This window comes from Thamnophis elegans, chromosome 4 (assembly GCF_009769535.1).
Source record: "Thamnophis elegans isolate rThaEle1 chromosome 4, rThaEle1.pri, whole genome shotgun sequence".
Classification (NCBI taxonomy): Eukaryota; Metazoa; Chordata; class Lepidosauria; order Squamata; family Colubridae; genus Thamnophis; species Thamnophis elegans.
The window spans coordinates 26297686-26358633 of record NC_045544.1 but is presented as its reverse complement, the minus strand read 5'-3'; the positions used below and the strand labels follow the sequence as shown (position 1 = coordinate 26358633).

At 40.6% G+C, this 60948-nt stretch overlaps 1 protein-coding gene across 1 annotated transcript; it reads left to right on the top strand.

Annotated features, from left to right (window-relative positions):
* The first annotated feature begins 1850 nt into the window (after positions 1-1850).
* Positions 1851-29736, top strand: FAXC (failed axon connections homolog, metaxin like GST domain containing). The gene is made up of 6 exons (XM_032214904.1): positions 1851-2113; positions 13042-13177; positions 16323-16519; positions 20864-21081; positions 23784-23900; positions 29099-29736. Exons 1-6 carry the CDS (start codon positions 1860-1862, stop codon positions 29383-29385), a joined length of 1209 nt encoding a protein of 402 aa, XP_032070795.1. The 5' UTR covers positions 1851-1859; the 3' UTR covers positions 29386-29736.
* Positions 29737-60948: the final 31212 nt, after the last annotated feature.

The window sequence follows — 60948 nt, the reverse complement described above, 5'->3', positions numbered from 1 at the left end:
CCTGCTATAAACTCAAGAGAGGCAAGAAAAGTACAGCAAGTGTTCTTGGGTTTGTCTTTGGCAATCTTACATACTCCATTATTTCACCCCAAATTTGGCTAATTTTTGCAAAAAAAAACCAATATGTACATTCAGTTGTAAGTAATAATGGTTTTTCCGTGTGCAAAGAATTACAGATGTGAACTTTCTTAAACTGATTATTTTATGTACAAGCATATTTCTTATGCAAAAATAGGGAAATGTGGGAATTTGATTATAGAAAAGGCCAATTGCCTTGATAAGAGAGAAATGGCTGCAACCAGTCCTGATATTGGAACTGGAGAACGGCTTACAATATTTCCTTGCTGCTGTTGAAAGAAATGTCCTTCTGGGTTCGGCTCCAAGTGGGGAAAAAGACACTGGAGACATGGAGGCTACTTGGAAAGATGGTTTCCAAGGGCTACATGGCTTGAGCCTTGAACAGAAAAGGTGATCACATGCTTCAATGTTGGTGGAGAAGAAGAGAAGGGCTGAAGGAGGCGCTTGCTAGGCTTTTTATAACCTGTTTATCCCACCTCTCTGTTTCCTGTTCCTGTGTAAGAAATGTATTCTGATTGGTTGTCAGACTCCCATGGGGCCATGCAGTGGCTACTCTCTAGGCTGTGTTTTGAATCCAGGGATGGATGAGTTCTCAGATGCCATGTGGAGAGTTGAGTAAAGTTCCAACATTATAATGCCTTTACTCCCATCCTCCCTGGGGGCTGCAGTGGAGAAGTCTTTATTATGTAAAGTGGACTAGCCTGGCCCATTCAATGGTCCATTGAGAAAGTGGGGATGGGCAGGAAGCTACAGGCAACTGTTCTGTCCTTTAAAACATGTTTCTTTTCATATCCAGAGAAATATTCTGCCTTTTCAATATTTCCTAGGATATTTCATTTTTCTGGGAGAGGGCTGGGTGATAACTTCCCACACTGTAAAGAGATTTGTTTTCAAAATTACCCCTTGTAACTTTACAGGCACAATGACCTTGGATCCCCCAATTCCCCGATGACATTGTTTTCAGCCAAACAAAGCCTGCAGAATGGAAACGCCAATCTCTAAAAAGATGAAAGCAGCGATTAAAACTTGAAGGGGAGAGAAACAGAGGGAGACGGAGTGATATAAAACACGGAAACACGTAGATGCTAAAACACAAAGGTCGGTGTGTACCAAACGGAAGCGATTATATTTTTGCAGCTCACCGCTTGGAGGGGGAGACCACGTGACACAACCCTGGGCTGATGCCACCAAAGATGCAGGACACAACAACAACAACAACAAAATGAACCAATAGAACAGAACTCCGCTTCCACCCGGAACGGTATATATATATATATGCTAATCTTCCAGCCATCCTTCGGTCTGCCTCCCTTCCCGGTGCCGGGAGCCGCGCAGCTCCCCCTTAAATCGTGTCCTCCGTTTAACGAGTGACCTCCGCCTTCCTCTCTCCGCTAATCTCGTTGCTTTCGTGTTTCATTTTCCACGGACTGGACTCTCCCGCGGGTTTTTAAGGCAGATTGAAAGCCATGACATCACCTCCCTCCCTCCCTCCTCCGGGCGAAGACATAAAGACCGAGAGGTAGCGGCAAGGAAAAAGTACCGCTGCCGGTGATGTTGGTGCTGATGTTGCAGAGCTCGCCAAGGACACTCGGCAGAGCCTTCACTGCCGCCGCGATCTCCCTTTTCTCTTCTTCTTCCTCCTCCTCCTCTTCCTCTATTGTCGAACTCCCGGCTTGCCCCTGCCGCCAGCACCTTGACGCCGCCCGGTTTCTCCCCCATGCAGACGGCCCTGGCGTCGATCCGTGGGCAAACGGGAGCTAGCAACGCCCGCGTCGCGCAGCATGCCCTGGGGGGTTGGCTTCGCCTCATCCAGGTCGTGCGTGGTGGATCTAAGCAGGAATCAAAGCCTTTGGTGCGAGGGGTCCGACGGTCACTTTTCCTTTTATGGGGAAATCCTTGCTTTCCCACTGCAGGATTACGGCGGGATCATGACAGGGCTGGGATCTGATTCGTGGTGGAAGAAAACCCTTTATTTGACTGGGGGGGCCCTGCTCGCCGCTGCCGCCTATCTGTTCCACGAACTCCTGGCTATTAGGTGAGCGAGAGACCCGGGTTATTTTTGGAAGGAAGTCATAGATGCTGATGACACAAGCAGGGGCCCGATCGCGAGGATTATGTTTTCATTAGAGCAAGGTTTCTTTGATGTGGGCCGGGAGGGGAGGGCAGGGTTATTGGCCGACCCGGATAGGATACAGATAATTGGATTTTAAGAATGCAGGCCTTAATTTAAGGCCTGTTCTGTTCTGCAAAATCTACTTTGGATGCCAGCATTTAAGCCCCTGGGCAAGGCCTCTGAACATAGGCAGAGTGTTTTTCTAGTGGTGGGCCAATGCATTCTGGGATTAAATGGTAAACTGATTTGCAGACTGCCATGATCTCTTTTGAGCGATTACCCTCATAAAACTGGGATTACACATTTACTTCGATTAGAAGGGAGATTTCTTATATAGCCTGCATATTTTAAAATGGAAGATCAATTATAAAAGAAATAACATTGCCACAAAACATTAGGAGTTGACATTCAATTATGATCTAGTTTAGAGCACCAGTTTTGGTGATGGAGTTATGAGTACATTGTTACACAAAATGAAGTCTTCTGGACAACCTGCACTTCTGTGACAATAATGAACATGTTTTTAATCTCTCAGTCTAGGAAACACCTATTGTATTCCTCAATGTCTCCCATGCAACATACAAATTAGGCCTAGGCCTGTTTATCTGCCATATTGGATAGATGTAGAAACGGGCCCACTACAAGGTTTCCCACGATCTTCACTGAGTTAATGGAAACACCACAAGAACAGTTGTACAGAACTGTGGCAATGTGATTTGTACAGACTTTGCATACTAAGCAAGTAACATTTATGCTGAAATATATTCAGTAAATTGAGATAGGTGGTGATATTTAGCAATAGCTAAATATCTGTTTCCTTTAAAATAGAGTGAGCTGAATTTGATAAACGAATAAATAGTACGGGGAGAAAAAGTGGGATGGTGGTGGGAATAGAAGATGGTAGACTTTTCAGCTGTTGTACATGGCTTTGCAGATTTGGGAATGATCAGTCTTCCCTCATTTTAAAGACCACCAAATATGTTGGCCTACACACCCAGTCACCAAAAGTTAGTACTGTACTGGGGAAGCCTGTTTTCTCTTTGTATGAGAATTGCTAATCTTAATAGGAAACTGTTAAAATGCTATTTCCAACCTCCATTATGACCTGCCTCTTTCTCCAAGGGTTTAACATCCCTCTTGAAAAATATCTGGGCAACATTGAAACCTAGTTTTATTGTTGCTGATAAAGGTTTGTTGTGGTTTTCGCCACTCTCAACTCTGGATCAACCAGCATGAGTAATTAACTTTTAAAATACATTGCAAATGCTAAGACAAGGAGCTCAGCCACACAATTACTTTATATCGAGTATCAGTTCAGTTACTGCTCACAAATCACAATGCTTTAAAGTTCAGATTTCTCTTTATAAACAATTTTCTCTTCATTAACCTTAACTTCATTAAGGTAGTTTTCCCTGCAAATATTGGAGACAATATCTCATAAGAAAAAAAAATCAATCTTTTTTTCATACCAAGAGTCATTTTTTTGGGTTTGGAGTGACCTGCCAAGAACCAAATTCCAAAAATAGGCAGGACCATGGCAAATAGATACAGCTAGACAAAAAATAAATTTTGTTTCATTAAACTTGCAATTTGTTTGAGTGGAATTGATAATGACTTCCTATGTATGTAAATAAATTTGTCTTTCAATCGCATTAAAATTGACAGTATTATGGAAATTTTGGAGAGGCACTGAAAAACTATCCATCAAAGTCTGCCAGGAGGCTGAAGCTAACAAAAGAAAACTCTGCCTGTTTTCTGTCACAATTCAGACTTTATTGTGGTCAATGTTTTGTTAAAAGCAATATAAAAATTTAAAGCATACAATATAAAATGAAGAAAAAAAAATAGAAATAGTGGTATGATCAATATGATGAGGTCATGGCAACTTTTACAAACAGTAAAATAGAATTTGACTATATGCAGTGAAATTGAGTTATATACATTGGAGAACAGCAACATATATCCAAATGATGTGAAAATGTAAAAAAGAGAGTTCTAAAATATAGCTATGCAACAAAATGTTTTCAGTATTTTGAAATTCTCTACCAGTGCAGTCTTAATATAAATGATTTCCCCCTTAAATTTCCCTTCAAGAACACATTTCCATCGATGCTAGCGTTAATATCCTTCTGAATTTGGAGATAGTTATTTAAACATTTTGCAGGAACAACTATTGTACTCAAAAACACATCTCTAGAAAAGGCTGAGAGATTTACCAGTAAGTGCCCTTCTGTGCCCATAACATGTAAAAAAGTTTAACACTGCTTACTTGTAGCCCAAATGGCACAGCTTTCCTTTGGGCACCACAACACCTCATACATGCACAAAAGGGTTAGAGTTGTGGCACAATGCCACAAGGCTTTTGTCATTTGAATGGAAGCAGCACTAATTCATATCTCTTCAGAAGAAAACACCTCTAAACTCAAGAATTACCAAAATCAAGCTCTTCCATCTTTTGATCTTCCAATGTTTGATAGTTTTAAAAATCATGGTAAATCTGAGGATCAGTTTATTTGGAGCTGATTAGATATATTTGTTTTGTTTCATTTATATTATACTTGTCCTGCATTTTCCCCCTCTTGGATTTTATTTACACAATTATTCTGCGCAGTAGGGTAGACTGATAAATAATGATTGCCCTAAAAGCAATTAAAGAGGATTATATAGCTGGGCAGAGAATCAAAACTGAGTCTATCCAGATCCAGTCTATATTAGTATTGTTTCATATAGTACATTCTGAATAATATATTTGTGGTGGTTTTGATGTTAAAAGTTGGCTAATCAGGTCTTGAACTCTCAACAATGATACTTTGCAAAGTAAGATTAGTGACTATCATAACTGCATAACTACTAAATTATCTCCCTAGTATAATAAAGTATAAAAAAGGAAGTTGATATTAATTTAATCAGTTAATGCCTAAATGTGAATTGCTTTATATTCTCTTGACCTGGTTATAAAATTATCTTAATACGGTGTCAAAACTTTCACAAATTGCTAGTGGAGACATCAAAGCATATTTTGTTACGTATTTGATTAATTAATTGTTTTACAATGACTAAACTTCAAACCTAAAAGATTATATATAATTGTTTTAAAGGAGATCATCGTATTTCTTTCTTACTTGGGTAGTATATATCTTCCATAATGGCTCATGGAATTTAAATTTTGTTATAGAAATCTCTTAAATGTGTTTTTTAAGGCAATAATCTGAGGCTTGTTAGATGTGTTTCATCATAAATCAATATTTTTTAAATATCTGAACAAAATATGGGGGGAATTAGTACAAGTGGTTATCCTACGTATAATTGATCTGATTTATGTACTGGTTGATTTTTAAATCCTAAGCAAATGCATAGTTGATAATATATTTGAGAGTAAGTCCCAATAAATTTAGGGCTTCAGCAATTATGTTCTATATTTAGGCAAGAAAAACAAAATGCACAGGTACAGTATAGGTTGGACCTTGCTCAATAGTAGTAACTGTGAGAGGGATTTTGGAAGCCTAGTGGACAATGATTTAAATATGAGCCAGCCGTGTGCAGCAACTGCCAAAAAAGCCAACACAGTTCTAGGCTACATAAACAGAGGGATAGAATCAAGATCACGTGAAGTGTTAATACCACTTTATAATGCCTTGGTAAGGCCACACTTGGAATATTGCATTCAGTTTTGGTCGCCATGATGTAGAAAAGATGTGGAAACTCTAGAAAGAATGCAGGGAAGAGCAACAAAGATGATTAGGGGACTGGAGGTTAAAGATATGAGGAACGATTGCAGGAATTGGGTATGTCTAATTTAATGAAAAGAAGGGCTAGGGGAGACATGATAGCAGTGTTCCAATATCTCAGAGATTGCCACAAAGAAGAGGGAGTCAAACTATTCTCCAAAGCACCTGAGGGCAGAACAAGAAGCAATGGGTGGAAACTAATCAAGGAGAGAAGCAACTTAGAACTGAGGAGAAATTTCCTGACAGTTAGAACAATTAATCAGTGGAACAGCTTGCTTCCAGAAGTTGTGACTGTACCAACATTGGAAGTCTTTAACAAGATGTTGGATAGCCATTTGTCTGAAATGGTATAGGGCTTCCTGCCTAGGCAGGGGGTTGGACTAGAAGACCTCCAAGGTCCCTTCCAACTCTGCTATTGCATTGTATTGTATGTCTAGCATTCATTACCTTGTAATAGCATAATCCTAATCATGAGTAAATCCTATTTAATAGGCTCTTTTCTAAGGAGGTATACATGTACTGCTACTTTGAATTTAATTACTTCTGGTGAATATGTTTACTGTATTGAACTCAGACTAATCACTTGTTGTGGTTGTTGTAAAGCTGGAAAGAACTTAAAACGAACATAAGAGAATAAGGAATGTTTTGGTTAGGTAAGCCCTTGGAGGTAGATCAGACTTTAGAGGAATGTCTGGAGGTAGGCTATCATAGCAGAATCTTAAAAGCTTGACTGTGTTTTCCCTTCTTTCCTTTTTATACCTCAGGGAGTTTGGTGTTTTGAAGCTTGAAAGTTGGATTTTGAAGCTTGCATTAAAGCAAACCCCCCTCCTTTTTCCCTCCCTCCAGATTTTAGGGTATTTCTGTAAAGGATGTGTTGATTGAGCAGAATGTTGGACTAGATGACCTCCAAGGTCCCTTCCGATTCTGTGATTCTGTAACGTTCTCCTCCTGGAGCAGAAGGTTGGACTACATGACCTCTAAGGTTCCATCCCACTCCGTTATTCCGTCATTCCATAATGATCTCCTGCTTAATCAGGAAGTTGGACTACAAGACCTCCCAGGTCCCTTCCAACCTTGTTACTCTATGATTGTATGAGTTAAAAAAGAATCACTTTGAATTTCTTTCTGATGTTTTCTTTGCTTTTCAGGCTTAAAACCAGAGGTGGTATTCAGCAGGTTCTGACCAGTTCTGGGGAACCGGTAGTGGAAATTTTGAGTAGTTCAGAGAACCGGTAAATACCACCTCTGACTGGCCCCGACCCCATCTATTCTCTGCCTCCCGAGTCCCAGCTGATCGGGAGGGAATGGGAATTTGCAGTAACCTTCCCCTGGAGTGGGGGGAATGGAGATTTTATAGTATTCGTCCCCTGCCACGCCCACCAAACCACGCCCACAGAACCGGTAGTAAAAAAAAATTGAATCCCACCACTGCTCAAAACATGTTTTTGTAATCAACTAAAAGTCATCTCTGAGACTCTCCATAGATTAGTTATGTGACTCTGGCTGCTGTACCCCCGGGTATTGTTTGGTCTATTTAAGGTGTTAGACTAGCAGGAGAGAGATTTACACTTAAATCCAACTTCAGTCCACTGGATGATTAGGTGCTGATGGTTCTTTTTCAACCCAACCTGTGTATCTCATGGTGTTACTGTGGGAAGAAAGGGAAGAGGGAAGATTATGTATAACAATTTGAATTTCGGAAGCAAACTCAAGTTTATGAATACAATTAAAATATCTCCATAAGGGATAGTAGTTTTATTATTGCTATTAACTAGCATTCACCAATTCCGAGTTCTTTAGATGAGTATGGACAGTTATAAAAAGAATTCCCAAATGTGTGACAATTAATTATGTTGGGTGGGAATTTTGGGAATCCCATTATTTCAGGACAGCTCTATATCAGAGAAATTTGCTCTTTGAGAACCATAGCTTCAAATTTTAATTGTTATGGGGTGGTACCTGATGCAGCAATCTACAGGTAAATGTATTGATTAATGGGAGCGAATGGTCCTGGAGATTGTTCTGACAGATTAATTCTGCTAGGAAAAATGGCCCTTATTTAAATAAGTCAGATAAAACAGATACCTGTTATATCTCAAAGCGTTATTCATCTATGCAAAATAAAGGCAAATTTAGTACAGATAATATTACTTGAGTTATCAGCTATTGATGGAAATCCCATACTCTGGCTTGTGCTTGGATGTTATTTATTTTTATAGGCTTAGTCTTAGTCTAGAACTTAATCTAGTTCTGTTATTTTTTTATACTGTTCTAACTGAAGAATCTTTCAGAGTCTTGTTGAATTGGAGTGGCCTTTAAGCACCAGTAAATAAAAAAATAAATATAAATAAAAAAAGGGATGTGGTGGCTCAGGGGCTAAGATGCTGAGGTTGTCGATCAGAAAGGTCAGCAGTTTGGCAGTTCGAATCCCTATTGCTGCGTAATGGAATGAGCTCCCGTTACTTGTCCCAGCTTCTGCCAACCTAGCAATTTAAAAGCATGTAAAAAATGCAAGTAGAAAAATACTTGCAGAAAAATACCTTTGGTGGGAAGGTAACAGCATTCTGTGCACCTTCGGCATTTAGTAATGCCGGCCGCATGACCATGGAGTCGTCTTTGGACAACGCTGGCTCTTCAACTTTGAAACAGAGATGAGCACCGCACCCTAGAGTCGGGAACGACCAGCACAATTATGCGAAGGGAACCTTTGCCTTTACTCACTGAAGAAGGGAATGTGAACCTTTCAGAGTCTTGTTGGATTAGAGTGGTCTTTAAGTTCCAGTAAATAAATAAAAATAGATAAATAATCGGAATCAGTTAACTCAAAGTAGGGAAAACATGTCTTTATGCTATATTTTCCATAAGCTTGTAGAATTAATAAGATGGATTGATCCTGAAATATGATTTGTGTTGGCCTGAGTCATCATAAAAGCATATTCTTGTAACAACAACAATCAGTCAGTGTTTCAAACTATCATTAGCTACAGAGTGTGTTTGAGAGCAGGAAATATAGCCATAAAGCCACAGACGTATTCCCTTACAGTGTAGATACCAATACTGCAAGATCCCTCGTGAATCACCTATCCATCGTGAGCAGCACAGATAAGAACACAAAAGCCTTCTTTGCTTCTTGTTGGCATCTGCCAACCAGAAGGAGAACCTGATGGAGAGTTGTGTTCTCTAGATCCCAGTTCCTAAACACAGAGAGATTGTGTCCTTAGCCTCAATTAATATTCTGTTGCAAAGCAGAGCTCAGAAGCCTGCGGATCACAAGTTGTCCTAAGATATCTCAAGGTTCCACTGCCGACATTTGATGCTGTATTTTCGCCTCTTTTTCTTATTATTAACAAATTAAGCCATAAGATGGATTTATTAAACCTCTATAGCCGTGATGGCACGCAGAGCCCTCTCTATGGGCACATGCGCCATTGCCAGCTGCTCTTTTGGTTTCCAATGTGCCGGCCAGCTGGTCTTCGTGGGCCCCAGAGCTCCAGAAAATGGTTCAAAACCTGGCCAAAAATGGCCTTAAAATGGCCCAGAAAACAGCCAGAAAAACAGCCTGAAAATGGCCCCAAAATGCAGGCCATTTTCAGGCCATTTTTCAAGCCAAAAACGCCCCTCCCCCCCAAACAGGCAAAAAACAGGAATGTGCATGTCGGCCAGCTCATCTTCGGGTTTCTGGCACTTCGGCACACACACATGCACGCACATTCTGGTTTGGCCATTCGGTGCCAAAAAGGTTTGCCATCACTGCTCTATAGGGTTGTCAGGCATGTTTACTGAGCAAGCTACTACTCATCCCTCCCCAAAATATAAAAATAAAAATAGTAAAAAAATAGCTCTTTGAGCCAGTAAATAAAAGGGCTTGACCAGCTGAAAGAAAGTTGGCCCTGTTATAGGAGATGGAATCTCTAAAGCACCAAGTTTGCCCCACAGAATCATGGTTATTATGAGAGTTTCTCTTAATGGCCTGCAAAAAGGAAATAGTTCCACAGGAGAAACTAGAACAGGTGTGTCAAACTTGATTTCATTGAGGGCCACATCAGGGTGGTGGCGCAGTGGTTAAATGCAGCACTGCAGGCTACTGCTAGATCAGCAGGTCAGCGGTTCAAATCTCACCGGCTCAGGGTTGACTCAGCCTTCCATCCTTCCGAGGTGGGTAAAATGAGGACCCAGATTGTTGGGGGCAATATGCTGACTCTCTGTAAACCGCTTAGAGAGGCCTGAAAGGCCTATGAAGCGGTATATAAGTCTACTGCTATTGCTATTACTGCTATTATGTTTGACCTTGGAGCGGGTTTGTGTGTGTGTGCATGGCCAGCTCAACATCACTTGTGTCGGGGCTACCTGTGGTAGCCAAGTGATAAGGCAGGACTTCCCTCAGACCCTCCCTCCCTCTCATTATAATTATTGTGGCCCACCAGCGGCCAGTGGAGCTGGCAGCAGATTCGGACAGTGAAGAGGTTGGGGAGGAACATGGGCCAGTCTTTGAGTCTGGGGAAGGCTCTGATGAGGGCTGTGTGTCGGAGGCAGAGAGGAGGCCAGAGCCGTATGCCAGTTGTCAGCTGTCTTTAGAGTCAGACATCAGTGAGGCAGACGAACAGTTGGAGCCTGTTCCCAATGTGCACATTCGGAGGGAACAGCTAAAGAACAGACTTGGAAGTAGACTTGGGAATAAGGCCACAGGTGGACGATGAATGGCCCCTCCCAGACAAAATAAAAGAGGAGCGAAAGCGGAGTGGAGTTTGCAGGAGACAATTAGTTCATTTAATTGGCTTGTGATTTTCCGAGACTCCTCGGCCTATCAGCTCTCCAAGCCAGATAAGGTCTATGACTGTAAATCCTCCCTTGAAAGACTTTGCTAGAGGTGAATGAGCAGAATTTACAGTACATTAATAAAAGGGTATTTTGTCGGGACAAGGAGCCTGCTTCATGCTCTTGGGAAGCCTAAGTCAGAACAATAATCTCCTTCCTTCCTTCCTTCCTTCCTTCCTTCCTTCCTTCCTTCCTTCCTTCCTTCCTTCCTTCCTTCCCTCCCTCCCCTCTTTCCTTATTTTTCCTTCTTCGCGCTCTTCCCATCTTTCCTTCTTTGTGTTTCCTGTTTCTCTTTCTCCTTTCCTATCCTTTCATGGATGCTCAAATGCAAAAGGGGAAACTTTTTTCCTTTTGTTTTTAGTTTGTTTTGCTAGCCCTCTGCCAGTGAAAATGGAGGTCGGGGACGTGGGGGGCACATTTTCTCTGGCAGAGGGCTGCAGGACGCTCTTGCAGTTGAAAACGGAGCCCGCGTATGGCCCTCCCAAGCTCCGTTTTTGCTGGAAGAGGCACAGCAGGCTGGTCCTTTGCTGTTTCCAGGGTGGCCCAACGGGTCATTTCCAAGCACCCCACAGATCAAATTCAACCTGCAGGCCTTGAGTTTGACACCCCTGATCTAGAACAAATTATTTTTGTTTTTGCAGCCTCAGATAAAGTTGAAGAATCCATAGGTTGGTGTGACAGAACTCCCTAAAAAGGATGAGAGAAGGGAGAATAGGAAAGGAGATTGTTTTTGCTTTCCCTTTCACTAGTCTTGTTCTCTTTGTGGCTTTATTTTTTAGAATTTATATTTTAGCCTAAAAGCCAATGTCTGCTCATAGTCTCTTGGTGTTGATGTAATGTTTATTTTCTGGAATTGAAGCTAAATTTTGGTCCGGTCTCCTGGAAGTTGGCTGGAACATATCCATGTCAAATTTGAAACTGGGATAATGCATTATTAGCCTATTCTGCGGGAAGAAGATTTTTCACTAAGTGCTGAGTGGAGGGAGGGAAAGGGACTCAAGAATTAAGGCACATGATGACAAGGGTGTTGTGGCTGAAATGCAGAATCATGCATATGATGTTTGTAAATAATGGAACTGATTGTAATGACAAAGTGTTTATATACAATGTCAAATCATGATAAATTTTGCCTTTTTTCTAGTTGGGCACTGATTCAAAATGAAGGCTAGGATTATTAAGTAATCTGAATAAATTACGGTTATTTTGCATTATTTGAGCACAAATAGAAAGGACCCTCAAAAGTTGGTACTTGGCTATTGAATTTCAGTATGAAGGCTTGGAAGACTTACATAGCCCTTAGGCCATGGATACTTCATCCTTGTACTAAGTCAAAATAAAAGGAAATCACATTACAGGTAGTCCCTTGACTTACAACCACTTGTTTAGTAACCATTCAAAGTTACAGTGGTACTGAAAAAACTGACTTACAACCAATCCTCGCACTTATAACCATCACAGCACTCCCATGGTCGTGTGTTCAAAATGCAGACACTTAGCAACTGGTAATTTTACAACAGTTGCAGTGTCCCAGGATCATGTGATCACCATTTGCCACCTGCCCAGCTGGCTTCCAATAAGCAAAATCAATGAGAGAATCCAGATTTTCTTAAACAACTGCATGATTTGCTTAACGATTGTGGCACAAAGGTCATAAAATGGGGTTGACTCAATAGTCTTGGTTAGCAATGCAAATTCTGGTCCCAACTGCTGTCATAAGTTAAAGGCTTTTTGTATGTCATAGCATAGTGTGTGAATCCAACAAGAGACTCAAAGACCGTACTGGCAGTATGGAAACAAAGGTCTATAATTCTCCTTGAAATGATCTTCTAGTTTATGAAGACATCTGTCTTGGTATCAGACCAAGTGAAACAATTGGATGAACAATGCATAGTATTCTAATGACTTTGTCAGGGTGATGTCTCTATTTATCAATAGTTCAAGTAAATTCTGCATGTTTTATCTGGAATTTGAGAGTTATGCAACATAATAATTACACTGTGCTTTTGGTGTTTGCTTTCATTTTTAAAATTAGGATTACTTCTTTTAGTTTTTCTTTATTATGTAAACTTGGAAAGGCTTGTAATTTTCCATACAAATTTAGTTTGGCTTATTGGCTTACTTTGCTATTGCTAAGTGCCTTTTAGAAACTTCAGAAATGATGAATAACAAGGGCAGTAATCTCTGACAAGACAAATAGAGTTCCTGTCTGAGCAACTGCATTGTAATTTGTGTGTGTTATGTACTTCAATGCTCTCCAAGATGTAATGTTTTCTGCTTTTTAAACCTCCTTGCTTATTTTTCTTCTAGGAAAGAACAAGAAGTCGATTCAAAAGATGCCATCATCCTACATCAATTCTCAAGGCCAAATAATGGCATTCCCAGTTTATCTCCTTTCTGCTTGAAAATGGAGACTTACTTGAGGATGGCTGATTTGCCTTACCAGGTAATCTGGTGCATCAGGAAATTTACACCAAAATTATTTAGCTTCCCTAAATAGATGTAATTTAATGTTCTTTTTGGTTCTAAAGATATAATCAGAAGCAGCAGCATCTGCAGTGTGGTAGTGTCAAAACTAGCAAAGATGGAAAACAAAGGAATATGATGGAAGTTCCACCCCTTTTTTTTGAGTGTGTAAATATGTTTTATTTTCATTTTCATTTCATACAGTCACATATATACTGTGCATAACCAGGGCCATATAACATTGAACAATAAACACAGCCATTCTTGTCAACAATATCCCCCAAAATACAAACCCAATATACCACTTCAACCCTCTATACACCCTTTCTTTCACCCCCCTCCAACTTTCCTTTCTTCCCTCCAACCTTCCCCTCTACCCTACTTCCCCTCCCCCTCTATCACTCCTCTCTCCCAAAACACTCCCTCCCTTCCATCTCACCCTCCCTCCAATCCTCTCTCCCACCCTCTCTACCCCTCTTTCTTCTTTCCCTCTGCTCCTCCCTTCGGTGTATTTCTGCTATCTATCAATATATTCAGCTTCCTATTTTTACACTAGAATTAAAAAAGCAACAGTATACAAGTGCAATCATGTTACTTTAAAATCTAGCACATACTATATTTCCCCCCTCCCCCCTAGGATCCCACCTACCTTCCCCCCCCCCCGACTTCCCAGAGCCCGTACACGGTATAGCTTTTTATCAAACACAGTCTAAAATATATTAAAACCAAGGAAATTAAAAAAAAAGAAAAAAAAAGTCAGTAAGATCTCTGCGTTGAACTCAGCTTCTTGCCGTTACACAAACTTTAAGCAGTTTACATTATTCCTAATCTTAGTTGTTTGATTACCTGCAGGATTTCCCCAGAGGTTATTGGTTGGTTCAACTTTTGCCTGTACTCTTCTCTAACTAGGGGTATTATCTCTTTATCTAAGTATCTGTCTATATCTAAACCCTTAATTTTGTCCCCTTTGTACAATTCTGTAAAAAAAAAATTCCCGGAATGCCTTTTAAATCTCCTCCTGTTGAAACACCTCCTTCCCTTTATAACACAATTTGGATACATTTCAAATTTTTCTTTTAATTTCCTCTTCCAATTCTTTTCGTTTTTGCCCTTGTTTATGTCTATGTATTTTGTTTATATTCATCAGTACTCCTCTCATATACGCTTTGCTTGCATCCCCTACAAATTCCATGAATTATTCGTATTCAGAACAAAGTATTCAGATAGCAATTTTTTACAATCATTAATATACTTTTCATATCTAAATAAGCTCTCATTCAACCTCCAAGACCTTCTTGCACCCCTTTTTTTGAATGTCCATGTGAAAGTTACAGATGGACAAAAATAAAAATTCCATCACAAACTTTGTTTGCTATCTTCCTCATCCAAAAGGTGCTGTATAGAAAATTACATTATTTGTATCTTTAAATTATATGAATGAAATAAAATTAAGCATAAAATATCATATGGAAATATCTATGTGTTATGTACACTTTTCCTGTATTATTATTGCAGGATCCAATTTGGGTCACTGGGACCAGAGGTTTTGTCATCTGAGCTTTTGGACTTGTGCTGGAGGCCATCTTTAGGAAACTTCTTTCTAGCCCACGTACCATATTTTTCAGAGTATAAGACGCACTGGAGTATAAGATGTATCAAAATTTTGAAGAGGCAAATTTAAAAAGAAGTTTTTGCAATCTGCAGACCTCCCAAAAATGGCCCGCTTTTTGTGAAAACATGGCATGCATAGCCTTTAGGAGGCTTATAGAGTGCTCCTGGAGGGTGGGGTAGGGGGCAAAAATGAGCAAAAAACAGCTCATTTTGCGCTCATTTTTGCCCTCCCCAGTCCCAAGAGCACTCTGCAAGGTTCCTAAAGGCTATGAATGGCCATATGGTACATAGCCTAACTTTAGAGAGAAGTTCCCTGAGGATGGGCTCCAGGATGCATCTGAAAGTTTGAAAACATAACCTCTGGTCCCAGTTACCAACACAGATTGTATCCTGCAACATTATTCTGGGACACGTATATTTGTCTTCATTCATGTATTGTTATTATTACTACCGGTAATAGTAGTAGTAGTAGTAATAATAGTGGCAGTGATACTATTACCAATACTCTCGTAAGATATTATTTCTTAAAACATTATTGATGGTGCATTCTTTCTGTCATCCTAGCAACCACATGAGAAGCATATTTTAATTTTTTTTTAATAGAAATGTTTTCATAATACAAAAACCCAAATAAGAACACCTGTCAGAACTCTGAAGCAGCTTCTTTGATGAAAAGTGAAATGTCTTCAAGAAAAAACAAAGGAAGTCCCTTTGCCTCTTGACAAGAACACATGGGTTGCCATCTTACGAGTGGTTCTGTGAGGGAAACGGCTCCTAAATATGATTGGTAGATAAAGTAATGAATAGATAGATATTTAAATAAATAAAAAAGAAGTGTTGTTAATTCACTGATACCTAGCAGAGTTTTTAAAAGCCTAGGGAATGAAAAGGTTTTGTTACTTGCATTATAACATTTGAAAAAGATATTTTTCCTGCTGTTTTTTCATGTACAACTCAAGGTGATGAACATACCAACACTCCTTCCTTCTCCTATTTTCCCCAGAACAACACTTTTTGTTAAGTATTGTCATCCCAAGATATTAAAGAGACTGTAGCAGAGCCCAAATACTGTATCTTTCCTTTGTCTTAAGACTTATTGAACTAGTCAGAGAGACGTTTTGCCTTTCCATCCTGTCCTACCTCCCAGATGTGATTTGAAATAGGTTGCTATAGATGGCTTCCCTATGCTTCATGTTAGAACCTACCTCAATCTTTAGGGCAATTTGGTTCTTATATCTGGGCTATGAAAATCCAGATGACCACTAGATGACACCAGAAAATCAGTGTTTTCTGTAATATTTTTTTGATCTTGCAACCCCAATATCAAAACTTTAAGAGAGGGAGAGAGAAAAAGAGAGATTTTGACATTTGTGCCAGAGAAAACCTGATTTGAGATGCCATTAGGTGATCATGCCAACTTTATGGAGGAGTAAAATTGAATTCATTGCAAGAGCAGAACCTGTCTTAGCTTCCGTGTGATTGCTTTATTTTTGTTTTGTTGTTTTCCTTCACAGAACTACTTTGATGGAAAGCTTTCTCCCCAAGGGAAAATGCCGTGGATCGAATACAATCGCAAAAAGGTATCCGGCACAGAGTTCATTATTGATTTTTTGGAAGAGAAGCTTGGAGTGAATTTAAACAAACACCTTGGCCAACATGAGAGAGCTGTTTCTAGAGCAGTAACAAAAATGGTGGAGGAGCACTTCTACTGGTAAGTTGACATAGGAATAGGAGTGCTCTTGAAAGAATTAAAGGATGTAGCTGCATTTAATGGCCCTGTGAGACATTTACAGTTTTTGTGAGGAGCACAGGACTGCATGCAGTGTGTGCAGTGGGCCAGCTGCCAATGTGTTTGTCCCTTTAGCTACCTGTATGGCAAGACCTTAAGGGAAATTTTGCTCAAAGTACTTGAATACACTTAGACTTAATGCACATTTGGGAGATTTCTCTTGTAAGAGTCACTAACCCCATGGAAAGTTTTACCCACTTTCAGAAGAAGACATTCATCTCTCCAGTTTAACCCTTGTTAACTCAGCATGGTGGTGTCTGGGCCTGTTAGTACACATTAGCAAACGCTTTGTAGCCACAGTGGGCAGGGACATAATAAAAAGTGAGATAAATGAGGAATAAAACCAAAATGGAGAAATTAAAATAATGGCTCACCCCTATTTTAAAGGAGAAATGAGTGCAAATGTGCACACACACACACACACACATCTACCACTTTTTAGATTTTTGCATTGATTCTGTAAACATTGTGCCATTTTCTAAGTTTATATCCATTTAGTTTATTTAATGGGCTACAAAGTGATGCAATAGTTGTAAAACAGGGGTGTCAAACTCAAGGCCCGTCGTCTGGATCTGGCCTATGGGGTGCTTAGATCTAGCCTGTGGGGCCACCCTGGAAACAGCAAAGGACTGACTTCCGGTGCCTCTGCTAGTAAAAACGGAGCTCGGGAGGGCCATGGACAGCCCTCCCAAGCTGTTTTCACTGGCAGAGGGTTGCAGGAGGCCATCGCAACCTAAAACGGAACTCAGGAGCCTGTTTTCATTGGCAGAGCGCTTGGGCCGCCAGAGGTGCCTCCAACACAAGTGATGTCGAGCTGGCCATGCCCATCCTGACCATGCCCAGCCCAACTCCTTGAGGTCAAACACAACTCTCATGCGGTCTTCAATGAAATTGAGTTTGACACCCCGTTATAAAATGATTAGGTGAAAGCATAATAAAAGTGACTGAAAATATATAACTTAGTTTCCCCTCATTAATTTGCACCCAGATTATTCTTTTTTTAAAAAATAATTCTCATTGAGCCAACATAATGTTTTCTTCTTCCTGATGTGGAGGATTGATGATAATGAAATAAGTAAAGCACCATCGAGGGGTTTCGTGTTCCTAAAAATACCTTGTCTTATGTAGAGTTAATTTTCCTTCCCACCAAAGTGTTTCCCAAAATAGGCTAATGCATCAATTAGTTGATGGGGTAGAAGGAAGAGATAAAAACACAAAACACTCAGCTGAAGGGAGGTTGGCTTTCAGAATATATAGTCCAGGGTTTGAGACAGTAGGTGCACATTTGTCTTTAACAAAACTAGCAGATGGAAGTTAAAGAACAGAATTCAACTTGTACCTTTTGAAATACGCTTGCAGGCAAACACAGAGACTTTCTCTTGGTTTGTTTGAAAGGATGGCTTTTTGGCAAAAGCATTTGGAACAGTTTTAGAATCATTTTCTAGGATCCTGAGGGCTCTCATGCCGCATGTATATAAAGTGAATAAGGGGCGGGGAGAGATAAACGAGGCAAATACTGTATAGGGAAGAAAACGAGAAGGGACAAAAATATGTGCTTACAAATGCAATTGGTAGGTTACTGGTAACTTTAAGGAAAACACATCAGCACAGGTCAAATGTAAAATACTTTTACATCTTCGGTACCTTTCTTAAGCCTTCCTGCTCAGCAGCAGAGGCTCAGGCCACAGGAGCAAAAGACAAACTACTCCCTTGTTATCTGCTTTGTACATGCCTCTATTGATGTGTTTTTCCCCCCTTCTATTTGAATGAGATGCTTCTCTTCGTAAATAATTAAGACACAGATCCACAAAATCTGCAGCAAAGCATCTGCTCTTTCTCCTGGTGTTTTTCTCTCTTCTCTCCAAGCTCTCAGCAGCTCTAATTTGTATGGGTCATTGTGCTCTGTCCTGGATGAATCCCCTCCCACCCCTAAATATTTGCTCATCTTTTATTAGAAAAACAACAACAAGGAAATAACTTGGCTCATTTTGTAGCTGTTCCTGAATGATTTCTGCCAGCACTAACCAAACTACTGAGCTCTCAATATCAATATTTTCAAGCGTTCTCAAAATCACCTGGCGGGAGTGCCTGATAGGTGTATTTGGTGTTACAGGTAGTCCTTGGCTTACAGCAATTTGTTTAGTGACCATTTAAAATTACAATGGGACTGAAAAAGGTAACTTGTGATTGTTTTTCACACCACCGCTGAGTATCCCCATGGTCATATGATCAAAATTTGGATGCTTGGTAACTGGCTCATATTAATGATGGTTGTAGTGCCCTAGGGACACGGTGGCTCAGTGACTAAGATGCTGAGCTTGTCGATCAGAAAGGTTGGTAATTTGGTGGTTCGAATCCCTAGCACTGTGTAACGGAGTAAGCTCCCGTTACTTGTCCCAGCTTCTGCCAACCCAGCAGTTCGAAAGCATGCAAAAATGCAAGTAGAAAAATAGGAACCACCTTTGGTGGGAAGATAACAGTGTTCCGTGCACCTTCGGTGTTTAGTCATGCTGGCCACATGACTACGGAGGCGTCTTCGGACAACACTGGCTTTTTGGCTTTGAAACAGAGATGAGCACCGCCCCCTAGATTTGGGAACGACTAGCACATATGTGCGAGGGGAACCTTTACCTTTATCTTTAGTTCCCTGGGGGCCATGTGACCTTCTCACCGGGAAAGTCAGTGGGGAAGTCATATTGATTTAACATCCATGTGACTAACTTAACACCTGCAGTGGGTCACTTAACAACTGTGGCAAGAAATGTCGCAAAATGGAGCAAAACTCGCTTAACAAATGTCTCATTTAGCATTTAGAAATGTTGGGCTCAATGGTTGTCATAAGTCGAGGACTACCAGTATTTAGGTTACACAAAGTACATCATGTGAGAAAGACCTATCATCAACCATTATGGTCACCTGATAGCCTGCATTCTGTTTTCCTCATTCCAGGCCAAGTTCCCTAATATCAGCTGAGGTGATTTAACTTGATTCAGAAGTTGTGAGCAATGGGAAAGGTAGTAGATAAGCTCTGTCAGGATGTGACCTGAACTGATCCCACTTAGAAAATACTCTGGGCTTTATAAATATTTCATCCCGCATATTGCTGGGAAACTACTGAGCCTGTTTTCATGGCAGTCTCTCCCTCTCCTTTTGAAGCTAAGGTTTGTTCTGCTTTCCAAATAGTTATGTACATATTCAGGAGAGGGCTGTGCGAGGTTACTGTTGTGAAGGAGAATTAACAATCCCATGCAACATAATTTTCACCCTCAAATATTTGTCCCATCATGTTATTATCAATCTGCATGACAATTCCTTTGCTTCACAACTTTTTCTTCATCATTCATTTGCAGTTGCTGATATTGGAAGAGCAAAAAGGGACCAACTCACTTTTACAATAGAGGTTGTACTTTCATCAGTTTTCCATAGCTAGAGTATTTATTTTACATCAAGCAGCTTCACCCTGCTCTTCCACCAAAAATCACCTAGAATGGCTCACAAACTGTAATAAACACGAGATACTTAATGTTGACAAGCCAGAAATCTAAACAATATGATTTTTGAAAATGAAAAAAAGGGATTGGGAAGAAAGGGAAAAGGAATATATGAAATAGGAGCATCAATCCTTAAAGTTGAAAGAGAACATGAGGTGGCAAGTAGCACTAGATGGCTCCAAAAAGTGACCAAGGGCAAACATTGTAAAGTGGGCATAAAAAGTCCTTTCACGAGAATTACAACCATGACTTCTCCAACTTGCACTCTTCCAGTTGTTTTGGACTGCGCCTCTGCAAATGTTCACCTTTTTAGCTGTGGTTTATAGAGAAGTCCAAGGTATCAATAGGACATTAGTTTGGAGGAAGCTGCAGTAGGCAGTTGAACCATTTCTACTTCTGCATAAAAATCCTTTAGACAAGCCTCAGTCTTTTAAAAAAATGTTGCACATTTTATTAAAGCAAATGATTTCATAAATCATTTAACCACCTAGTTTTTCCCCTCCCTTTTTGAAAGTGCAATCAACAGTAAGATGTTGTAGTCCATTCTTCCCTCAACTGGTATTTGCCATGAGAGCTTGATTGCTAAAGTTTGTTTCTGGATGCAAAGATAGGTTGATGTTGCCCGATATCCAGTTGGTGCTTCTTTGAAGTACCTTTCCTATCTAGTACAATAAGGTCAACGATGGGGAAGCTGCCGTCTTCTCATATTCTGTGTTTCTTTACTGCAGTTATAGCACTGCTGGAAATCAATGTTGTGGTTGTCTTCAATGTTTAGGACCTTAGCCTATTGCCAATGGGTGGACAATCTCCATGAGACCCAGAAGATGCTTTCTCTTGGTGGGCCCTTTAGTGACCTACTGAAGTGGATTCTCTGCCACATAACCAAAGGAATTGTGAAGCGGGAAATGTACGGACATGGCATTGGCCGCTTCTCTGAGGAAGAAATATACAAGCTGATGGAGAAAGATATGCGCTCGTTGGCCAATCTTCTGGGTAATGAATAGTACATTTCATTAAGTTCTCTAGGCACAATCTTTCTTCCTTTGCAATTTCTGGTGTTTGGTTAAACTTCAGATTATTACTTTTAGCTAGTCATGTGACTGTCGTGAACTTACTGAATTTACATGGGCCTGCATGACTAATAACCCATTCAGTTAAACTGGTATGAAGTACAGAGAATCCTTGACTTATTGTTTCCACAAAAAAGGTTGTAGAATCCAATAGGCCACATGACTGACCCATTTTACAACTCTTAAGACATAAGACCATAATGGGCAGGCTCCATTAAAGTTCTTTGTTGAGGACTATGTATATTATAGTACAACTTTTCCTGTTCCACTGTGAACAGTTCTAACTAAAGCTTCTATTAAGTCAGTATTTCTCTCTTATACTGGTTTGGTTAAACCAGGCCAGTTAATGGAGTTAATAAGCCATGAGCTGAGCAGGCTGTATTTTAACATGGAATTGATAAGTGACTTCAAGAATAATAATTTCTTTAATAATGAATTATCTGCAAGGATCAGTTTGACTTAGTACCTACCCAAATTGTTTGGCAGTATTAGTATTCTTTGTGCAGTTCCTTGTGTAGCTTACAGTACTGCAATTCATTGGAATGGAATGAGTTGAAATGTACAAATTCATTGAAACTTGAAACTTCTAATTTAGAATGAAGAGTTGGCCCAAGTCAGAAACTGTCAAATTCCTTTCCAGAAACCTCTTCATTTCTTGAAAGGATGTGAAGGCTCCTGGCTTATCATTATGGCCTATGTTCACCAATACTCTAATGCACAGTTTCAGTATTAGGGTTTCATATGAGACATTATTAGAAGCATTCATTCTATTTCATAGTACAATGTTTGGAAAGATTTGCATCTGTCCGTTGTATTTCTATAACTGTCTGGATTGGTACAGCAACCAGCAGATAATTAAGACTGCAGAAAAAAAACATTGCAACCAGCCTGCCTTCCATAGAAGACCTGAATATTGCACAGGTCAGAAGGAGGGCTAAAAAAATATTTGCAGACTCCTTATATACTGGACATAAACTATTTCAATTCTTCCCCTTGAGACAGCGCTACAGAGCATTGCATAGCCAAAACAAAACAAAACAAAACAAAACACAGGAGCAGTTTTTTCCTCTTGTGCCATCACTCTGCTGAGCACTTAATTCATACAGTGCTATCTAATGTCTGTGTATATTTACCCATGTAGTATGGCAATAGTATTACTATTTATCCTTCTTCTTGTCTTCTTTACTATCCCCTCATATTGGTATTATTATTATTATTATGATTATCATTATTCTGTTGCTTTGCATGTACAGTGAGAGCTTCTGCACCAGTGATAAATTTATTATGTGTCTAATCATACCTGGCCAAATAACGTATTCAATCCAATCCAATCCAATCCAATCCAATCCAATCCAATATAGTGTTGCCTATTAAATCTGAATCACATCTGTGCAAAGTAACTTTCTGATGAAAGAGACAGCAAATTAGAGGTTACTGGAGGCCTGAATCAGAATTCTAAGATTCAGATTGTCTTCCGGAAAGTATATTAAGTTATTATAAAACTCCCCTCATTAAAACTCATTAAAAATAAAAGCCTCTTTTGAGTCACCTAAATGTTCCGTCCCTATTGAAGCCCTACTGGAGAAGCTCCATGGCTGAGTTGAGTCACAAGAGTTGTTCATTGAAGATACATTTCTATCAGCAAGGTTGCTGAATTCCGTTCCATTCCAACAATGGGCGAGGGATTGCTATTCCCATTTATAGAGCGAGTTTGCTTGGCGTGATATCATCTCCACTGCAAAAACTGAACAAGGAATTTCTTTGGGCAGGAAATACATAGCGAGATATTGAATTGCCATATAATCTCATACTGCATAAGCTCTTACCTTTGTTGGGACATTGGAGAAATGGTACGTTCCTGGGATTGGGCATCATCATCTGCATTTTGCCTAGCCACCTGGAAAAATGGCTGCTTACTGGCTAAAAAAATTGTTTGAAATTTATGATTTTTGCCATAACTAAGAGTCAACTGCATTGGGGAAACAAATTGTCAAGCAGAGGAAAACCAGGAAGTCCAGACAGTTTAAAATGAACATAAAAGTTTATCGCAAGCCCATGCTTTGTACAAGAATATGAACTACTAACTGTCAAAGGAAATTGGCGGTAGATAAGTCAAAGGAATTCAAGAGGGGCTCGGCTTAGATCTCTTATGGGCGTGAAGGGACTTGAGGCTGATGACGCGTTTGACCCCTCCCTCGGGTTCAGCCTGGTCATCTCCTACACAAATCTTATCAAATGCCACAATGCATATGGAACAAAGTGTGTGTATATGTGTGTTTTTATTTGGCTGTGAAAAAAACTGTGTCAACACAAATCTGTAAAAATTTTAAGAGCAACAGACTTCAGATATAACCAAACATATACTGAAAGTTCCATTAAAAAAAAGGTCAATTAGTGAAACATCCATGAAGGACTAGAGATCACAACAACTAGTTCCATTTTACAGAGTAAGTGTATGTATCAGTGCAAGCTGTCATGTGGTGACTGCTACGTTTACTTTTTTGAAGGCATTAGCAAGCATGAAGCAATATGAGACCGAAACATAGGGCATGCATTAAGAAAGACAAGCAAAATAAAATATCACAACCCGCTTAAATGTTTTCTGACATCTGTTTATTTTTCTAGGCGATAAAAAGTACATCATGGGACCTAGGCTTTCTACTTTAGATGCTACTGTGTTTGGTCATCTGGCTCAAGCAATGTGGACGTTGCCTGGAACTAGACCGGAGCGACTCATTAAAGGTATGAATGCTTTAAATCCAGCAAGAACATAGGATGGTGATAAGGAAAAACAACAACACCAGCTCCTGTTATGGGTCACCTTCAAGCCTTAGTCATGCACTAACCAAAAATGTGTGAATAAGGAGGAAGGACATTTCTGCCATAACTTTAACTAGATTATTTTAGAGTATATTCTGATTGCTTTAGCTAGCACATTGCTTTGATGGCTAAGAAAATATGAATCCAGAACTCCTCATGTGAGAGTAACATCTACTAATACAGTAAAAGGATGCATAGGTTGTGAGCTGTGGAATGGATGATATAGAATAGATCAGAATTCTTTATTGGCCAAGTGTGATTGGACACACAAGGAATGTGTCTTTGGTGCATATGCTCTCAGTGTACATAAAAAAACATTCAGGAAGAATCATAAGATACAACCCTTAGTGATAGTCATAGGATGCTAAATAAGCAATCAAATAGTGTTAGTTGCAAATAAATCCCATTGGAATTTCCTGCTATCTCCAAGCTTTTGCTTTAACAGCCTTCCAGAGGGCCGTAGATAATTTAGACCACTTTGTTCAGATTGATATTGGAATCCACGCTCCACAAGTCCCAGTTTATCTGATCAATGCTAATCGAGTTTCCTGGGACTTATAACTCAACAAATCTAAAGGCAACAGTGTTGCATAAAGTGAATTTATTTAAAAAATGTTAGGGTGATCCTCACAAATAATGCACGGGAGGCAATATGGCAAGGCTTCTCATTAACCTGTCCCAAGGGCCATGAATTTACTGGTTAATGGGATTGAGTGTTGCACAAGGACAAGTATGTGTTCAAGGAAGTGTGACATAATATAAAGAACCAGCACCATCACTGCTTTTGATATAGTTCCAATGTTGTATTTCATTCATTTATTCTGAAAGCATATACCTCATTTTTTTCTATTAAAACTTGACAGCTGCCTTTGATAATCCTAGCAACAACTGTTTGCAATAGATGGTGCATAGGCTGCACATTAAATGTATGCTACTATTTCTCTAAAGTGAAACTGAGTCTTACAGTATTATGGGCAAATGTAACAACTCTTTAAGACTCTACATCACAGGCATACACCCTTACCCTATTCCCCCAAAAGTTGAATAAGTTTGTGACTTATATGTTAATTTTCTTTTTATATGTGTGCTGTTTATTTTTAGCAACAAGACTTCAGCATCACCTTTGTTTATAAATATTACAATTCTATTTGAATTGAATTGAATTAAATTGAATAATTTGTCATTAAAAGTCCTATGTTCTAGAATAAGAACATGCAAGTCATAAATAACACGCCCCATTGTGTGGAAACCAACTGGCCTGGTGTCAGACTTCCATGAAGTTTTTGGATAAGATCCAGAACCTTTATGTAAGATATCTGCAACTGAGTATAGTTGTTTATCTTCGAAAGGGCCTTTTATAAAGAATGGAAAAAGAAACCTGATATGATTAAAGAACTGCAATTATTTATAGTGGTTCCTGTGACCTAAGAGGCTCAGTAATAAGTCTACTAAGATAAATAAGTCTGATCTTGGGACATTGGTATATTAGGTCCTCTCTTCTTTTTCACTGGAAAATCTGGCATCTAAACATTTTGCAGCTAAAAACTTCAATGAGAAAGCTATCCAAGTTCAAACACAACATAATACCAGTCTTGGTCTGGATAAAGGAAAACAATTATAATACCTAATACAGGTGAGGCAAATGGTTACTTTATGCCATTGTGAAGAGAAAGAGAACTATAACATGAATACATAAATAAAAGCCTTTTTTCCAGTTTCTTTCACCTAATAGCACTTGATATGGCTTGCTGCCTATCATTAAGTTCTGTTCTCTTGTAAAGATTAGATGTTTCCTCAGAAAGTTGTGTCCTACCTAGAAAAAAGTTCCTCAGGCTGAGCTCTAATTGTGGTGACCCCAAAACAACAACATGGAAGAGCGATCCTTTGGCTTTCTCTTGGGATTTTGTCACCACTTCCCAGTGTAGGCCTGACTCTGGAATTTTCCAATGGTCTCCCATCCAAACACTTAGCAAAACTTCAAATCATCTAAGGACAGCTAGTTGTAGGAAAAGAAATTAATTTATGAGCTAAATTCACCTTAGCACCAAAGAGGTGGAAAATCCTCACTCAGGAGGTGAGAGAAAAGAAAATTTAATGCCTTGTTAATTCTGCTCATAACAATACCCCCACCCCCCATTACTGTTCTAGTCAACTTCATTGTATAAATGACTCCCATATTTCTAAACAAAAATGTAAGACTTTGTATGGGCACGTATAATGAAATATGGAAGTCATTTATACAAAATATAGTATTAGAGAAAAAATAAATGTATTAGAAAGATACATATCCTTGAACAATATTTGCATTAGACAAGTGTACTGTATTTTTCAGAATATAAGACGCACATTTCCCCCCCAAAAAAGAGGGTGAAAATATGGATGCATCCTATACCCTGAATACAGCATTTTTGGCCTACCGAGAACCCACACCCTTTGCAAAAATGGACATGCAGAGCAGTGGTGGGTTCCGGATCCCATTGCAACCGGTATGCACCACATGAACACGCACAGGGTGAACACACACATGTGCAGCACACACATGCATGCTTACCCCTTGCGGTGCCTCCGCAACACTCTAGCTGCTTGGTGGAGCGTCGTGCAGGCACCATGCGCTCTGTGTGCATGCGCGGAAGCGCCAAAGAGCTGAAATACTGTAAGGAGCTCAGGTGGGCGGATAGGCTCTCCGGAGCACCATACCGGAATGGTACCCAGTGCTCCGGGCAGGCACTGGTATGCCCGTACCTGGGCATACTGCCTGCAACCCACCACCGGTGCAGATGCTTTGGGAAGCTTGCAAAGTGCTCCTGGGTGCTGGGAAGGGCAAAAATGAGCCCAAAATGGGCCATTTTAGCTTGTTTTTGCCCCCTCCACCAGGAGCACACTACAAGCCTCCGAAAGCTCCGCATGCCCTTTTTTTGTTTGCAGAGGGTTTGGGAGGCCTGCAGAGTGCAAAAACTTTTTTAAAAAATTTACCTCTTCAAAATCATGATGCATCTTATACTCTGGTGTGTCTTATAGTCCGAAAAATACATTATATAGAATTGCAATTGTTTATATACCAGGGGTTGGCAACCGTAAACACTCAAAGACCCACAAAGGTCCTAAATGGAAGCCCCCCATTCAATTCTGGAGCCAACCGGAAGTCCAGTTCCCTCACCATAGGGGTCTCCTCCTAGCACGGCATCCTTTTTCCTCTACCTGTCCTAACTGAAAGCTCTATCAATTGTGGAGGCGACCGGTGACAGGGAGATGCAGCAGAGGGATGAAAGAGCCACATGCGGCTCCAGAGCCACGGGTTGCTGACCCCTGACATATATTATGGGGATTTTTGTTGTATATTTTTCACTTTTTGCTAGAACACATTTTGTGTTGTTCTCTTCTCTCCCCTTCTTTTTAATAATGCATGTATCACTATCATTTTTATGTTTTGTTCTTTTGCTTCTTCTTGTTACTAATTAGAAAACAAATGCATAAATAAATAAGTAAACCTCATAGTATTCCCCCACCCCCAAAGCCCCAGGATATCAGGAGGCTAAATTACAAGCACTAGAGGGTTATACAGAGTCTTCATACTCCATTCCCCACCCTCCACTTGAAGATGATCTTTACCTAATTGGATTAGCTTGCAGGACTATCATAATCTTTCACTCACCATCCTGCTTTTTGCAACAAGAATATTACACTGATAGATTTTTCTCCACAGGTATTGGAATAGAACCCTATGCATGTTTAAAAATTCAGAAAAAAACCATTGGCCTTTTAAAAAAAAAGTTCAAGCTAAAAAGATGAACTCTTCTTTCTTTGACTTGGCTAAACACACTACTGAGTTATCACAGCAACACCACGCTGTGGATCTCTGAATTGTTTTGCAGGAAAAAGCAATTTCTTCCCAGCAGGAAGATTAAAACCCTTCTTTAGACTGGTTCTGTGTGAATCATTGCTAGGACTCTTCACTCAGGAGCTAAAGACATTGAAAAGCTTCCCAAACCATCAGAAGATTGATTATATGTTTTCTTTTATATTTCTACAGGCTAGCTCTTTTTAAAAATGAAAAGAGGGACATTTGGGATTTATGGCTTAGTAGGAGTGGGAGGGAAGTACTCGTTCCCCATGGCCCTCCACCATAGATGCTCATGCTACATTTTCCCCTCTGAGCAAACCAAATCATTATGCATAAAACTAAAGCTGTAATTTTGGGCTCATAACAGTAAGACAGTTCATACTGTGAAGACATTGCATAAAACAATGTTCATATGCAATGCATCCTGCTGTTTTGAGAGAAATTTTTGTAGCTATTCTTTTCTTTTCCTGTTTTCTTTCCATGCCCTTCTCTCATGTTCTTAGACATTCTGTAGAAGAATGGACAATGGAGGATCTCTCTCTCTCTGTCTCTGTCTGTCTGTGTGTGTGTGTGTGTGTGTGTTTGTGTGATGGAATTTTTAAACAATGCTGCCATCTGGCGGTTCAAATATATTACTAACGTATTCTCTTACTGTTTTTTGAGAATGTAAATACAGGTAGTCCTGAACATACAATCACAATTGAGCCCAAAACTTACGTTGCTAAGTGAGAAATCCGTTAAGGGAGTTTTGCCCCATTTTACGACTTCTCTTACCACATTTTGTTAAGTGAATCACTGCAGTTGTAACACAGTTGTTCAGTTAATCTGCCTTCCCCATTGGACTTTGCAGAAGGTTGCCAAAGGGGATCACCTGATCCCACCTGGCACTGTAATTGTCATAAATATGAACCAGTTGTCAAGCATCCAAATCGGTGGTGGGTTTCAAAAATTTTTGGAAACTCTTCTGTAGGTGTGGTCTGCTTTACGGGTCCACTGGTGGAACCTCTTGTAACCGGTTCGGTAGATTTGATGAACCGGTTCTACCGAATAGGTGCGAACTGGTAGGAACCCACCTCTGATCCAAATGTAAATCACACGGCTGTGGGGATGCTGCCACAGTCAAAAGTGTAAAAAATGGTCATAAGTCACTTTTTCAGTGCCATTGTAACGCCAAATGGCCACTAAGCGAACCCTTGTAGGTTGAGTACTACCTGTATTCTAGTTTGAAGATTCACAGTGTGGTAACTATATTCTCTGTCCCCTCTTGGTGTTTTTCCAGGAGAATTGATTAACCTAGCTATGTACTGTGAGCGGATAAGAAGGAAATTCTGGCCAGAGTGGCATCACGATGAAGACAACACGCTGTACGAATCAGAAGAGAGCAGTGAAGCAAGCAAAAGCCACCCACTGCTGGACTTCAGCTTTTATTCAAGGACAGAAACATTTGATGACGAAGGACCTGAAAACAGTTTTTCCCGAACGCCTGATACTGATTACACAGGGCACTCCCTCTTTGATTCTGACGTGGATATGGATGACTGCACAGATCATGAACCGTGCAAATGACGTATCTAAAATACCCTGCGCCATTTTGTGTCAGAAGCATCAGTACTTCTTGGGACTCAGGCAAACTGACTCAGGTTTCAAAGAGCCCCTTGTTGGTTGGGAAGAGACTGTTACGCGCAACGCTATCTTCATCTGTTCCTTGGACCATTTCATCTTTTTTCCATCGTAGGAGAGAGTCCCCGTGGATCCTAGGCAAACCGGTTTTAATAACGGTCACTGTGGAATTGAAAAGATGACAAGGAAGGTAATGCGGGTGGGAACAAGGATTCAGGTTAAAAAAATAAATACGCAGAACTTCCCAGAATGACGTAGGGAAGCTAAGGGTCAAGAAAATCTCATTTGGATGTTCTAACCTCCTCCTCAGTGGACTTCCTGTCCCCCCCCAGGGTACATTGCGATGAAATCAGCGCAGTGAGCAACAGTAACGTCTTTCCACTGTGGGTGTGCCAGTTGACTCCTTGCACAGATGGTAAAACAGGTTCTTCGGAGACGTGGTCTCGAGGAAATGTTTCGCAAAAGAAAAAAGTAACGTTTGTTTTTGCATTGAAATCAATCATTTATCAGTCCTCTCTGATCAAATGTATTTTTTTAATTTTTAAATGTATTTTGATAGCCTTGCATTTTTGAAGGAGAAAATGCACCCTCCTTGGTTTGTTTCTTTGTATCGATTCTGCTGCTGTAATTATTCAGACTAGAATATAATAATTATACCAAAAATATTGCAAGATCAAGTTATATGAGGGTGAAGAATTGGTTGGGCATATTGAAGCAGACTTGATTCTCGTTGGCCACCAGAACGCAGAAGCAGACAGTCTTTACCCAAGAGTAGTTGCCAACTTTTACTTTCTTTCATTGAGATGTATGATTGCAGTCATTTATTTCTGCCTTGGATTTATGCCCTGCCTTTCCACTTAAACAAGGAGCCTCTTAGTTAGATCTTGCAATAGACTGCATCTTCCCACTGATAGCACTCCAGTCCACGAATGTCTTTCCATGCAACACCTATTGATTATAATCATAGCAAGTTTTTTGTTCGGGGCCAATCACCTGGACAATCAGGTTTGGCTAGATGCATATTGCAAACATCTACTATATAGCGGGGTGTAGAATAAGAGTTTATATGTAAAATACAGGTAGTTCTCGACTTGCTACACTTTGTTTAGTGACCCTTCAAAGTTACACAATGACATTGAAAAAAGTGGCTTATGACCCTTTTTTGCACTTATGATTGTTGCAGCATCCCCATGGTCTTGTGACCAAAATTCAGATGCTTGGCAACTGACTCAAGTTTATGACGGTTGCAGTGTCCTGCAGTCATGCGATCAGCTTTTGTGACCTTCTGAGGAGCAAATTCAACGGGGAAGCCAGATTCAACTAATAGCCGTGTTATTAACTTAATGGCTGCAACTGAGTCCATTAAGACACGTGGCAAGAAAGGTCGTAAAATGGGCAAAATCCACTTAATAAATGTCTCACTTAGTAACAGACGTTTTGGGCTCAATTGTGGTTGTAAGTCGGAGACTACCTGTATTTTGTTTTTAGTTCTTTTGTCTAAAACATTTTCAAAAACTATCAATGTTACTATATAACTATGCAGGGTTTCATTTGGGGGAGAGAAAATGCTGCTAGGAGCTATAATGTTTGCTCTTTGGGTCGATATCTGGTAGGTGTTTACAGTTATTTAACTGTATTTAACACCAGTTATCTGGTGTTTACAGTTATTTAAGGGAAATGAAATTTGTTTAACTGTAGGATCCTATTTATTATGCCTTTCATTGCAAAGCACATCCCTTTGTTTTGTGGAGATTGATTCTGGAGTTTATTTGATTATATTGAACCCAAAACAGTTTTCAAGAAGCTTTAGTATCTGTTAAGCTTTACTGTAGGATTCCCTCCCCCCTCATTGTCCTAAAATGAGCTACTGCCTTTCATCAGACGTAGATGCTGTCGCTTTTTCCCCTTCCACTTTTAGTGGGTTTCGTTTGTTATGTCATCTGTGTACTTGTTGCGTGCAGTTCTGAGATCAGTGCTTATTTATTGTTTTATCAATATGTATAATCCATCCTAATCCTAATAGAGTCTGGATGGGGTGCAACAAAATCAAGAGCAAAAGAAAAACGCAAAAATGAAAGCTCTGTTAAAAAAAATAAAAGCTGTTAAAATAATATCATTCAAAATCAATAATAACCATCATAGTTGCCCTTAGACTAATCTAATCAACTGGCTCAGTGCATGCTGCAATTAAAGTATTTTAGCCTGTTTACTAAATGCCAGCAGGTTTGGGGGCCATCCATTCTTTGGGTGGAAGGCGGTTCCTGGTGTGTGCCCACGTACCTCTGGAGATTCACTCTAGGCAGGTTCAATTCTAATTAAGCATTTTGAAGTGAGCTTGAAACCCTGATGGCAACCTGTGTAGTGACTTCCCATCAGGAGTTCAGCTGCTGTATTTGTACTAGCTGTAACCAGCTATAACTAATGTAGAAAATGTAGAGCATGTCTCTATTGTATGGACTGTTATAATTATCCTACCATCATGTGGCGAACAAGGCATGGATTACCATTACCAGGCACCTTGGCTCAAGTAGAGTCACAATAGGCTTGTCCAGATGGAGCTGAGCAAAGATTACTCTGACCCACAGTTATTCACTATGTAAACAGAAGTGAAGAGTCTAGGTCAGTGGTGGTTAACCTTTTCAGCACTGAGTGCCGAAATTGGAGCGTGCCAGAGCACCAGAGCCCAGAAGAGCAGCTGGCCAGTGCGCTTGTGCACGGTGGCCAGCTGCATTTCCCGGTTCCACCATGCGCAGCCAGCTGCTCTCTTCCAGGTTCCATTGAGCACATACGCAAAGACCAGCTGGCTGGCATGGATGCATATGACGGAACCTGGAAGAGAGCAGCTGGCTATGCACACATGCACACCAGACCAATTGGTCTTTGCGCACATATGCGATAGAACACGGAAGAACAGCTGGTGATGGCGTTTGCCCACAGAGAAGGCTCTGTGTGCCACCTCTGGCAAATGTGCCATAGGTTCGCCATCTTGGGGCTAGGTGAAACCCCCATCCAGATCCTCCTCACAGTCTCCAGGATCTGGTTCAAGACCTTTAGGGCTTGGGCTAGGGTGAGAATGTATACTGATGACACCTCAACCCCCCAAATGCTGATTCACCTCCTCTTTCATTTACACCCCACCAGGAGATGTTAAAGAAAATTGAGTCCTGAAGAACCTTTATTGGAGTTCCTGGAGCTTGAGTGCAGGCCCTGACTTCTGAAAATGCCCAATGAAGTGGGAGCAGAACCACCATAAGATAATGTCCCCAGTTCCTGCAAGTAGTATAGAAGAATAGTATGGTCCATGGTACTGAATAACACTGAAGAGTCTAATAGGCACAAGAAGGACACACTTCTCCCATTTAGTTGCAAACAAAAGTAATTGACAAAGCATGCAATGTCATTAAACCATCGGTTGAATCACTGAATAATCCATATCTTTTTCATAGTATAGAATATGAATAATATCTGATCTTAGAAATCTACAGAAATTGGGTTTCTTCTGTTAGATTTCAAAATTTGGAATAATAATAATAACATGTGCCTATCTCAGGTCCTTGAGAACGACTCGATGGGTGGATAAAAATGCCAAATCCAGTCTAAACTTCTGGCTCACTCTGTGACCAACTTTAATAAGAGTGCAGCATTCTGGAATTTTCAGTGAAGTTAACAAGACTTCTTTCTTTCTCACCTTCCTTCCCTCTTGTGTTCTGTTTTTGCTGGTTTCACATAAACCCAAGAGAACTGAAAGGTTGACAATTGTATTAAATCCCTTGTGCCTTGTCGATGGTCTTATTATTTGGAGATGGCTCCACGGAAGCCTTAAATTTTGTGAAGGAAGGAATCTTCTTTCCTTCCTCTGAAATACTGTTGCATTGCAAGGGCCAGGTAGCCTTTGACATGCAGATTAATATCTTTATTTTACAAATATCCTTCTCTTTAATAAAATGACATGGCCACTTGGATGCCACTTGTGTTGGGGTTGCCTGTGCAGGCCTGAGCATTCTGCCAGTAAAAAACGGTACAGCCTCCTGCAACCCTCTGCCAATGAAAATGGAACTTGTGAGCTCCGTTTTCACTGGCAGAGGCACTGCAGGCTGGTCCTTTGCTGTTTCCAGGGCAGTCCCGCAGGCCAGATCTAAACACCCAATGGGCTGGATCCGGCCCCTGGGCTTTGAGTTTGACACCCCGGCTTAGAAGATCCAAATCTGTCAGCACTCCTGGTCTGTCTTTAGGGAAAAAGATCTAGAAAAATTTGAATACCGTATCTCAGAACAGGACAATTAAAAATCTGGTGAAAGAGATGCCCTTTTCACATTTTCTCAGCGATGAGAGACAAATATCATAGCAAATCAGAAGTAAGCTTTCTTGCACATGCCAGAAACAGGCTTCTGACAATTGGGGGCATCTTTAAAATATGGGTGATTATTGGATGGGGTAATTTGAAATGTGATGTGGCAACAGTTGTTTCCTTTTCTTTTGCATTGTGACAAGTAGGTGTGAAGAAGAGGTTTTGCTGTTTTGATTGAACTTCATTTACTAGAGCTTTTTTGTATTCTGCAAGGGCCTCTGCTCCTGATCTTAACAATTGGAAGATTTATAAGGAGACATGGGGTCGCTTATAGTCAGGCCCTAAGCTACTTAGGACTTTAAAGGTTATTTCCAATGTTCAGGGTTGTGCCTTGTAAGCAGTTGGCAACTACTTCAATTGTTTCAGTAGAGGACCATTCATTCATTTCATATTTCATTTTTGTAGATGCCAGCCCACCCTTTCACCCCTAGATATTGGGCAGCAATCTGTCAGTATGGTCCCTGTCCCCTATATCAATCAGCTGCATATTTCAGAAGTGGACATTGCGGTAGTCAAGCGGGATCTATCATAAGACATGATGGAGAACCATTCTTGAATCTCATCAGCTTAGGAAAGGAAATAGCTGCTATGCTAGACAACATTTTGCCAATGTGTTCCTTGTCAAAGCAGTCCTACTAGCAATAGCAATAGCAGTTTGACTTATATACTGCTTCATAGGGCTTTCAGCCCTCTCTAAGCGGTTTACAGAGTCAGCATATTGCCCCCACAGTCTGGGTTCTCATTTCACCCACCTCGGAAGGATGGAAAGCTGAGTCAACCTTGAGCCGGTGAGATTTGAACCGCTGAACTGCAGATAACAGTCAGCTGAATTGGCCTGCAGTACTGCACCCTAACCACTGCGCCACCTCGGCTCCTTACTAGCAAATCTTGCCACAGCCGAGGATCAAGGAGCACTCCCTTGCAGCAAACATCTTTCAAGAAAGCTTCAATTGCACTCCAAACAGACAGAAATGCTGAGAATCTCAGAATTTCTGAGATAATTTCCTGACTGATCCCCATTTGCATAATTGCTATAGACAAATAGTTGGGCTAATGGCTCTTTAGATTTTATGTGGGCTCAGTGAGCATCATTTGCTTTATTGGGTTCTTTTCTATCCCGAAGGAAAAGAAAATCTAGGATAGCTGTATCAAAATGTGTTTTAAAATATATAGTTGCAAGAGAAGTTACATTTGGGGAGGGGAATTAATGCAGAAACATACACGGATATACTGTATATACTCGAGTATAAGCCTAGTTTTTCAGCCCACTTTTTGGGCTGAAAAAAGCCGCCTCGGCTTATACTCGAGTCAGTGAAAAATTTGCCCGAAATGGAGGAGAAAAAGGGGCGGGGCCATGCCGCTGGGTGACACTCGTGAATGGCCCAGTGCCCCTGTGAGTTTCCCCTCCCTCTGTGTCAGTTTGCCGCGCAGCGCGCACCGCACCATCCCCCCTCCTCACGTTCTAATGTAATGCAGGGCTGTCTTACGATTCCCCTTCCTCCCCCTCCTGCCGCTCTGCAACGATGTCCCACCTCCTCCTTGTTATGGCAAGCAGCCACATAGCGATGTCCCACCTCCTCTGGTACAGTGATCCAATGATAGGAATCACTGTGCCGTGTGTCATAGGAGGCGGGACATCGCTCCCGCGGCTGCACGGGACATCATCATCACAGCGGGACATCAGCATCATGAGGTGAGTGAAGTATTTCATTGAATACACCGCTAGTTTACTGTTTTTCTTTGAAATAAATATTCAAAAACATTATTGGTATCTATTTTTATTTTTGAAATTTACCGGTAGCTGCTGCATTTCCCACCCTAGGCTTATACTCGAGTCAATAACTTTTCCAGTTTTTTGTGGTAAAATTAGGTGCCTCGGCTTATATTCGGGTCGGCCTATACTCGAGTATATACGGTACACATATTTATATATGTATAAATATATATATGTTTTTATACAGAAACTGCAGAAAGTCTGTGTAGCACCCCCACACTCACTGCAGATTACTCAATTTCAATACATTGCCTTCTTTGCATATTTTTTAATTAATAAACAAATAGCATCATTTTTCTTCAAATATCTTCACATCTCTCTGTATAAATAATGCCCCATTGTGCTGCTAGTTTAAATCAGAACACTATCAGTGCATATATTTTACTGAGTTCTATGTCACCTGCTATAGAACTATGCCTATGTATTTAGTGTTATCTAGTCTAGAGCAGGTGGTCCTAAGCCCTTTAGTGTTTGGCCCATCCTAACTTCCACAGTTATTTTTCCTAGACCCAGAGTCTGAAAAACTGGGCATTTAATTTGGATCTTGGTGCCTTTAAATCTCTTTATGGAGGGATCTTCTTACTTTTCCTCCTCTTCTTTCTTCTCTGAAAAAATAGAAATAAAAATAAAAATTGCCACAGATTTTTCAAGTCTTTAATATTTTTAGCTGCCAGCTTTTTAAAAAAAAATTGGGGAGAAACTTTGGAAAGTTCAAGTTATAATGAAAGTTTTTTTTAAAAAAAAGTTATTTTCCTCTATTATTTAAATTGATAATTAAAATTTAAATATAATTACAACATGGAACCTGAAGGTACAATGTCAATATATCACTCAAATACCTATATTTATTCTTAAATATCATTGGAGAACTATTTAAGAAATGTAGTTTTTAAAGAATGCTTCACATTTGATTATAAAGTCTTTAATAATCAGATTCAGAACTTCCTATAAGTTTTGCCAGGCATAAATTGATCTGGTTAATAATTGTCATTTAGATAAATTGGATTAGTTCAGCCAGACCTTCAAAAAATCTGTACTCTGTCCCCACTAAATAATAAAGCAAAATAATTTAGTTTTTTTAAATTCTGAAAATATTTGAAATATATCCTAAGGAAAAAAATGTTCCAAATTAACCCATTGAGGAACTGGAAACAGCCCCTCTGGTTTGCGAATCCATTACTTGTTTATGAATTTATACTCTGCCTTTCTGTCAAAAGTGGTTCTCAAGGATGGAAGTCAAATATGAGAGAAAAAATTCAATATAACACCTGTCCAAGTAAATAATATTTTTTTTCAAAGAAAATCAAGGGAACAAGGAAGTTTGATTAAGATAGTAATCCTATTATAACTATTCTTTTTTCTTTTTCAATTTTCTTCTTGTCATCCATAATCAATGATGGGGAAGTTGACTTGTCTTGCTCACTACAAACTCAACATAATAATTTAATTTTTCACTGTAAATCAAAGGTTTCAGGCAAATTATGACCAATTCAGTAGTACGTTTCCTTCACCAAAATAATACTAAAGAAGCAATTTTGGGTTTGCAAACCTAAAAGAGGGCAGGTTGTATCTTTACTAATGCATGTTAACTTAAAGTTAGCAGTAGCTTGGCAGATTTTTTAAAATGTTTCCAGGGTTTCTATTTGTTCTTGTTCTTGTTGCTGTCCAAGATTAAACCTCTTTGAATTTTCCATATTGACATCTAGAATATAATGGAATTTTGTATGGAGCTGTGATATACAGTAGGTTGATAACATACGGTAACTGCTCAATATACATCACATTAGCTAGAAGAATTGTGTATTTTGCTTTTATGCCATTAACAACTACAGATATCCCATCACCCAGCAAGAATGAATGAATGAAATTTCCTGTTGGAATGAATTTTAAGAGAAAAGCATCACCTTAAATTGGAATTTTCTTAACTGTGTGAGTTAATGGAAGCCTCCTTAAAAATCTTTCCTATTTGCTCTATCTTTATTCTCATTATGTTCCTAATGCCCTCCGATATACAGTTATATATAAATTTAGCAAATGGAGATATATACGGATAAAAGTTTAGTTATACATATTTGATTGAGGTATGTTAACATGAAATACCTTTCCTTGGTATAAATGAACACATCAACTGCCTGAAAAGCTGATGTCACCATTTGTGCTGCACAATATATATATATAGTTAAAACAAAGTTTGCTGCAAGTTATGTAAGGGATCATTTCAAGGTCAAAAAATTAATTTAGTAATGTATGTGTAAATTCAGTTAAATGTATCCTGTCCAAATACCATACTTGCTGTTGTTTGTTTGCTAAATTTATATCTTGCCTTTCCTCCAAGACGTTAAGGCAGTGTAAATGCAACTCTCTCTTCCCCTTTTCCCTGTAATGTAGTGATTGTTGGGTTAAAAAAAGACAAGATAAAGTGTCTGGTGAGCTTCTATGCCAGAAGATAGGCTAGAAGTTGTTCTCACTCTTAGTCAAACAATTAACCGCTATATTACATTGGCTCCCATATAAAATGGATCTTACATCCATTTCAAAATGTTTTGATGAATTAATGATAGAACATCCTTCATGTTCATTGGTCAAACCATTGAATGTGATGCCTGTATTACAAAATAACCAGGATTTTGACTGCTATTATTTTGGTGCTATTGCTTAAACCTCACTAAAGAATGCAGGAATTTATGCTGTTGCACTGTTCTTTTTTTTTCCCTGAGTGTTTTCTCTCACAACTCGTCTGAATTTATTGTCCTAATAACTTGTTCATGATTTCAATTTTAGGAACATTGAAAAATGACAGGGTCATTGTGATGGTGGAAAGAATGCGATGCACATAGCTGGTATGAAAATAGAAGCCAATATTGTTTTACTGAAACTATCAGCATTGTGTGTAAAACTACCAATCACACATTGGTAGTTGGTATGCGACAAACCAGTGCTGTTGATTGTTAACATGAGGCATTCATTATTCTAGCACTGTTATGACTACTAGTTTTTAAAGCCATGTTTAAACTTGTGCACTTGAGTGTAACATACTTTTAAATTGTTCACTCTGTTGATTAATGTGTGTGTGTACATACATATACATATATGTGGAATTCTGTATATTTGGCTTCAATGCATATGTAGTTGAAGTGTAAATTATAATGAATAGCTATCTGAAATGTTGCTTGTCATGTTTTTCTTCTTGTCTCAAGTATTGAGAAATAGAAAGTTGCACAACCTACAAGTCTTAGAGCTCTCATCTCCTCTCTCTCTCTCTCTCTCTCCCTCCCTCCCTCTTTCCCTCCCCCCTTTCTCTCTTCTATCCAGAGATGGGTTTCAATTTTTTTTACTACCAGTTTGGTGAGCGTGGCTAGATGAGGGAGTGTGACTGAGTGGGCGTGGCCAACTTGACATCACTCACGCACACTCAGTCTCATGAGCCCTTCATCAAGCCATGCCCACCAAAATGGTGGTGAAAAGTTTTGAAGGGGAGTGGGCCCTCCAGCCTCACCGGAGCTAAGGGAGCGCCTGCAAACGACCCAGTAAGAAAAAAAAAGTGTTCACCCCCAGAAGCATTCTGCAGGCTTCAGCAGGGCTTGGGGAAGGGAAAAATGCCCCCGTTTATGTGGAAATTGGGTAGAAAATGGGCCATTGTTTACCAAAATGGGGGTATTTTTCCCTTCCCCCAGCTCTGCTGAAGCCTGCAAAATGATTTTGGAGACTGGGGGAAGACACAAACACCTCTGTTTTTGCGAAAAACAGCCCATCTCTGGGACCTCTCTGGAACTGGCATGCGCGCACCCTTAAAATAAAAGGGGGGAGGAGAATTACATTTTTTTCAGTGAAGATTGTTATGCGCATGTGCAGAACAGAAAATAAAGATGGCGGCACCCAGGATAGAACCGGTATGGTCACGTGTCCGGCCAAGTTAATATCTATTCAGCCGAAACTGTCCGAACCAGTAGGAACCCATCTCTTCATCACATCACATCATGTGTCATATGTCAATTTATCTCTCTTCTCCATCAGACATGTTCAAAAGATGCTAGCTAGCCACCTGCCAGAATGCTTTAATCTGGATAGAGGACCTGCACTGACAGATTTATATCTGATGGTGTAAAATGACCTTTTCAAATTCTGTGATGTTACGCAGTGAAAATAGTAACTAACAAAATAGAAAATCAAAGGCTCAGGGTACAGTATTTTCAGTTTCAAGGTTTTAATGTAATTTACATGAGTGAAATCTGAAGAACTTCTGTTAGAGCTCATTATGTTTTATTGAACGAAAAAGCCAAAGTGATTGGTTTATTGGTCTTAACATTAACACATCCCTCCTCTGAGGCAGTGATGTCTGTCTCTTTGATAGCTCTGAAATATCCATGTCTCCTTTTCCTTGTTTAAGGCAAGTTTACTCTTCTGATTAACTTAGATGTATGAGAGCCTCAGGCAGAACAATAGACTTACTGCTCCATCCATCCATCTATGCATCCATCCCTTACCCAGTACACTAATGTTTTCAAAGGAAAAAGTCAAAGAGCAGGTTGTGGATGTTTGCACAAAATGGCAGGGATGCTGAATATGGCTAGTCACAATACAGAGATTCATTAGAAGACGAAGTGGTGAAGAAATTTGGCAGCTTCCTCAGGACTCTTTGATGACGATCATGCCTTCAAGGAAGCATTGGTATTACTGTATACACTTATTAACAAAAATAATTCTGGGATCTGGTGCTTGTCTTTGCAGCATCCCAGCGTCTAATTATAAACTCATCTTAATTTTTTTTAATCAGTTGAGGCAGAGTTTGGCAGGGGCTAACTGAGGTGCCTATAGGATGTAAATGCCTGTAGGTGCCATACTGAGGATCGCAGAAATTTTGGAAGGGTCTGATCCTCTTGCTAGAGATCTGTCTTGTTTTCATACAGATAATATTTGAATGTGGTGCCAAATTTGGACTAGTTGACCTACAAGGCAACTATCTTAAACTGTTTAATTTGGATACAAGGACAGACTGCTCCTCAGAGCATTCACACACACACACACACACACGGATTTCATGGCTGCCTCCTTCAGTTGCTGTAAGTTCTTAGGAAAATGTGTTTGATTTAAGGAACATATTCTCCTTCCTACTCCATGGACTTCAAATTACTTTTTGCTTTCAGGTACAAGGACTGCTGAGCCCTACTGTTAAGCCCTACTGAGCCCTCATAATACTTGGTGCTTTTATTTTAGCCAATGATAATTTAATATCATTTCCCAGCAGTGCCAGGTCCTTGTCAATAAACCGGAAGTGTCAGGGTTTTTTTGTTGCCATAAAACATTTTTAAGAATTAAAAGAAAAAATGAGTATATTTTCAAGATATATTTAATGCACAGGAAATCTAAAATATTTCTAGTAAAAAAAAAAAAGGAAATTGGTATAAAATAGTATGACTTGTCTGTGGTGGCACTGTCACTTGTTATCAATGCGTGTCCCCTCTTCTACCCAGACCAGAAAGGATTAATATAAATCAGGATTGGATAAAGGTAAAGGTTCCCCTCGCACATATGTGCTAGTCATTCCTGATTCTAGGGGACGGTGCTCATCTCCGTTTCAAAGCCGAAGAGCCAGTGCTGTTCAAAGACGTTTCTGTAGTCATGTAGCCAGCATGACTAAACATTGAAGGCGCACAGAATGCTGTTACCTTCCCACCAAAGGTGGTTCCTATTTTTCTACTTGCATTTTTACATGCTTTCAAACAGCTAGGTTGGCAGAAACTGGGACAAGTAAAAAGAGTTCACTCTGTTACGCGTTGCTAGGGATTCAAGCCGCCGAACTGCTGACCTTTCTGATTGACAAGCTCAGCGTCTTAGCCACTGAGCCACCACGTCCCTGGATTGTGAATACTGGATGCATATTATTTTAACCACAACATCCAAATATTTCTCTCTGGGTAAATTTATGTATCTCTTTGTCTGTCTGTCTGTCTGTCTGTCTGCCTGCCCATCTTCCTTCCTCCCTCCCTTCCTCCCTCCCTCCCTTCTGTATACATTATTCACTGACCTTCCAATTGACAGAATTTCGGAGTACACCATTCGCTTTTAGAAAAATGTGTAAAAACAACAACATGGTTACTATTGCAATCACCTCAAACTTGGATAATTGTAAATAGGCTGCCCAAGTATGTAATTTAAAGAATTATAAATTCCTCTCCATTATAAATTTGATCCAAATACACAGATAAAAACGGTAAACTGGATCTTTTTAATTCTTTCCAACTCAGTCAAATATTGGAAAGAAATTGTATGAAGTGACTTTGGATTCCATCTATTTGTCTGCCTGTCTGTCACTCACTAGGATAATTGCAAAAAGTGAACTGAATAGACACCAACTTTGATAAAGGGAGGAGAAGCTAGTAAAAGAGAGATTAAAAAATTAATCCAAAAGTGATCTAGATCTAATCTAGAGCTTCTGCAGAAAAATATCTGGGGTGGGGGGACCAATATACTCTATGGAAGAAGCAGTTGGCTAGAAATTCTATTTGTTTGTGAAATTTATTGGCCACCCATCTTATCACAGGATAACTCTGGACAGCTTGTTAACTTCTCTATTCAATGTTCTCTTTTCCTTCTTCATTCTGGTCATGTGATTCAGAGCAGAGGGTAGGTACCCCATGTTTTCCAATGTGTACATGACACAAGCATTCAGGGACACAATACAAGGTCATAGCAGAAACACAGGCATAACAAGTCACTCTGTTACACAGAAGAAAATGTTATAATTGCTTATGGACACTGTTGCTCATGGTGTTGGAAGGAATTCCAGAAGCCATACTCTGCATCAGTGGTGGGTTCCTACCAGTTTAGACCAGTTTGGCCGAACCGGTAGTAATTTGGGAGCCTGGGTCGCTGGAATCAGCAGTGACCCAGGCCTGCCACACCCCCGAACCGGTTCTCCGGGTGGCGCCATAGGCGCCGCCATCTTGTTTTTTGCTTCTGCGCATGCACAGAACAATTTTTATTGTGTTGTGCATGTGCGTGCAGCGCGCCCACAAGTGAACTGGAAACAGTGCCTCCCGAAACCATCCCTGCTCTGCAATCCAATAGAATTTGGAAGGAATTGTCTTATTCTGTGCCTCCCATTTGCTAGCAGGATAATTGTCCTAAACCAGAGCAGAATGATACCAAATTTGTTATAGCAGAAGAGGCTGGAAAAAGAAAGTTCAGGTTAGACAAATAAGCCAGATCTGGTCAAGGCCTAAAGAGCAAACATTTCACCAATGCTTCCCCATGGAGGAGACATAAATGGAGAGAAGCTTGGAATGCTGCCAGATCTTCCATTCTAAGTCACCCCTATTCCTTTTTGGTCATATAACCCAGAATAGAGCAGATGCTGTCTGCCCAATGCTTCCCAGTGCACACCCACAAACCCACAAATAGACACAACACATGCATCCAAACTCTCTCAGGAACACAGAGGCAACACATGCATGCATCCTGAGGAGCAAGTATCCATGTGCTTATACATGCATAACTACTTGATTGCATAGAACATGTTAGGAATATAATCTAACGGTTGGGTTGGCAATATATAAATCATATAGCAATGCTGTACCTGTTTCTTTCAATCATACTGTAAAATGTGATTGGTTGCTATTTTCCTCCATCGGCCATAAGGGAGTAGAACGACTGTTAGTTCTCTGTTTCATTAGATGCTGATCTGATCTGATCTGAGTGTTTTGGAAGCTGGCTGTTAGAAAGTGCTGTGAGCTATTGTAAGTTTTGCAACTGCTAGCAAACTTTGAGTACTGAACTGAATATATGATACTGGACTATGTTATTTGGATTACCCCTTAACTGAAAGACATTGATAATTGACTGTCTTAACCGTGTATGACTTGGACTGTTTGATGGACTCTTATACCTCTATTTCCACGAAAGTAAAAGCCTACTTAAACTGAAGTGTCTCTGTATGCTGGTTTGTGTGTTCTCCAACAACGCTATCACAAAGCTTCGCTGAACGTACTCGCTCTCCCAACAGGGAGCTTACCTAACAGAACACAATTTCTATCTAACGGCCTCTGCCAAGAAGTAGTTGGAAAGAATTCTGGAAGATGTGCTTCACCTGCCTTCCCAAACTTGCCTTTTAATTTAATGAAATTAGTAAACAATTAAAAAGATTAGCTCCCTTATTTTTGCTCCTTCTTTCTTCTTTTCCTGACTATGGTTCATAACTGTCTCAACTAAAAAGGACAAAGGAAGAAGGCATAAATGGAAGAGAACATACCAGGGTGTTGGGCAGGTTCAAATTGGCATCAGTATGGATTTTTTTTGTGTGGGTGAAGGCGCCGGGCAGATATGCCCTTCCCTTCAGAGAAGCATTGTTAACTGAAGGCCTTCTTCTATCATGGATTTTCCATTTCTAGCTTAGGATGAAAGATAAAACAGAGGAATAGGACTTACAAAGCATTTGAGCCTGTCTTTTACAAAGCATGTTGATTCAAGTGAAAATCCTTCTCGTGATCTGTTCAGCAGTCACATCTTCTGCAAGGCTTGGCATGGTTGCTTTCAAGACATTCTGGTTGTCTGTGCACTTGACTGTGTACACAACTACTTCACTTTGCCAGCATCCCAGTATTGAGATGTTTCTTTCAAACCTTAGGAAACATTTCTATTCCTGGTATGTAACTTTGCATCCCTTAAAGAAGGGCAGGTGACTTGTTCTAAAAATTGCTGGACGGGGAAATTTTTGGCCAATCTGCAATGCAGAGGTCTCATGGGGAAAGGAGAGGACCAGTTTTTTTTGAGTGAGTGCATTTTTAAATGCTATGTTTAAAGCTACAGGTAGCCCTTGCCTACTGACCACTCATTCAGCAATCATTTGAAGTTGGACACTGCTGCATGAATGGTAGTCCCAAAGGTGCTTTTTCAAGAGGCAACTGGACTTTCTGGTTTTTTTTTCTTTAAAGACGTTTTGCTTTTCATCCAAGAAGCTTCAATGCTGACTGGATGGTGGGAAATGGAAGGATTTATAGGCCTGAGTGGTACTTGTGACCAGTCCTCAAAGTTCTGGCCCTTGGGGCCCTTGCTGTCATGTGATCACAATTCAAGTGTTTGTCAACCAGTTTGCATGTATGAAGGTTGAGGAGACCCACACTCACTTGACCAACATTCGCAATCTTCACTGTTGGCTTCCCACAAAGAAACTCAATGAGGACGTTGGCAATGAAAGTCACTAGGTAATTTTCCCATACCTTCTGTACATGCACTCACCATCCATGCCCCAGTCTTCCTGCATTAATACCATGTCATTCTATTCACCACTCCAGCCTTCCTATGCTTGTACCACACAACACCTATTACCTGGTGCTAAAGAAATTCAATGACGTTGACTATCCAATCCTCTTCCCCACCTGGTCTTTCTGTGCTCACATTCCTGTTCTTCAAAGTCCTGCAGACAGAACAGAACAGAACAGAATAAGAGAGTTGGAAGGGATCTTGTAGGTCATCTAGCTCAACCCCTGCCCAAGCAGGAGGCCCTACATCATTTCTGATACATTGCAGTCCAGGGTCTTCTTGAAAGCTTCCAGACTGAGCACTTCTGAAAGCAAGCTGTTCCACTGGTCAGAACATTTCTAGGTTGAATGTCTCCTTGATCAGTTTCCATTAATTATTCCTTGTCTGGCCTTCAGGTGCTGTGAAAAATAGGTTGACCCCCCCCCTCCCCTCTGTCATAGACCCTCAAATATTGGAACACTGCTATCATATCTCCCCATGTCTTCTTTTCACTAGACTAGCCATGCCCAGTTCCTGAAACCGTTCTTCATATGTTTTAGACTCCAGTCCCCTAATCATCTTTGTTCCTCTTCTGTGCAGTCTTTCTAGAGTCTCAACATCTTTTTGTAGTGTGGTGACCAAAACTGGATGCAGTATTCTAAGTGTGGTCTTATAGAGGCTTTATAGGCTTTATAGAGTGGTATTAGTACCTCATGTGATCTTGACTGAATCCCTTTGTTAATGCAACTTTGGATTGCATTGGCTTTTTTGACTGCCGCTGTAACCTGTTGGCTCATATTTAATTGGTTATCCACTTGGACTCCAAGATCCATCTCACAGTTACTGTTACCGTATTATGCCTGGTTCCTGCTATAAAGCCTGAAAGCTCTTGAAGGCCAGCTGCTACCTGAGAAGAGAGCCTGCTACCTATGAAGCCTTTTTTAATGCCTCTATTGACCTTCTTTTACTTTCATTCTCATTCATACCTTTTGCCATGCTTTCCAAAAGTTATAATCAACAATTTGCAGCTAAATACTAAACCGTACCAACCATTATTTTGCTGCTGCTGCTAAGGTGACATAGACTATTAACCTGAAAACATCCTTTGTATTTTGGTTATTAATTCAGACCAATGCTTGAATACCATGCATTATTATATAAATTGCTTTTTAGGTTTTTTTTTTTTAATACCTTCTTTTTAATTTTGCTTTTCTTACAAGTAAACTGTCCTATGCTATTCTGATAGGGACCACTGGAGGGTAGTCAAACACTTGAATTAAGTGAACAGACTCCAGTATATTTATTTCTATATTGTAATCAGTTGGCCTCTTTCCCTCCTTGAACTTTTAATGTTAGAAGGACTGATGCAGAAAGGGGATGTGATTTTTCAGTTCTGTACCATGCTTTACACTTTCTCTGTGTACTTCAATTGGTTTCACTTCTCACATGACAAATGAAGGCTAGCAGCACCATCTCTGGTCCTGTTCACTGTGAAAATTTGCACAGAGTAATCAGGGCTACAGATTGTTCAAGGTCAGGATTTGCTCCTCAAAAAGAAAGTAAACAGCTAGGGGAAAAAAATCTAAGCTATACCCTTGCAGTATTTTCTTTGTTGTCTTTTCCTTGCAGACCCCTTAGGCTCTATGGCTTTATTTCTTTAACATCACAAACCAGGTGATAGGTCACTGAATAATATCAAAAAAGAGCCAAGAAGGATCTTCAGTTATGAAACATATATCAACACACAATGTTCACACTGACACCTTTCAAAATCTTGCTGTTTATCTGCCCAACTTAAAGTATATCATTTATATTCTTCATGTCAAATCTAGTCCTCAGTAGAAAAAAATACAAAGAAGATGGAAACATAATCCTTCACTTTGGTGTACAAGGCTTTAACTTGACCTTTTTCAGTCCTGATGATTCCGCCCTCTCCCCTTACTGGTTATATTTCCACCTCTAAATTTACATTTATTAAGAAGTCATTAAGCATCACCTCCTGAGTTTATTCTGCCTTTGTCTAATGACACAGAATTTCTATTACAGAAATTTTATTTTACTTTTCAATTCATATCAAATAGTACTAATAAAACAATTTGAGTCTTCTTAATACTGAGGTTACAGCCTTGTACAAAGTGGGAAACTCTTTAAGCCTCAAGGTCAATTAAGCAATTTCGGGTTTCTGTTTCCTTTTCCCCCTTTTTCTACCAGGAAGGTAATTCAATATACCTAATTTTTTCCCCTACCCAATGCCACTGTTGTCCTCTGTCAACAAAGTTTTGTGAAAGTCTTCCTCAACTATCCCCCCCCCCGAATTCTTTCTTCCTTGTTCTGTCTTCCTGTATCTTTCTTTTTTTGTCTCTTCTGAGCAAAATCAATTTTCATGAAATCTACTAGTACCAACTACTGTATATACTCGAGTATAAGCCTAGTTTTTCAGCCCACTTTTTGGGCTAAAAAAAGCCGCCTCGGCTTATACTCGAGTCAGTGAAAAATTTGCCCGAAATGGAGGAGAAAAAGGGGCGGGGCCATGCCGCTGGGTGACACTCGTGAATGGCCCGGCGCCCCTGTGAGTTTCCCCTCCCTCTGTGTCAGTTTGCCGCGCAGCGCGCACCGCACCATCCCCCCTCCTCACGTTCTAATGTAATGCAGGGCTGTCTTACGATTCCCCTTCCTCCCCCTCCTGCCGCTCTGCAACGATGTCCCACCTCCTCCTTGTTATGGCAAGCAGCCACATAGCGATGTCCCACCTCCTCTGGTACAGTGATCCAATGATAGGAATCACTGTGCCGTGTGTCATAGGAGGCGGGACATCGCTCCCGCAGCTGCACGGGACATCATCATCACAGCGGGACATCAGCATCATGAGGTGAGTGAAGTATTTCATTGAATACACCGCTAGTTTACTGTTTTTCTTTGAAATAAATATTCAAAAACATTATTGGTATCTATTTTTATTTTTGAAATTTACTGGTAGCTGCTGCATTTCCCACCCTAGGCTTATACTCGAGTCAATAACTTTTCCAGTTTTTTGTGGTAAAATTAGGTGCCTCGGCTTATATTCGGGTCGGCCTATACTCGAGTATATACGGTAGATTTTTTCCTTCATTTAGTTTTGTGTTGTGTGTCAGACAATAATAATAATAAAAGGATTAAATGACATTATTGGAACAGCCTGAGTCCTCAAGAAGGTCAGGAAGTAGAGTTATGGCACCCAAACCATAAACATTATCCATGCTTTAATTTAATTCATCCCATCTTTTACTCGATTTCTTTGGGGAATCTCATTCTCAAGTGCTGGTCATCACATCAGAAATGGTATTTAGTAGGTTCTGACCAATTCTGGAGAACCGGTAGCGGAAATTTTGAGTAGTTCGGGGAACCAGTAAATACTACCTCTGACTGGCCCTGCCCCCATCTGTTCTCTGCCTCCCGAGTCCCAGCTGATCAGGATGGAATAGGGATTTCGCAGTAACCTTCCCCTGGAATGGGGAGGGAATAGAGATTTTACAGTATCCTTCCCCTGCCACTCTCACAAAGCCACGCTCACAAAACCATGCCACGCCCACAAATCCACGCCCACATAACCAGCAGTAAAGATTTTTGTATCCCACCACTGCATCACATACAGATTTGTGGTGCTACTGTGCAGGGGTATCGACACACAGTCTAAAGCAGTGGCTCTTAAAACTGGGATAATTTCCCCCAAGAGGATAATTTGGCCATATTCTGGGGGTAAAAAAGCAATTTGTAATTGCTTATTTGTGAGTTGACAATTTCGGCCTGCTGTTACCAAGAGGCTTGTGCAAAACAACAGTCTGAATTTTCTATATGTAACGACATTAGTGAAGATTGAGAAAAAGGATGACAGGGTCAAACAGTTTAAGAACCACTGGCTTCGTGAAATTTAAAAACATGCCTTCTATATTAAATTGGTCCAGGCTAATATGCTGTCCATAATTATTGCCACTCGACAGGCTGTTTTCAGAAGCTTCCAAGCTGTTTATGAAGAAAGAGTATTGTTTCTATACTGCTCAAGGTATATTGCCTTCAAGTACAATGGCTTTATTTCAAGTAAGCTTCAAGTAATTGTTAGACCTATTTTCCTCCTACTGTACCACCACTGTTTTGTAGAAAGAAAAGATAAGCCAGTGCAAATTCTCTCCGACCATGATTGTGATGCATTGATTCTGGGCACATGGAGCTTGAATCTTTCAGTTTATGACCTCACAGGCGAAATTCATGTGAGTCACAGAGGTGAAATGTGTGAGTGTAATGCCAATGGTATAAAAGTCAGGTAACCCTGTAGTATATGTGCAACTGTTATGCTACAGGCAGAGAAAACTGAACATAATGGATTCAGCTGGAAAAAGCTGCTCCGGGCTACTTTCTTAGATTAACAATGCACTGCGCATGTTAGCTATAACGTAGAGAACAGAGCTCATGAAGGAATATTCATTATTTTTCATAAATTCATTTGCTTTGAAATGCCTTGAAGAGATGTGTTTTATGTGATGTTCTCGAAGTTGTTTCTTGAGCAATCCTGATCCACTGTGTCATTTCATTTCTCCTGTTCTATGTTATGGCCTGCTGAAAATGGCACAATGTCCCGTAAATGCTAGGATGTGGCTGACATTTTTGGATATGACCTCCTTATTACATATTGTATATTCTGCCCTAGTTCTGGATTGCACTAAAATGAGAACTACCAATCCTAGGCTGGTCCTTCTATGAGGTTGACCTAGACTGAGGTAGGAGATACTGAATGGCAATAAGGGGCTTGCACTTATTTTGTTTTCACTGCATTTTTCATTGCCATTAATGGGAAGATATCACAGGCCAAAAATAATTTGACAACCTTTTGGTACTTTGCACCCTGACTTGAGTGGACAAAATCCCAGCAACACCTTAAGAGGGACAGATACAATGGTCTACAACATGGATCTAGCTGCTTCCCTGAAAGTAAGACTTCCCCAGATAATAAGCCCAATTAGGCTTTTGAGCGCATGCGCTAAAATAAGACCTCCCCTGAAAAAAGCCCTCCCCCAAAATATTGCAACACAGCAGCAGCCCGAGGTGACCACGCTTGCCGCCTCCTGCACCTAAAAAATAATAAGATTGCCCTGAAAATAAAGCGACGTGCTTATTTCGGGGGTCAAAAGAAAATAAGACCCTATCTTATTTTTGGAGAAACACAGTATCTATTTCTGTAGCTTTCAAGAGGAAATATCAGAGCTTAGTAGGAAAACTCATGCTTCATGCCAGCTTTTCATGTTTAATTTCCAAAATCTCAAGTAAGAAGGATCAGGGATGCAGGCATCTGCTCCTAACAACAGGGGTGCCAAAATGATGAAAGCAGTGACATGACACTATATCAAAAACTCTAACACTGCTTTGCACTATGGCATGTAGGAACTTATATTGTGATGTTGCTATGTGTGTTTGACACTTTCCCTGCCTGGCCCCCTTCCTGGAATGCTATGCCAGAAAGGGGAGGGTCAACATGAGCACTGCATTGTTGCTCCTCAGGTGTCAAAACACAAAACACACAAGGCTTGCATCACATCATTGTGCTGATCATGTCTTCATCTGATAAAATTGTTAAATTCTTTGGGTGTATCACTTGCTCACGTGTCAACATCCAAAATATTGCTTTCAATGAGCTAGGTGCATCAATATTTAGTGTGAATTTAACTAGTGGTTGATTTTGTAAGCTCCGACCTGAAATAAAACTTCAGCTTTGCAACAAGCTCTACAACTCAACTAGGAGACAGGAAATACTTTGAATCTTTATCAGAAATGCCATAGATGTCCCAGAACAAACCACATTCTCTCTGGGTGCCGTTATTACCAGCAATACAGTGTTGGAAGAAATATCCATCTGGTTCAGTTCCAAGACAGGAGAAAGGCACTGGAAACCAAATGGAGGCTGCAGGCTGATTGGAAAGATGATTAAAAGGTGAAGAAGAACCACATGGATTCTGATACAGCTGATCACACGGAGTTGAGAGTGAGGAATTTTTATACCTTCTCTTGGGCTTTGTACTTCAGCTTCCTGTTCCTGTGCAAGGACATGTATTCTATTGGCTATTGTCCAGTGGTAGGTTCCAGATCTGGTATGGTTGGAACGGGCGCGACATCATCCACTTGGATGTGTGAAGTGCGCGCATGCATCTTACTGTCCAGCGACGCTCCGCAAGCCTCTGCGATGCTCCAGCTGCTCAGTGGAGTGTCGCACAGGTGCTGTATGCACCATGCACGTAAGTGCCAAAGACTTTAAAGACAGGCAAGGAGCAAGGGCAGGCGGGTGGGCCCTCTGGAGCACCGTACTGGAATGGTACCTGGTGCTCCGGGCAGGCTCCGGTATTTCAATACCAGGGCGTACTGCCTGCAACCCACCACTGCTAGTGTCAGACTCCAATGGTGCCTTATAGGGGTTATGTAGGGGTCATAGCTGGCTCTATAGGCAAAATACAACTCCTAGGTGTTTATCTGAGCTAAGTTTGATTGACATTTGGAGGGTGATGCAATGAAGGGGTATTGGGCAATTCCTATTGTGTCTGAAGGCTAATCCTACCTTGGGTGGATCTTGTGTGAGGGGATTTGCCTATGAATAGAGCTATCTATCTCTTTATTTCTTAAGTGCTGACATCAGCTGTGGGCTATTAAGGAAGGTGGGGGCTGCTTTCCAAGAGCACGTTTCTCAATTTCTAATCCTAGGAAATATAATATTCTGCCTTTTTAATATTTCTCAAAATATTTCATTCTTCTAGGAGAGGGGTGAGTGCTAACTTTCTACAACAGCTATTATGACATATTTCTTAATCAGCAAAAAGCCTTGCCAAGAAAAATGGTATCGTATTTATTGTTAGATTCACAGGGCACCTTTTTCTCCAAGAACTCAAGGCAAGTTACACGAGGATCTTCTTTCAGTTTATTCTCCACTAGAGAAAGCTTGTGAAGCAGGCTGGCTGAAAGAGAACAACTGAACAAATGAAAGAAAACAAGGTCAACGTGAACTTTTGAGGTTTAGGAATGGATCTGAAAAGGTGACTTGATCAACAACTTAGCCAATACATCGTGTTGGCTTTCACATTTATTTTCACATGTTAAGAAGGCTACACCTTATTTAAAGTGAAATGCTTAACCTTTCTACTAAATGTGTTCCTTTCTCACTTTCACTAGGAACAAACAAAAATTCTCTCTATAGGACCAAACTGATTCAATATCCTTTGTTTTTTCACATGGATCCCCCAGAGTTGCAAAACCAACAATGATTCAGGGGTGAAATCAACTTACCTTCACTACCGGTTCGCAAATGTGAGTACGCACACGTTCACCTCTATGCATGCGCGGGACCTTCCATGCATGTGCAGAACGTCAAAAATGGGACGTGATGATGTTCGGGTGAGTGGGTGGAGCCTCCTCCGCCATTGCTACCGGTTTGTCTGAAATGATAGAACCGGCTGAATTGCACCACTGCAGTGATTCTATTAAATGTAGATGAAGGCAATGTTTGGTCGGGCTTTTAGGAGGTGCTTGGCAGGTTTGCTTCTGATGTCAAAGACCTTAAACTGCTTATTAATCCACTTCTGGACCAGGAAGTGTGAGGGTTTCTCTGACAGATAATAGAAAATTTATTTTGAAGCATCACTTATACAGGGCAGGGCTTTTCTGATTTAGATGGAAATTTTATTTTCAACTACTGCCTATTATTCCAGAGAAAGGATTGTTTTATTTAGAAGAGAGATTTTATTGTATAAGTACTGCTCATTAGGGCTTTGCAATGGTTTGGATTGATCTCCAAATGGTGCCTCAGAATGTGAATGTAGCACTCACAGGCAATAAAGCATCTTTCCCCAGCTTTCCATATCAATTTTCAGGGAAAAGGCGCAGCTTTTGGGGGGAGTGTTATAGTCAGGTGTTTTGTTCAGGCTCCTGCACCCTCCACTTTTTGAAGATCAGCTCCAAAGGAGCACAGCTCCAACACATTGTGCTCCTCCTGATATAGGAGGCAAAGATTATTCTGTAACCTGCCTTCTTCCCACCCCCCCAACCTCTTTTTGGGGCTTCATATTTATAAATATTGTAAACAATAGGAAGAATACAATGTTTATGTTGCTCATGTTATATCCTTCCTGTTACTTATTCCTCATGCTTAGACTTCATTATTATGTCAGAAATATTATATAACAAACAGATAACAATAGCAGTTAGATTTATATACCGTTTCACAGTACTTTTACAGCCCCCTCTAAGCGGTTTACAGAATCAGCATATTGCCCCCAACAATCTGGGTCCTCATTTTACTGACCTTGGAAGGATGGAAGGCTGAGTTAACCCTGAGCCATTTAGAAATGAACTCCTGGCAGTGTGAGCAGTGTTAGCCTGCAATACTGTGTTCTAACCACTGCACCATCATGGCTCTTAATATATAACAAGCAGATGTATGAGATAGGCTATTATTTCTCAAGCATGGTCTAAAAAGATTCCCGAAAGTCTCCCAAGAATGTCTCAGTGGTCAGAGAAATGGTATGTATAACTTGAACCTTTAGTCTAATAAAAAAGTGCTACATCATGCCACTTACTTACTATCTGACCTCCCCTCCCTTTTGTTTCTTTCAAAATTGTTGGAATTCTGGAACAAAAATGTATAAACAGACCTATGATTCTAAAACTGGCCATCTGTTCATCGGTAGGATGACTCTCTAAATAGATGGACCCAGATTTGGTACAGTAGAAGCTGGCAAAAGAAATATCAAGGGCATCAACAGCTTAGATTTGATTGGAGAAGCAATGAGAAACCACCAAGCAAAATAATTAAAATCCTTCCATTGATCCCTATGAGATAGGCAACTGGGCAACAGCTTAGAATGCTGTCAACTGCTCCATTCCAAGTCTCCCTCCCTTCTCCCTTCTAGTCATGTAACTTGGAAGAGAGCATGTGCTCCCCTGTCCCAGTCGTCCCAGAGAACACATACCATACACAGATGCTGCACAACACACATACCTGAACACACATTTTCTTTTATTATCTGGAGAAAAGAGAGACACCTTACAACTAGTGCTGGTCAAAAAAATTGGAAAGAATTCTAAAGGCCATATTTTGCCTGCTTTCCTTGATTGATTTTATTTTTTCAAAGTGTAATTGGCAGAACAGGACAGGACAAACACCATGTTGAGAACTGAGGCTGTCTTGAAGCTGAATTGAATTGAATTTTGAATTGAATTGAATTTCCTTTATTTGTATGCCGCCCTTTTCCCTGGGGGGACTCAGGGCGGCTCACAATTCAAAAAGGGAGGGGGGGAAAGACAAACAGTATTCCAATATGGAAACAATACAACATATTAAAAGAGAGCACAACAGTCACACAATTCGGGTGGGGTTGGAATCTTAACCCCAGGCCAGCCGGGACAGCCAGATCTTCAAAGCGGCGCGGAAGGATTGGAGGGTGGTGAGGGTCCGAATCTCCACGGGGAGTTCGTTCCAGAGGGTCGGAGCAGCCACCGAGAAGGCTCTCCTCCGGGTAGTTGCCAGTTTGCACTGGCTAGTAGATGGAATTCGGAGGAGGCCTAATCGATGCGATCGTATCGGTCTAGTGGAGGTAATTGGCAGTAGGCGGTCTCTCAAATACCCAGGCCCACTACCATGAAGGGCTTTATAGGTGATAAGTAGCACCTTGAAGTGCACCCGGAGATCGACAGGCAGCCAGTGCAGCTCGCGGAGGATAGGTGTAACGTGGGTGAAGCGAGGTGCACCCACAATCGCTCGCGCGGCTGCATTCTGGACTAGCTGAAGTCGCCGAATGCTCTTCAAGGGCAGCCCCATGTAGAGCACATTGCAGTATTCCAGCCTAGAGGTCACAATGGCACGAGTGACTGTTGTGAGGGCCTCCCGGTTCAGGTAGGGCCGCAACTGGTGTACCAGGCGAACCTGGGCAAATGCCCCCCTGGTCACAGCTGACAAATGATGTTCGAGGGTCAGCTGTGGGTCCAGGAGGACTCCCAAGTTGCGAACCCTGTCTGAGGGGCATATAATTTGACCCCCCAGCCTGAGAGATGGAACACTTGGCCAATTCGCGGGAGGGAAACACAGCAGCCACTCGGTCTTTTCTGGATTGAGCACAAGCTTGTTGACCCCCATCCAGTCTTTAACAGCCTCCAGACCCTGGCTCATCACATCCATTGCTTCGTTGAGTTGGCACGGGGCGGACAGATACAACTGGGTATCGTCCGCATATTGGTGGTATTTTATCCCGTGCCGTTGAATGATCTCACCCAGCGGTTTCATGTAGATGTTGAAAAGTAGGGGGGACAGGACCGAACCCTGCGGCACCCCATACGTTAGGGGCCTAGGGGTCGATCTCTGCTCCCCAACTAACACCGACTGCGACCTGTCCGAGAGGTAGGAGGAGAACCACTGTAGAACAGCGCCTCCCACCCCCACCTCCCGCAGTCGTCGCAGAAGGATACCATGGTCGATGGTATCGAAAGCCGCTGAGAGGTCAAGGAGCAGCAGGATGGAGGCGTGGCCTCCATCCCTGGCTCTCCAAAGATCATCGGTCAACGCGACCAAAGCGGTTTCTGTGCTGCAGCCAGGTCTGAAGCCTGACTGGAAAGGATCGAGATAACTGGCTTCCTCCAAGGACCGCTGGAGCTGAAAGGCCACCACCTACCAAGCTACCAAGACATATTCAGATAAAAGAAATCTAAATCCAGAACAGAACTCTAATCTGTGTGAGCATCTGTGTGACAAGACTCTCCCTAATTCTCATGAAAATAAAGGTATGGAGGCAAGGATGGGTTCCTGCCATTTCTAACCTCTTCCATAGAAGAGGTTCCACAAATCTACTGTGCTGTTTAGAATCGGTTCCCGCTCCCTCCCCCCCGTCTGCACCACGCTTGCCCCGCCCACTGCTCACTGATTGGCTGGCTCACCAATCACCCCGCCAGCTTCTAAGAGTCCTATCTAATCCTTAAAGTCTTAAAGTTGTCAAGTTTGAACACCCCTGGGGTTTTTTTCTAAAGGGTTATGGGTGCAAGGGTATTGTAACTTGACAGCTTTAAGACTTGCGTGCTTCAAATACCAGAGTTTCTGAGCCAACATTTTGGTTGCTAAGCAAGAGCGTTGTTAAGTGAGTTTCACCACATTTCACAAGTTGGCCACACCCACCCAGTCACATGACTGCCAAGCCACTCCCACTTGGTCACATGGCCAGCAAGCCACTCCCACCCAGTCACATGGCTGGCAAGCAGGCCACACCTACAGAAGAGGTTCTAAAAAATTTTGAAACCCACCATTGTATGGAGGGGGAAACACATTCAGATTTGCAAGATTCTGTTAGTGTGATCTTATAATAGAAATAGTGATAACATTTATGAATTTGGTGTCCTAGTCTGTTTACCTTGTAGGCTGACACAACATCACAAATTGTCTTCTCTTTTTCTTTTGAAAGTCCATGACTAATACTTCCAGATATGGACTCAGGCAAATGTAGGTGAAAGGTATTTTTTTAATGTGTCCATTCTCTGCTAGGAAACTATGTGAATCCACCAGTACACACTGTATATTCTTTATTTCTTATGGTTGTGTCTGTAGAATTGTTCCATGCAGGGCATTTTACCATACTCCAGTGATACAATATTAATATTTTCCACTCTCTTAATTTTAATTGTATTTTACTATCTGCTTGCAACTTCCATAATAGCACTTGAACTACAAGGAGGCTGGAGCTTATTATTTTTTGAAGGTTAAATTGGAATATTTTATTTAACTAAAATAGGAGCATATTAGTGAACAGGTTTTGTGGATGTTATTAAGGTTGCTCAATCTCGTCTTCCATCATTTGCATAGGGCTTGACTTAGACAAGATGTATAGAAAATTAAAAGAGAGAGAGAGAGAAAGAGAGAGAGAGAGAGAGAGAGAGAGAAGAAAAAGTAGAAAGAAGTTTTTGAGATTCTGTGTTTAGATAATGTATTCTTTTTGCAGAAAAGAAAGGGAGGCACTCATGGCAAAACGTGAAAGCAATTTATTTTAAACTACAGAGAAGAGGTTGAATCAAGAAAGAGAAAAAAGGGGAGAAAATGTCTAATCAAATAATTGGTAAATGGAGAAATAGCTTTTTAATAAATGTCAGGGAAAAATTGTAAGTGAAAATATTTTGCCATTTCTAGTTAGAGTGGCTGGTTTCTGAGGTGTCTCTGAAGGCAGTTTAAAGAGACAAAGAAAGAGAAAAAAATGTCCATTTCCCCCTCCATTTTCAGGGGAAAGATGAGACAGAAATCTAGTGGAATTGGAATAAGACAGTTTAAGAATTTAGGAGGTAATAGGATGTGGGTGAGCATGTTTCCTAGACAACTGTGTAAAATTATTGTTGTCGAAGATCGGAAGACAAATAATTTTTGCCAGGGAATTTGTTTTCTCCCACTCTTCTTGAAGCCACTGTCTATTTTCAGCAGAATGCTACCATGTTCATTCCCTGGGGAAATGGAGTGTCCAGAGGAGCATGTGACTGCCTAATTCAGATTCTGCCCAGAATTACTCCACATAGCTACATTTTGTTCCAGATGCCTCTTTTCTAGTGCCTTTTGCAAACTTAAGATTTAAATCCTTCCCAAGACCATAGAAAAGAAATGAAAGAGAGAGAAAAAGAAAGAGCGAGAAAAAAGAAAGATATGGATTCTTTCTGCACCCTTGTACATTCTCAGTACATTTTTATAAATGTACTTTTAAAGGGATATTGCATGCTTTCCTTTCTGGTCTAAAAAAAAAATGCTCAAACTATTGCTGCTATCTTTTAACTTTTCCTTTCATTCTTCCATGTTATTATTACTGGTAATGGACATTTAAAAAACCCAAGAATAAACATTTAGTTTACCATGCACAATTTTTGAAGAAGAAGGAATTTTGGTTTATGAGATGGTTTCACCAATGTGGGCTTGACTACATCTTTGAAGTTGTCCATATTCTAAAAATCCACATCTTAACAGTCTGAATGAGAAGCTTGATAGGTGGTAAAAAGGTACAAGGGTGAAATATGGACCCATCAATCCAATCTACCAATCCATACTAAACTTTTATATCTAGATAACCTTATCCACAAAGAACAACTGTAAACTCTGTTTAATGTAGAGACTTAGTACAGGTAGTCCTTGACTTATGACTGGTTGTTTAACTACCGTTTGCAGTTGTTATGGCCTTGGCACAGGGGCACTGAGCATGGTGGTCATGTGCCATCTTGCTTAATGTCCAATTTACTCAATGACTAAGATTCCGGGCCCAATTATGCCTGTAAGTGGAGTACTATATATATATCTAGAAGAATTAGCTATGAATGTTTTATCTTGTACCAATCTAGAGATTCTGGCAAAGTTTAGAGGAAATACAGTCTGATTTGTAGATTGTCAGGACTACAGGTAGTCTTTGCTTACTGAACACTTGTTCCACAACAATTTGAAGTAACAAGAACATTGAACAAATAATACTTACAACTGGTCCTCAAAATTCTGGCTGTTACAGATCTCACAGTCATGTGATTGCAGCTGGTTCACACTTATGGTGGCTGCAATATCCCACTGTAATGGTCTTGCTACCCTGTTTCCCTGAAAATAAGACCTCCCCCTGGATAATAAGCCCAGTCTGGCTTTTGAGCGCATGTGCTAAAATAAGCCCTCCCCTGAAGATAAGCCTTCCCCCAAAATATTGCAACATAGCAGCAGCCATGAGGTGACCACACTGGCCACCTCCTGCACTTCAACAATAATCAGACCTTCCCGAAAATAAGGCCAAACGCTTATTTCAGGGGTCAAAAGAAAATAAGACCCTGTCTTATTTTGGGGGAAACATGGTACTTGTTACCTTCCTTGTCAGTTTCCCACAGGCAAAGATGGTAGGAGGAGATTGCAAGTCATTCCATTAAATCCCCTGTGCCTTCTTGCACTTGTGCGTATCCTGTGCTGTTCCTCTCAAGCTTCTTCCAGTCTCTTCCAACTCACATGCAATACACGCAGGCCCTCCCAGGGCAGCTCCTAGCATCTCTCATTCCCCACACTTCTGTAGCACCTTGCAGAATCCCGATGCTTCTTATCTGAGACACCTTCCACTTCCCACTTAATGTCTGTCAAGTCTTGAGCTTACAACTGCAAGCGGGATTGCCAGGATTGTTATCGTTAAGTGATGCAGTCACATGACATTGTGCCTTACAAACACCTCAGTTCACGATGGCAAACCCTAACCCAAAGACTATGTATTGTCGATCTACTACCTAACCAGGACAGAGAAAAATCAGCTGGATATAGGGAGCGTGCAATGCTACTTCAGCAATGGACTGAAGAGATATTAAATAGGCATTTTTTATGAGTGTTTATGAAGTGTTAAGATCTGTCTCCTTTGAGAAAGGAGATTGCTTTAAGGAAGATAGACCTGTACTCTCAGATATTGGCCCTAGTAGATCTAGGGAGCTTCCTGTTGGTATTATGATCACAGAGATCTTTCATGAACTGCTTAGGGATCTGATTTGAATGGGTTTATGTGAATGACAACATTGTCACTTGTATGACTATTACAGTTTGTGTAGAGTTCTATGACTTCCAAAGAATAATGTAATGGTTAAGGCATTAGGTGAGGACTCAGGAAATGCACCTTCAAGTTCCTCCTCAGCCATGTAAACACTGCTAACAGATTGAGAAAAGCTATTATAGAAGAAAGATTTAGATACTTTGAAAGGAAGATATAGTTCTGGAAATAATGGTTTAAATTATCCAAAGCATCTACAATTGCCTGAAAGTGACAATGCAGCCAATTCAATGCGATGGCAGTTTCTTCTCACAGTGGGAGAACACTTTCAGACCTATTTGCAAAAGTTAAATCCAAAATCCAGAATATGCCAGTTAAAGAAGAAAAATATCACAAAAACATTGGTATTCCCTTGAACACAAGTCACCGTACTGACATACTCTGAATAAGAACATGAGATGGAAGATATACCGTATTTTTCCAATTATAAGACGCACTTCCCTCCCCCAAAAAGTGGGTGGAAATGTCTGTGCGTCTTATACTCTGAATATTGCGGCAGGGGAGGGGGAGGAGAGTTGATGCATCTCCGATCAGCTGTTCTAGAATGAGTGGTGGCAGCAGCAAAGGGGTGGTGGCAAACGGGTCACGGTGAATGGGCTGTGCGAAATGGACGGTGGCAAATGGGCTGCGGCAGCGAATGGGCTGCAGTATACAGGCCAGATGAATACCAGATGGATGCTGGGAGGCAGAGGCAGATTTTACCCCCTTGTTTTTCTCCCCAAGAGCTAGGTGCGTTTTATAGTCCTAAAGATATGGTATGCGTCACCCATTACTGCCCTATCTTGGAAAATTCTTGTGGGAAAAAGAGTTGGGGAAACAAGACTAAAAGATTTGGTGGAGACATATTCTAAAAGACTAAGGGCAATCTCAATCTCCATCAGAATAGAGCCGAACCTTGGATATCTTTTAATCCAACTCCCTGCTGAAGCAAGAGACACTATACCATTTCAGACTAGTGACTGTCCAGTCTCTTCTTAAAAGCCTCCAGTGCTGAAGCACCCACAACTTCTGATGGCAAATAGTTCTATTGGTTAGTTATACTCGCTGTTAGGATTAACAAGGTGGCGCAGTGGTTAGAGTGCAGCACTGCAGGCTACTTCAGCTGACTGCAGTTCTGCAGTTCAGCTGTTCAAATCTCACTGGCTCAAGGTTGACTCAGCCTTCCATCCTTCCGAGGTGGGTAAAATGAGGACCCGGATTGTTGTTGGGGGCAATATGCTGACTCTGTAAACCGCTTAGAGAGGGCTTAAAGCCCTATGAAGTGGTATATAAGTTTAACTGCTATTGCTATTGCTATTCCAAAACTCTTTAAACTCACAACACATGGACAGATTCAACCATAGTTCCAGCTGACAAAGTGTGAGAATCCTAGACTAAATCCAAAAGTTTACAGCATTCCTAGAAGTTTGGCACTCAGAAGCATCAATTCGCTATGAATAGACACATAGGAAAATTAACCACATTTAAACATCAGTTAACATACAATAAGAAACCAAGGCAATAAGAAAAGCTAAGAAACAAATAAAAAGACCAGAACACATCCTCTCCAGGAGCCTACAGTCAAATAAGCAGGG

Excerpts from the sequence above, each read along its gene's own strand:
- FAXC (XM_032214904.1), top strand. The coding sequence starts at position 1,860 with ATGCCCTGGGGGGTTGGCTTCGCCTCATCCAGGTCGTGCGTGGTGGAT. Across the intron at positions 2,114-13,041 it reads CACGAACTCCTGGCTATTAG|GAAAGAACAAGAAGTCGATT; the intron begins GTGAGCGAGAGA and ends TTTTTCTTCTAG. Across the intron at positions 21,082-23,783 it reads CTCGTTGGCCAATCTTCTGG|GCGATAAAAAGTACATCATG; the intron begins GTAATGAATAGT and ends TTATTTTTCTAG.